The 71,212-nt window shown below is 40.0% G+C and overlaps 4 protein-coding genes across 7 annotated transcripts in view; 2 read left to right on the top strand and 2 right to left on the bottom strand.

The window, feature by feature from the left end:
• Positions 1–19,950, top strand: part of fam193a (family with sequence similarity 193 member A) — a 25,199-nt gene extending 5,249 nt beyond the window's left edge. The window contains exons 2-23 of one of the 2 annotated variants that reach the window (XM_058385860.1): positions 507–575; positions 2,174–2,404; positions 4,540–4,709; positions 5,216–5,383; positions 5,610–5,838; positions 7,155–7,279; positions 7,374–7,521; positions 9,704–9,778; positions 9,878–9,955; positions 10,089–10,207; positions 10,720–10,974; positions 11,086–11,233; positions 12,584–12,727; positions 13,490–13,756; positions 14,708–14,927; positions 15,144–15,383; positions 15,482–15,761; positions 15,842–16,022; positions 16,111–16,335; positions 16,694–17,558; positions 18,797–18,878; positions 18,965–19,950. In XM_058385860.1, coding sequence (XP_058241843.1) covers positions 507–575; positions 2,174–2,404; positions 4,540–4,709; positions 5,216–5,383; positions 5,610–5,838; positions 7,155–7,279; positions 7,374–7,521; positions 9,704–9,778; positions 9,878–9,955; positions 10,089–10,207; positions 10,720–10,974; positions 11,086–11,233; positions 12,584–12,727; positions 13,490–13,756; positions 14,708–14,927; positions 15,144–15,383; positions 15,482–15,761; positions 15,842–16,022; positions 16,111–16,335; positions 16,694–17,558; positions 18,797–18,878; positions 18,965–19,058 — 4,413 coding nt within the window. In that variant the 3' untranslated portion in view covers positions 19,059–19,950. The remainder of the gene's footprint in view (positions 1–506; positions 576–2,173; positions 2,405–4,539; positions 4,710–5,215; positions 5,384–5,609; positions 5,839–7,154; positions 7,280–7,373; positions 7,522–9,703; positions 9,779–9,877; positions 9,956–10,088; positions 10,208–10,719; positions 10,975–11,085; positions 11,234–12,583; positions 12,728–13,489; positions 13,757–14,707; positions 14,928–15,143; positions 15,384–15,481; positions 15,762–15,841; positions 16,023–16,110; positions 16,336–16,693; positions 17,559–18,796; positions 18,879–18,964) is intronic. The other variant, XM_058385861.1, reaches the window with a different exon arrangement.
• An 11,951-nt stretch (positions 19,951–31,901) lies between these two features.
• On the bottom strand, positions 31,902–36,064 carry tnip2 (TNFAIP3 interacting protein 2). 3 transcript variants are annotated; one of them, XM_058386843.1, is made up of 6 exons: positions 35,293–36,062; positions 34,461–34,742; positions 33,943–34,032; positions 33,602–33,850; positions 33,182–33,298; positions 31,902–33,068 (listed from the first exon to the last, which is right to left on the bottom strand). In XM_058386843.1, the coding sequence occupies exons 1-6, from the start codon at positions 35,593–35,595 to the stop codon at positions 32,823–32,825; spliced, it is 1,287 nt and encodes a 428-aa protein (XP_058242826.1). In that variant the 5' UTR covers positions 35,596–36,062; the 3' UTR covers positions 31,902–32,822. The 3 variants fall into 3 exon arrangements, with proteins under 3 accessions (XP_058242826.1, XP_058242827.1, XP_058242828.1); XM_058386844.1 differs by having other exon boundaries at positions 32,868–33,068; positions 33,178–33,298; positions 35,293–36,064; XM_058386845.1 differs by having other exon boundaries at positions 32,877–33,068; positions 33,174–33,298; positions 35,293–36,063.
• Positions 36,065–43,875: 7,811 nt separating this feature from the next.
• Positions 43,876–47,551, bottom strand: scpp1 (secretory calcium-binding phosphoprotein 1). The gene is made up of 9 exons (XM_058385979.1): positions 47,325–47,551; positions 47,186–47,240; positions 47,061–47,108; positions 46,925–46,975; positions 46,804–46,833; positions 46,676–46,711; positions 46,548–46,586; positions 46,154–46,219; positions 43,876–45,107 (listed from the first exon to the last, which is right to left on the bottom strand). The coding sequence occupies exons 2-9, from the start codon at positions 47,237–47,239 to the stop codon at positions 44,460–44,462; spliced, it is 972 nt and encodes a 323-aa protein (XP_058241962.1). The 5' UTR covers position 47,240; positions 47,325–47,551; the 3' UTR covers positions 43,876–44,459.
• An 11,827-nt stretch (positions 47,552–59,378) lies between these two features.
• Positions 59,379–67,441, top strand: sparcl1 (SPARC-like 1). The gene is made up of 11 exons (XM_058381295.1): positions 59,379–59,503; positions 61,075–61,130; positions 61,887–61,952; positions 62,049–62,954; positions 63,641–63,764; positions 65,096–65,217; positions 65,852–65,972; positions 66,119–66,240; positions 66,810–66,958; positions 67,165–67,313; positions 67,425–67,441. The coding sequence occupies exons 2-11, from the start codon at positions 61,077–61,079 to the stop codon at positions 67,439–67,441; spliced, it is 1,830 nt and encodes a 609-aa protein (XP_058237278.1). The 5' UTR covers positions 59,379–59,503; positions 61,075–61,076.
• The last annotated feature ends 3,771 nt before the right edge of the window (positions 67,442–71,212 follow it).

Raw genomic sequence — 71,212 nt, 5'->3', positions numbered from 1 at the left:
GCTGTATTTACTGCAGAACCTCAGCAGCACAACACCTTCAACATGAGCATTGTTTCGTCTTTTGTTAGCAACAAGGTAATTAGCTGTATTTCCGGAGCCAGGAGTAGTGATGTCTGTCTCTAGTGCTCTAGAGAATAAGAGCTGGACAAGGGGCAGAGCGCATCATTTTTTCACTCATCGTGATTGGCCAGTAGAGTCATGTGACCGGATGGATATATGGATGAATGTTTTTGCTTGAAGTTTCCTCTGTTACTCCAAGGCATGCTGGGAAATACACAATACCTGGTGTTGTAGTGTGTACATTTAAATAAAACAAACGGATTATCTCATTTCCTTAAATTGAACCACACACACACAGTTTTTGTTGTTGATATAGCAACAGTAATGGATTCCACACTGCTGTTGGCCTTCAGCAGGTACTTCCTGTTTGTGTGTGTGTGTGTGTGTGTGCGTGTGTGTGTGTGTGTAAGAAAAACACAGTTTTTGACACGCATCATCTCTTCCAGGTACCCGGGAATGGTACGCCCCAGTTTTCCGAAGGCCCTGTGAACTCAGACTTTTCCGGAGTCCTCCAGGTAATCAGCAGGTCTCGTTGTTTGCATGAGGTTTTCCCTCAAATCACAGTCGCTGCTTGCGCCGTTAATTTCTCCCCACGCTCAGCTTTGCATCTTTGACCTCTGACGCTGCCGCAGTTCTCTCGCCGCAGGCAAAAAGTCTGTTCTCTTTTTGCATTTCCGCTTTGATACAAACGAAGTAGGGATTAAGAAGCGCCAGGGTTTCTCTAAACACAGCTGTGCTTTACTTCATCCCTCTGCATTAGCAGCTCTCTTTTCCTGGTTTTTAAGATCGTATACAGTTTGCAGTGTGTATATACTTCTAATTTCTTACTCCTTACAGATCATCAAAATGATTTTAGCTAATTTTATCATCAGCAAGTGTGTTACATAGCTGGGGGAACGAAAAACCCCGGTCCGGAATGTTTGTTTGGATTGGGATGGGCTTCCTGTCAGTCACTTTGTAGACACGCCCCCTAACTGCTGAACTCATCCTCGTAAATGATTCTAAAGGTGCGTGTTTATTAGGGGCAATGGTGTCTCAAGTGGTTAAGGCTCTGGGTTGTTGATTGGAGGATCGGGGTTCAAGCCCCAGCACCACCAAGCTCCACTGCTGGGCACTTGAGCAAGGCCTTAATCCTTTCTGCTCCAGGGGTGCTGTATCATAGCTGCCCCCTGTGTTCTGACCCCAACTTCTTCAGCTGGGATATGCGAAGAACAGAATTCTAATGTGTGTGCTGTGTGGCGATAATAAAGGCTTCATGCACTCAGACCAGAAGGAATCGGCAGGTCGAGAATGTCATGAATGCTGAAAATGTTGAACGGAGCTTTGTGTACATGGGTGGTCAACGAGTAACTATTAAAATCTATTCATATTTAAATTATTAATTCATAGAACTATTATTTTTTCACATCTTTTTCTAATCATCTATCCTTTAATGCTGTTTTAGGTAAGATCAGTCTCATTTTTTTCTCCAATATTGAGCGATTGACGATTGATCAATTACTGCTCATGTTCACAAAGCTCCGCCCCCTGTCTCTCAGATAGCCCGTATAGTGTTTATAATATAACTGACACACAAGCATTTCGGACAGGAACGCGGTTTTCAGTAGATCTTTGCTAAGGCAGTGAGTATAATATTCTTTAGTTCTTACAGATACTGAGGAGAGAAAGAGTATCGTACATCAGGGACGTGACTGCTTACATTCCTTTGCTCCGATTATGTTTCTGCATTAGCATCCATAGATCATAGAGATCTTTTTTTTTATTGGTTTCATTGCCTCATGTCTGATTGTCAAGTTCGTTATACTTTCCTACCTAGCCTTGTTTGTAGATGTTTCTTCTCACCTGGAGAGTGTGTACTGCTAGCAGTGACTCCAACTACTCGAGTATTACCTTTAAGATGTTTTATCAGGTTGTGTGTGTCATGGGAAGCTGCTGTAGTTCCTCCACAGAGCAAGTAAACATCATTAACTGTGAAATGCGTTCAGGTTACTGTCATTTCGCCGGACACTAGGCTTACGTCAGGCAGATACATCGGTATTGAGGCAGCAGCAAATTTTTTTTCAGTATATTCACAGCATCTGAATCTGACTCTTCTTTCTGACTTCTCTCTTAGACCCCGTTCACGTTCGGCCTGAACCAGAGGGCTCCCTACACCACGGGCGATCGCTGCTTGCTCTGTCGCAGCGAGCGCAAAGACACCGTTTCACAGGACTCGGGTCAGAATGGCACAGGACAGTCGCCTAAATCCTCCAGCGCCCTCCAGCTGCCCCTCTACGTCTGTCCCGACTGCAAACGCACTGTGGAGAAGGACGAGCGGCAGCCCCCCTCCGACCAGACCTCTATGGTACGTCCCGGTACCGTAGCTCAGGCTCGTTTATCTCTCAGGAGCCATGTGACACTTTCACTCAGATTTCCTTATTGTGACGTAACACAATACAAACCCTAGAGAAAGGTTCTAGCTTTAGCTGTATATTAAGATCGTAAGGAACATCTGTTTGTAGTGTCTGGTTTTAGATTTACCGTAACCCATTTGTTTGATCGTCTGTGTGGGTGTAAATGATACAGAAAACCGTGTTTGATTTCGTTCTTTTTCCTCTCCTGACTTTTTAGGTCAAATGAGTGACGTAGGTTTACAGGCTTTGCTCTGAGACAGTATCTGTCTGCTGAATGTGTGATGCATATCTTCAGTATCAGTACCTGTGCTTTTCCACATCTCTCTCTCTCTCTCTCTCTCTCTCTCTCTCTCTCTCTCTCTCTCTCTGTCTCTCTCTCTGTCTCTCTCTCTCTCTCTCTCTCTCTCTCTCTCTCTCTCTGTCTCTCTCTCTCTCTGTCTCTCTCTCTGTCTCTCTCTCTGTCTCTCTCTCTCTCTCTCTCTCTCTGTCTCTCTCTCTCTCTGTCTCTCTCTGTCTCTCTCCCTGTTGCTTTCTCTTTCTCTCTTTCTTTCTCTCTCTCTGTGGCTCTCTCTGTTGGTTTGTCTGTATCACTCTCCCTTTCTCTCGCTCTGTCTCTCTCTCACTCTGTCTCTCTCTCACCCTTTCTCTCTCTTGCTCTGTCTCTCTCTCTCTCTCTTTCTGTCTCGCGCTCACCTTCTCTCACTCTCACCCTTTTTCTCTCCCTCTCTCTCTTTCACTCTGTCTCTCTCTCTCTTTCACTCCGTCTCTCTCTTACTCTGTCTCTCACCCTGTCTCTCTGTTGTGCTCTCTTTCTCTCTTTCTCTCTCTCTCTCTCTCTCTCTCTCTCTCTCTGTTGCTCTCTGTCTGTCAATGTCTGTCTGTCTCTCTCTGTCTCTCTCTCGCGCTGTCTCTCTCTCTTTCTCTTTCTCTCTCTCTGTCTCGCTCTCACCCTTTTTCTCTCAATCCCTCTCTCCCTCCCTCTCTCCCTCCCTCTCTTTCTCTCTCTCTCTCTCTCTCTCTCTCTCTCTCTCTCTCTTTCACTCTGTCTCTCTCTTTCTCTCGCTCTGTCTCTCACCCTGTCTCTCTGTTGCGCTCTCTTTCTTTCTCTCTCTCTGTTGTTCTCTCTCTGTCAATGTCTGTCTGTCTCTCTCTCTCTCTTTCTCTCTGTCTCACTCTCACCTTCTCTCGCTCTCACCCTTTCTCTCTCTCTCTCTCTCTCTCTCTCTCTCTTGCTCTGCCTATCACCCTGTCTCTCTGTTGTGCTCTCTTTCTCTCTTTCTTTCTCTCTCTCTGTTGTTCTCTCTCTGTCAATGTCTGTCTGTCTCTCTCTCTCTCTTTCTCTCTGTCTCACTCTCACCTTCTCTCGCTCTCACCCTTTCTCTCTCTCTCTCTCTCTCTCTCTCTCTCTCTCTCTTGCTCTGCCTATCACCCTGTCTCTCTGTTGTGCTCTCTTTCTCTCTTTCTTTCTCTCTCTCTGTTGCTCTCTCGGTCAATGTCTGTCTCTCTCTTGCTCTGTCTCTCTCTCTTTCTCTCTGTCTCACTCTCACCTTCTCTTGCTCTCACCCTCTCTCTCTCACTCTGTCTCTCTCTCTCTCTCTCGCTCGCTCTGCCTCTCACCCTGTCTCTCTTTCTTTCTCTCTTTCTTTCTCTCTCTCTGTTCTCTCTCGGTCAATGTCTGTCTGTCTGTCTCTTTCTCTCTCTGTCTCGCTCTCACCTTCTCTCGCTCTCACCCTTTTTCTCTCAATCCCTCCCTCCCTCTCTCTCTCCCTCTCACTCTGTCTCTCTCTCTCTCTCTCTCGCTCGCTCTGCCTCTCACCCTGTCTCTCTTTCTCTCTTTCTTTCTCTCTCTCTGTTCTCTCTCGGTCAATGTCTGTCTGTCTGTCTCTTTCTCTCTCTGTCTCGCTCTCACCTTCTCTCGCTCTCACCCTTTTTCTCTCAATCCCTCCCTCCCTCCCTCCCTCCCTCTCTCTCTCCCTCTCTCTCTCCCTCTCTCTCTCCCTCTCTCTCTCCCTCTCTCTCTCCCTCTCTCTCCCCCTCTCTCCCTCTCTCTCTCCCTCTCTCTCCCCCTCTCTCTCTCTCTCTGCAGGGTCAGGACTTCTTGTTACGCATGCCTGTGGGTAATGGGGGATTAAGCCAGGATGCTGCCGGCCCCAACACTAGGCTAATCGTCGGCGCTCCCACTTTACCCACGCCGGACCTCAGCACTCCGCTCTCCAGTGACACCGTTTGCGGCTGTGAGGCATGCAGCGAGAGGAGGTACAGGAGTGTTAACAAACACACCCTCTCTGACCTTTCACACACACACACACACACACACACACACACACATATATATACATCACTCAAATCCAAAAGTAAACACTTATAAGGTAAGGTTCATACCTGTTGTTCTTTTTTTCACACACTACTCTGTAATATTCAGCACATGTGAGATTATTATTGGAGGCAGATTTTAGAGAGAAGTGTAAAAACTCTCAAGAAAGATAAATACAAACAAACAGAGTCGTTGGGTATTACCATGTGCTTGTGAATTTTATGTAGCCAATAAAACACTTAAGGGGCGTGGTGTTACTGAGAAGCCGGGAAAACATCAACCTGTTTGTCCTGAAGACTTTCCCGAGGTGGAAAACATCATTACAAAGTCTCCTTCAAGACTCTTCTTGAGAAAACTTCTCCATTATTACAGGCGATGATGACTCAGTAGATATTTATGTGCTGTCATTGACGTTGATGTATGAAACGTCTGCGTTTCCGCTCCTCAGGGAGATCACGGCGGAGTCGGAGCGAGAATCGCAGCAGCTGCAGAACCACTGGTCCGAGGTGCGCTACCTGGTGCGCTGCATCTACCGCCAGACCGGGACGCCGCTGGCCGATGATCAGGACCAGCCTCTAAACCGGGACAAGGAAAGCATGAAGGAACTGGTGGACAGGTGCTGTCTCTGTCTCGGATGCTTTCCACATGCATTACATTAGAGTGCAGAGTGAGGCTACAGTAAGGATAGAAATCTTAATAGGAAAATAATCAAGAGATGAACCCACTGCCTGCATAATAGAGTGCTTTTAAATGTAACATTTACATCAATCACAATATAGTAGCTCATACTTCTTCCTCTTGGTGCACAGATACTCGACTAATCCTGTTTATTCTTTTCCCAGGCTGTGTGAGAAAGACCCGTACCAGCTGTACCAGCGGCTAGAACAGCAGGCCAGGGAATACGTGCTGGAGATGAAGGTCCGGCTCCTGAAGCACCTGTCAGCGGGACCAGAAGGCCCAGGGGCAACTCACGGCCCTCCACAGGCGCACCAGTTCATCTCCTTGCTCCTGGAGGAGTACAGCGCCCTCTGCCAGGCTGCCAGGACCATCAGCAGCTTCCTGCTCACACTGGTATTTTCCATCCCGTTAGCTTGTTTAGCTTGTCTTAGCAAAGCTGCTCTGGCACGTCTTTTGTCTGTTGTTATATGTAATATATTTAAATGGACATGTTTCCTGGCTTTAAGAAAGAATGCTGTTGTGCCAAAGAAAACAATAATTAAAGATGGATTTGGGGAATTATATCTATGCGTGTAATGGAGTTGAGTACACACAATACACTGTTCTCTGTTATTATGATCATTTGGGACAACTGCTTTGTGTGTGTTGTGCGTTTGTTATATAAATATATTTATCATAGACTGTACAGATACTCATGTGTCTCTGATATTTCTGTATATACAGTATATGTGCTTATGTCTAAGCTCATATACACAGACATATGTATGTTATGTATACATAGACCAGCTTCTTATACCTCTTTTCTTTAGGTCATGTCTTGACCTCTCACCAGTGATATTCTTCCCATGCTTAACTTCTTAGACTCAGGCCTGCATGCTGATTTACAACCTTCTAAGCACTTTAAATAGTAGCATCCCATTAGTTTATGACCGTGCATTGAAATATATTTATAATGTTACATGCTGGTTACCTAATGTTATGTACAGCGTCAGAAATATATAAATAATTATATAAAATATTCCATTATATATCAGGCATAACATTATGACCACTGAGAGGTGAAGTGAATAAGACTGATGATCTCCTCATCATGGCACCTGTTAGTGGGTGGGATATATTAGGCAGCAAGTGAACATTTTGTCCTCAAAGTTGATGTGTTAGAAGCAGGAAAAATGGACAAGCGTAAGGATTTGAGAGAGTTTGACCAAGGGCTGAATTGTGATGGCTAGACCACTGGATCAGAGCATCTCCAAAACTGCAGCTCTTGTGGGGTGTTCCCGGTCTGCAGTGGTCAGTATCTATCAAAAGTGCTCCAAGGAAGGAACAGTGGTGAACCGGTAACAGGGTCATGGGCGGTCAAGGCTCATTGATGCACGTGGGGAGAGAAGGCTGGACCGTGTGATCCGATCCAACAGACGAGCTACTGTTGCTCAAACTGCTGAAGAAGTTAATGCTGGTTCTGATAGAAAGGTGTCAGAATACACAGTGCAGGAGGGGTCAGAGCTGTTTTGGCAGCAAAAGGGAGACCAACACAATATTAGGCAGGTGGTCATAATGTTATGCCTGGTCGGTGTCTATGTACGTTTGTCTTAATAAGAAGTCATGTTTTTTTGAGCTACAGACTACACCAATTCTCTCTTATCCTAGTAAATATCTTCACCCTTTTTGAACAAGGAGATTTCTTTATTACTCTCGCTGTTGTGCTGCAGGAGAACGAGCACCTTAAGAAGTTCCAGGTGACGTGGGAGCTCCACAACAAGCACCTGTTTGAGAGTCTGGTGTTCTCCGAGCCCATTCTGCACAGCAGCCTGCCGGCTCTCGTCGCCCAGCTCAAGTACGCTCGGCTTCTACACCGCGTGTGTTCCGTGTGTGTTTATACAGCCTGCTAACTTAAACTGCAGTGTCAAGCCTCTGTTTCTGTGATCCAGGCAGGGCACAGCGTCCCACGACTCGTACAGCGAGGACATGTACAAGGCGCTGCTGGACAGTCTACACGCCCTCGAGCAGGAGATGAAGGCTGTAGCGGTGGAGTGGATGGAGTGCAGGAAGAGGATAGACGACTACGTGGACGAGCAGGTTCAGCACTTTAGCACTTCTTGTTGTTTCGGAGAGGTTTTATTTATATAACATTGCGCTGAAGGAGGTCATTTAATGCTGTCTGTGTAGTGTCTTGTAGTCATAATATTAAGGTAATTTCCTGCCTCGGCATGCACAAAGTAGAATGGAAAAACACACATACACACAGTGACATCTCATTTATACAGTTGAGGCTCAACAGTGGCCAATTGGCGGTTTTGAGATTTTAGTTCACAAGCTTCCTGTCAGTCCAGTGGCTTAACCACTGAGCTACCACTCACCACTTCCATACACAAGTCCATACTGACCGCATCATCAGCTGACCTGCTTTGGCTCAAACTGCAGGGGATGCAACCAGGCCTCTGTTTTAGGGAGGTGTGAGCTGTTTCCTGACACCATAGTGTGCCTGTGATTACAGTGGGAGTATCAGGTTTTCACTTTTCCCTGCAAAAACACCACTATCTCTTCCTTCATTAAGCGTAGGTGATGACTTACTGTCCAACATCGGCATCTTGTCACATTTAACGTCCTTCGGTCGGTCAGAGTTGTTATAGTCTCTCTCAGACACTGTATTTATTGAGAATTGAGGTGCTCAGTTCTCAGGGTTGTTTTATTGGGAGCATGGATTTTGAGAGTATGGAACCACACACAGCTAAAGTGGTCTGCTGAAAAGGTGTGAAAGCAAGAAACGTGTCAATGGACATCCTCTTCACAGATATTCAGAGCAGGCTAGGTGGTGTATTCGTGAATGGAGCAGGCTTTGTTAGTAATGCAGTGTGTGAACTGTCGTCTGTAACCGAGCTAGGATCTGGGAAGTGTAGCTATTGTTGGTGGTGTAGGATGTGAATTGGACTAGGTGGGGGGTGAGCACCTGGTCTTTTCTAATCTGCACCGGAAGTCGTTCTGGTACATCGAGGTTTCAGATCAAAGGGAGGGGGGTTGGATGTCTTGTAGTTTTGAAGCTCTGAAAGTACTTCCACTCTGATGTCTGTTCTGTTTAGAGGAAATTCCTTTGGTGTGTTTTATGAGTTCTGTCCCCAATGCTGCAGGAGAGATGGCTCTCTCTGCAGTGAACCAGTGTTTGATCCAGGTCCTAGGTGTAGGTGAACTTCTTTCAGGTAACACTGCTGAGCAAAGCCTTAGACGATTGGAATGAGGTGGATCAGGGAGTGTGTTCCTTCTAGCACAAACAAGCTGTGAGCTGTGCTTTGATACAATCCTCAACAACAACAACGAGAATGGAGTGCAGATGTTGTTGCACCACTGTTGTTCTCTGATCAGCTATGGAGCCACATGCAGGCAAGCTTGACGTTACATATACAGCAAACAAAATAAGTGATGCAAACTACCACACAGGAACAGCACTGGCTGAACAAAATCCCAGCTCCATGATTCAGTGGATTATCTCATCTCAATCTCATTTCAGTTTACTTTGGAAGTCGGAGCTCAGAGTGATGTCGTATTCAGGCTACAAAACTGGGAAAACATGGATGGTCTTTTGTCAGTAACAAGCTGATGATCTATTTTCTCAAAACCCAGAGACTTTGTTTACTCCTCATGCTCTTAGCAGCCATGTTGATTTGACATCACGTGTAGGAATTCCAAGATAAAGGGATTATTTTTTTCCTGGTCTGAGATCAGGATTCACGATTTATCTTGAGAACTGCTGCTGTAATCGTAGATACTCTCGACGTCTTGCGTCTTCGTGAACAGCTTCCTGTCACAACTTCCACCCCTGTGGAGGTGAAATCCCAGTCCGCACATTTCACCGCAGCATGATTTCATAAGACGCAGAGCAGCAGAGAGACGAGTTCGGCTCAGACACTCGGGCAGCCGTTATATGGAGTCTGTGTGGGAGATTATCTGTTTAGTGTAACTGTTTGGAGAAGGTTTTAGCAGCTTTATGAAGAAAAAGACAAGCCTGGGGAGATTTATACAGCTGTGGGCTATATGGACTGTCTGGTTTATTGTAGATTATATACCAGTTATTTGGAGTGATGGTGTATATAATGAAAAAAATTTCAAGGAGCAGGAATATTTATTTATTTATTTATTTTAACTTTTATATATTTTTTTTCATTTTCTGAATCAACTCCTTAAATCAGAATTTACTTCCTTCAACCAAACAAAATCTGAGACCCTGCTTATCTGATATTTCATTTACTTCTCTCTTTTTTTCCAGTTGCTTTTCAAAGTGGAAGGGCAAAACCTCACAAATCAGCGCACCGAGCCACACAAGTCTCTAATCAGTAAAAACGTAAGACTTGTTATTATTATTTTTTCTTGTCCCTCCATGAACGTAACAATCACAGGGCTTCGTAGGACTAAGTTCAATTTCCTCCCTCTTCCTTGACAGATGTCTTTAAGAACTAAGCAGCGGATGGTCAAAGAAGACGGCGAGATCTTTAAACAGAGAAGGTTCTTCGAGGAGCAGGTAACTCGATATCTTCTGGTCTAAATTCATAGGTTCTCACACTTCATGCAGACAGAGATACTCTGAACTGAAAAGAAATTGCTCTATTGTAGAATTATTACACAACTAATTTTGGCTGATTGTTTTGTACCAGTTCCTACAGAACAGTAAGAAGTCCCTAGCAGGAGACAGCACCTTCACAGACACGGTCAAGCAGATGCTGTCGTCTCGGCTCAGCATTCCAGACTGTCCCAACTGCAACTATCGGAGAAGGTGAAGTTCACCCTGACTTCATTTGGCCGAATAGACCAGAGCTAATCACTTCCAACATAAAGTAATCATGACAGTCTAGGGAAGGATGCCTAAGCTTCTCCTTTAGGCAGAATTTTCTAGTAATTTAAGGGCGCCTTGACTGGAGTTCTGCCTCCAATTAGTGATTTTATTCCAGAAACTGGACCTAGTGGGTAAGATTTAAATGAAGGTAATTAAGTAGTTAAGTTGTCTTTATTTGTCACAAATACATTACTGCACAGCGAAATTCTTTCTTCGCATATCCCATCCTTGGGGTTTGGGGTCAGAGCACAGGGTCAGCCATGATACTGCACCCCTGGAGCAGGTGGGGTTAAGGGCCTTGCTCACGGACCCAGCGGTGGCAGCTTGGCGGTGTTGGGGCTTGAACCACCCCTTGTATAATTAAATGAAAACCCCATTTTTAATCAAATGTCGATTTTAAATGATTCATTTACTTTCTTACACATTGTTTCGTCTGTCCGTCTGAACACCAGGTGCACGTGTGACGATTGCAGCCTCTCCCACATCCTCACGTGTGGCATCATGGACGCCCCCGTTGGGGAGGAGCTTCACCTGAAGCTGCCACTGCAAGCGGAGCCTCCTCGAGATTACCTGTCCGAGGTTCATCCTCCAAGCATGTCTTCAGGAAGCTCCGGTTCCGCCTCCGGGTCCGGCTCCGCCTCCAGTTCCCCAATCACCGTCCAGCAGCACCCACGTCTCCTCCTGCCCCAGGACGGCGCCCCTACGTTGTGAGTCATAGAGGATTTAAATTATTCTTATACTATAGCTGTTTCCAGCTATTACATTTTTTACTTATTAGTAAACAACTCGTACGTCATCAATTCCTCTGCTCTCTTTAGTGGCAGCGACGACGACGACGATGAAGTGCCTGCGCTGCCATCCATCTACCCCCTGAGCAGGTACGAGGACGCCAGCGTGGTAGCGAGCATGAACGGCCTGCACGCTCAGCTCAACGGAGGAGGAGAGAACACGGTGCTCAAACATGAGGTGGGTCTCCTAATGAACTATCCCGTTTCCTCATGTTTACTCCTTTGTAATAGGTTTAGACTTCATAATAAACACAACACTAATATTTGTTCATCAGACAACAAGAGCTACACATATAAACCTATAAAATATTCTGAAAATAACCTAGAGCTGGACTTTCATCATTCATCACGACAGAAACAAAACAAAGCAGCGGCCACATTGTGTGTCCAAATACGTTTAAAGCGAAAGCAATAAAATGTGCTATAGTGCTAATATTTTTACCACAAGAAACTTTCTTTATTTTTATTAGAAAGACTTCTCTCTCTCTCTCTCTCTCTCTCTCTCTCTCTGGACTGTGGTCAGTACAGTTCTACTTATCGATTTGTTCCTGTTTTCTGCCTGAAGTGACTCTCAAGCACTACTTGAAAGGAGAGCTATTGGAATTGTAATCTGGGAATAAACGTTTTTAATCCAATTACGTTGCTAAATATGTCCTCAGTAACGTGATCTCTTTCAGTACCTGAAACTGAACTGGAACTGGTTGGAAAGCACAGAAAAGGAAAAGAAAGAGCAACAAAGTGTATACTTTATTTTGTTATATTTTCAGAAAGTGCTTCTTCACATGCTTTTAATGAAATTATAAAACAATTACAGGTTTATTAGAGCTGACAGTCGCTTTGAGTCACTTCCACATCTACACAGGTTTCAGCGTCCATCCCAGATTCTTAGCAAGAACAAGTGGATGAACTGATAACCAGCAGATGAACTGAATACATTTTTAGGATTTGATCCAGGAATTGATTTGAGCTCAAGGCCACAGCAAATGTCTGAAATAGATTTCTTTACACTTGAGGTATATTTTAAGGGTATTTCTGCCATGGAAAGACAGAGTAGACGGCGGAGGTGGAGGCATCCCCGCCGATGCCACTGCCATTTTGCTTTGAGTTACAACACCAGTCAGGTTACACAGATGACTGATGAAGAGGAAAAAGACGTGCTGCGTGCGTGAGTGACCTTACTTGCTTCAGGCAGTGCTTACTTTCACTTTGTGTCAACGCTATGTAGGTGATCTGTGAATTCATGCTGCTGGACCACTGACGTGCGCTGGGGTTTTTGTGATCAGCGTCTGCCTGCTTGGACTTTCAGCAGTTAGATCTTTTGCTGAAAGGATGATGCAATGATGACAAGAAAGGTCCACTAAGGGCAAAAGATAATTTTAATTTACTGACGTCCAAGTTCCTGGGTGTTAAAGACCAAGTTTCTACTGATTAATACTCATTAATCTTTCCTCGAGATCTGACTCCTTGCACATTTCTACAGTGTCCTGCAATCCTGTAATGTAATTCATTTTGTTTTTCTCTCTGGCAGTCACCGCGAGGGAGCAGCAGCAGTTCCTCTGAGGGAGATGAGGAGGAAGTGGAGGGTGAGAGCAGTGCTCAGCCTTCAGGCCAGCAGGGGGAGCTCTCGTGTGTGAAGCGAGACAGTCCTCCTCCTTCGTACACACATGCACAGGTAGGGCAAATAATACACAGCTCTCAGCAACTTGCCCTTCTTATGAAAGTCCACATAAAGAGTTTAAATGATTTTATTATATATGTATTAATTTATGTATATATTTATTATATACTGACAACAGCTTGAATATGAACGCCACTGCATGATCCCCTCAAGATTTCGTGATTAAGCAAACTACAAATTTAGAGGAGCTTGTGTTTTTTTTTTTTTTTTTTTTTTTAAGTTTTTCCCCAGAATCACAGCAGCTTTTACATGGATTATGGCCAAGATGCATCGAGTGACACAATAACACGCATTCAGCACTCTGGTTTATGTGCTTAGAACATGAGTACAGCTTTCATAGAAAGTAAAAATATTATTATCCATTATAGATCTAGACAGACAGACAGACAGACAGACAGACAGATAGATAGGGCACGGGGTGCTGTAGAAGGATAATAACCAATAACTGGGTGGTGAGATGAAGCTAAGACCCTTATGCTACCCCCAAAGATGATTATTCTTCTATAACTGCATGTATACAGTATATGAAGTGTTTTATACCACAGCAGTTTGTACTTTTATTCTTATATTTAATGTTGTAAATATCTTGTCATGTTACAGGGGAACCAAAATAATTTATTTATGCCATGGTATATGCTGTGTATTTATTTACTTAAACTTGGTCACATGCTTTGATGGTAGCCCTCGCATATAAATCTGGCCAGGCATAAGTGCCATGGATGTATAGTAAAGTGTGTTTTGTGGTTCTATGTTAAGGTGGAGCAGGTGCAGCACCCATGCGAGTGTCACGTGTGTAACCAGGGCAGCATGGACGGCGGTACAGCAGGACTGGGCACCGCCGCTCTGCCTCCTCGGCACCTGCACACGGCACCCCATCAGTTCTTCACAGACAAGAGTCCAGCTCACCCTGCGCTCCACCTCTACCCCCACATCCACGGCCATCTGCCCATGCACAACCTGCCCCATCTGCCCCGGCCGCTGCTGCCCACACTCTACTCCAGCCCTCCCCTCACACACAGCAAGGTCAGACACTCACATCACAAACACACACAGCATGTGATAATTCTAGCCTTCTATGCTTTATTTGCATTTTAATTAAAAATTAGGCCAACATATGGTTAGTTGTCAATTTGATTGTATCCTGTAAAAGCTAAATAAATATAGAATTAGACTCGAGATAGATAGATAGATAGATAGATAGATAGATAGATAGATAGATAGATAGATAGATAGATAGATAGAGTATTGCAGTATTGGGGCTGGTCATTTAAAGGACTCAGTATATTTAAGGAGGCAAAAATGTACACTTACCAACAATTACTATCTCACACACACACACACACACACACACACACTGAATTACTGATGTACTACTGCAATCTCATCTCACTACCAGCAGGTGGTGCCATTTTACAACGTTTCTGCTCTCATAAGCAATAAACAGGAGCTTTTTTCCAGCTGATATGAAATGTTCAGTTTCTTCATGAACTCATTTCTTTTAATCCCAAGTTAAAAAGTGGCCTGCTGATGGAAAGAAAGGTGGAGAGAGAAAGAGAGAGAGACATGGAAAGACAGACAGACAGACAGACAGATGTAGACAGAGACTGTACTCCCTAAAGTATTACACATGAAAGTGTTTTTTTAAGGAACTGAAAACTGATTAATTCTTGACATTTTCTTCTTCTTCTTTTTTTTTTTTTTTTTTTTAACTTATTTGTTTTTCTGAATGTTTTATATATATATATATATATATATATATATATATATATATATATATATATATATGTGTGTGTGTGTGTGTGTATATATATATATATGTATGTAATATAATAATTTATATTGTAATATTTTATATTTATATTTTTACAAATGTGAGAAGTAATAGGCTGTAATTTATTAGTATTAGGTTGTTAATGTGTGTGTGTGTGTGTGTGTGTGTGTGTGTGCGTGCGTGCGCAACACGTGTGGTTGTAGACTCTTCCACCAGCACCGGTATCCAATCACACAGGAGTGAAGCAGCAGCAGGTGTTCAGCCCGGCTCTGCCTGAACACGTGTACCAGAGCTGCTTCAGCGGTGGAGCCGGAGACTGGAGCGCCTCTCTCTCTTGTCCCTCACTCAAATTCGAGAACCTGTGGGACACGCACATGATGAAGAACTGGAACCCGAGTGTACTGCTGCAGGAGCCGCTACCCGGTGACTGTCTCCTTTTGCCTTCTCGCTATATCTCACTTCCGTTACGCTACAAAAGCACAGACAAGCTCATAACATTAAACAGTCCTATTCTGATTCAGGTCTAGTTTTTAAAATAAACTAGAAGAATAGACTATAAACATGTGCCATATGGACTGAGTGTTAGATGTGGAATTGTATTAAAACCACCGCTGTTGACACACCCCTTCTTCTGCCCAGGATTAGACTCCGCCTCCCCCGTGTCTAGCTCCTCGTCCCTCCCGGCTCCTGAGGGTAAGGAGAAGAAGAGTGTCCTTCAGAAGAAGAAGTGTCTGTTCAACTACCAAGATGCCTTCATGGAGGCGGGTGAGGTGGTGATGGCTACGTCGTCGGCCATCTCCTCGGTCTCCAGCACCGCCACCACTGTCCAGTCCAGTAACAATCACATCCACACTTCGGCGAAAAGAGCCGCTGCACTAGGTACATCACTTAACTCTCTGTTTTAGTTGCCTTTATGTGACTTTATTCTTAGCATTGTCCAATGATTTATTTATTTATTTATTTATTTTTAATATTAGGTGAAGTATTCCACAATATAGTTAAAGAGGACCACATACAGTCCGGCCCCATCGCTCCTAGAAACAGCCCCACAGGGTTGGTGTCTCTGCCTCCGTTCAGCGGTGCCACCCACCCCCCTGTCCCCAGCACACATCTCCCTAGCATGGCCACTCAGCCTTTAAAGACTGCAGCTCCAGCGCCGGGGTTCCTAGAAACCCACCAGACGCTGTGTGTGCCCGGTGGGGAGCAGCCGCCCATGCCGGCTGATGGACCAATCAGTGGGCCCAGCAGTGTGTGCAGGTCAGTGTGCAGCTCAAGTTACACTCAAACAGTAAATAATCAGTGGTTTAAATCATGACATTGTGCTGTTTGCGTGGTAGTGATCCGGACTGCGAGGGTCACCGGTGCGAGGGAGGCGGAGCCTACGAGCACCAAGCATACGAAGAGAGTCCGGACGAGGACAGCAGCTCGGAACACAGCTCATCCACCTCCACCTCCACCAATCAGAAGGAAGGAAAATACTGCGACTGCTGCTACTGTGAATTCTTTGGCCATGGAGGGGTGAGGGAGTGTACTTACTACACTTAAACAATATAATTTTTTTAAAAATTATTTATTTTTCTTACTTTTTTTTTCCTTTTTCACGTAGCCCCCCGCAGCTCCCACTAGTAGAAACTATGCCGAGATGCGGGAGAAGCTCCGCTTGCGTCTCACCAAACGCAAAGAGGAACAGCCCAAGAAGGAAGAGCTGGAACGAGAGGGGATGGAGGACCACCGCAAAGTGGAGGATCTACTGCAGTTTATCAACAGCGGTGGCAACAAACCCGCCTCCAGCGCCAAAGCAGCCAAGCGTGCACGACACAAACAGAAGAAGGTAAAAAAAACAAAAAAAACAATAACAGACTGACCAATAATGAATTATCTACTCTCAGCATTGTCAAATACTCTTTATTTTATAAAGCAGATAATAAATAAGTTTTCTGTGTTAAAATTAGCACTTAAAAGGCAGCAAACATGAAAAAATGCAAAACAAATTCAATCAGCTGTTAAATGTTAAACGAAACCAATGAAATAACGACAAAACTGAATGTGAAAGGCTGATATTCTGGGTGCATGTCTGATATTCACCTAGTTTTCTGGGTGCATGTCTGGTATCCACCTGTATATACTGTGTATGCATGTAACACGTTTATTAGAATAATATTTGTGGTATATATGCGTTTGCATTTCAGCTAGAGGAAAAAGCACGGCTGGAGGCGGAGGCACGAGAGCGGGAGGTGCAGCAGCAGCAGCTTCTGGAGGCACAGCGGAGGCGCCAGGAGGAGGAGGAGGAAGCTCTCAAGCAGGAGCTACTCCGTCTGAAGGAGATGCAGCACCTCCACAACTCCACCAACAACACATCCACCACCAAGAAGAAAAAGAGGGAAAGCAAGGCCAAAGAAGCTCCGACAGCAACAGTCAAGCCTGAAACACCGTCTCCGTCGCCCGCTCCCACTAACAACCCTCAGCCACTCCGCCAGAGTGCACAGAACGTTCTGGAAAACATGCAGAACGGCAAAGCACAGCTGCTACACGGCCTCGTCCGCCTCAAAGAACCCGTTAAAGAGCCCGTTAAAGAGCTCGTACCTTTACCCCCAGCCAAAATCGGCCCATCGAGTCCGAGGCGTGGCAAAGAAAAGCCTGCTGAAGTCCCGCCCTCTTTGCCCAACGGCACCCTGCCTCACTCAGAACCCTCCACCGCCAGGTCCAAATCCAAACAGCAACCCAACGGCACCTCCAGAACCAACGGCGAGGCGGGAAAACGGCCGCTCGACATGCCTCGAGTAACAGAACACACGTCCAAATCGGCCCCATTGCACACAGAGAGTAAAGTGAAAGCCAGGACTGCTGAGGAGCAGCTCGCTGACACCAAGAAGGAGGAGAGAACGAACGGGAAGAAGCAGCAGAACGGAGTGAAGGAGGACAGGAACTCGCCCATCATGGAGTCTCCAGCCGTCGAGCAGAACGGGAAAGTCGTGCCAGCAGAGTCTCCACAACCCAAAAGCAAGGCCAAGAAGAACAAGAAGAAGAAGGCAGACAAGATGAATAACTCCATAGGTAAGCACAACACACATCGCTGCATGCTCATTATCCACTACAGTGAATAGACTCTTGGCAGTATCGTTATTGTCCTGTAGTTTCAGTAAATAATCAATAACTCACACAGGGAAGACAAAGCAGTGGCGTGGATTCTGTATGGTAAATATGTAGCTTGATATGACCACTCCACTTAAGTGTTTACATTTAATAATGACCTCATCGGGATGTTTCAGTGTGAGTATCGCTCCACTCGTCTGTGACTCCTTCAGAACAGTTACTAAAGTAGATTAAGTGACATCATCAGCAAACAATACTGTTCAGGAATATAGCTTTTCATGTAAATTATGAAAGTTAATCTGATGATGATGAAAAAGAAAAGCGGACACCATTATCACCAGACGCACCTTTAACATCGATGTACAAAATCAGCATGAGCTATACGTGCAGTGACGTGCTGAGGCTTCTTCAGGATCTGTTTCCACCAACAGAACAAAAACAAACAGAATATTTGCTCACACTGTGTCTGAAATGTCCCTAAAATTTTGGTTTAATGAATAATTTTATGAAAGTACCATGACCACTTCCTCATACCTTTTATCACTTAATCATTTAGCTAAATAATTCCATTTGCATCCTTGTAGTTTTCCTCAAAAATAATCATTTTAATAATCTGTTTACTCTCATTTATTTATTTATTATGTGTTTACAATTATAATTTGATTTTTTTTTATTATTATTTTTAAGTTAAGTTTAATTTTAATATATTACATTTAAATTGTATTTTATTTTCCCCATATTTTTTAACAATTTTTATTTATTTTTTTTTTGCTTTTATTTTATTTTTATTTTATTAACACTCTTTTTCAGGAAGGACATTAGAGCATTTACATTTCTGGCATTTGGCAGACGCTCATATCCAGAGTTATAATTTATCTCATTTTATTTTATTTTTTTATTTATTTCTTGTTAGTTTATTTTTCATATATACTAAACAATAGAGGGTTAAGGGCCTTGCTCAGGGGCCCAGCAGTGGCAGTCTTAGAACCTTATCTGAAGTCTCATAACCTTCTTAGAACTTCTTGCGCACGTGTGTACGTCAACGGATTAACCTGACATCAAAACAGGAACAAATGTAATAAAAAGGAGGAACAATTAGGAAGAGTTAAATAAGTTACCTATTATATAAAGAGAAGGTGTTATGGTTATTTATTGTGCTTTTTTAATAGTAATAACTGGCGTCTGCTCTGCATTTTCAGACGACGTGTTCCTGCCCAAGGACATCGACCTGGACAGCGTGGATATGGACGAGACCGAGCGCGAGGTGGAATGCTTTAAAAGGTGCGTGTTTGAGTGTGGCTTACGGAGGTAACATCTGAATAGCAGTATATAAGTTTGTTATTTATGCCCTCCTCTTCTCCGCTCAGGTTCTGCTTGGACTCTGCTCGACAGACAAGACAGAGGCTGTCCATCAACTGGTCCAACTTTAGCTTGAAAAAGGCCACTTTTGCGGCTCACTAACGAGAGGACGAGACGAGATCCTCCGTCAGAGAGAGCATCTGCAATCCCCTCTCTCTCCTTCTCTCTCTCTCTCTCTCTCTCTCTCTCTCTCTCTGTCTCCTCTCACCAGGCTGACTGCTGATCCCAGTGCTGCTACGCTCCAACCAACTGCTCCTCCGACCTCCATTACCCACAATGCCTTGCCTTGTCCTTGTCGCTGTACGTTTCCTCAAAAGAATCCAGACACTCAGCTATTGCAGTACTTTCGGGAGGAGGAGAGAAAAAAAAGGACAGACAGGAAAAAAAGATAAACCCCACGACAACCACCACAAAATGCCACTCTACCGTTCTTCTTTTTCTTCTGTTTCCAATATCTCCAAGTTGGCTGTTGCTCCTCCTTTCAGATATCCTCCATGTGTGTTTGGATGGAGGCTGTGTGAATCATGGAAAGAAAAAAAGATAAGTGAAGAAAAAGAGCCTTTTATTCCCAGTATTTGTGGATGCGAAGAGATTTTGCACTTCATTACAGTTAGCTGAGAAGGGAACGGGACTAAGGGCACTTCAGCTCCCTCCCCTGGGCCACCCGGTCCACACCAGGAAGATGGCTAATACTTGACCGATTGTTCTTGTTGGTTTATTCAGTTCCATTAAACAACTGTTCCGTACAGTGTTAGGTTCTTATTCAGTTCTCTCTCTCTCTCTCTCTCTCTCTTTTCATTCATCCTGTAGCCAGCTTGTATCAGACTACTTTCAGAATCGAATTGAAAGAAAAGAACAATACTCACACTATGGATCTGTTATAGAGTGTATATTGTATTAACACTGAAGCCTGACTGGCTACTTTTTAACATATTGTTAAGTAATATTAAAAATCTTGTCTTTCTTTTTTGAAAGATGGAATACAGTGGAATGGCAGGGCTACGTGTCTGTGTGCTTCTTTTCTTTTTATTGCCTCGTCTAAAGATGAGTTTAAACCCTCAGCATTGCCCGAGTCCCACAGCAACACGATCAACAAGGGGACAGGAGTTCTGATTAGCATCACTGAATACATTACAGTCAGTACTTCCTGTTAAACCCCAGCGCTGTGCAGTTCTCCATTCTGATTGGTCATTTTCTTCATCAGCAGCTCTGCCAGTAACACAGGATTATGTTAACGCACAATGTTAGCATTACTATAGTAACATCTCATGCGCAGGAACATATAATCATTGATGAGTAGACGTTTAGTTAATTTATTCAAGTCTGTATAGCACTTTTAACAGCGGACATTGTCTTAAAGCAGCTTTACCAAAAAAATGAGTTTAAAATTACATTTATATTTATCTGTAATAGGCAAAGCCTGAGGCTAGTGTAGCAAGGAAAAAGTCCCTGAGACGGTATGAAGGGAGTCTCCAGGGTCGGCGCTTTGTAAGAGGCCTGCTTATATACATACAGTGGAAAAAAATTAACATTCATTTTCAAAAGGCTGCGATATGAGTGACCACAAGCATTGGTGACTAGATGTGGGGGTGTCCACATCCTAACGTGACTGACTTGCAAAATATGGAGCTACTCTGTGCACTCGAGTGACTAGCAACGGGAGTAAAGGACAATAGAGGTCACATGATCCGTGACAAAGCGCTCACGCCGCTTCCCCTTCATCTCGTACCACATGATGCAGATGAACATAAACACTGCTGAACTGATACACAAACGCCAAATTCTCCCTCTGCAGTGTTTCTTTTAAGCGGAAAGAAAAGTGATACCGAATGCTACCCACTGAGAAACGTTGTTGCCATGGCAACAGGTAGCAGGAACGGCTCCCGGCGACTTTGTAATACAGCGACTGGAGGCTTGGAGCGATTGAAGTCAGTGTGTGTATGATTCAGCATGATCAGAGGTCATGACAGGAGAATGTGTTTATAGCTGCTATAAAATGAGTAATGACACCAACAAACTTGTTCCGGAGAAGGCGGTTATGTAACTGTAAACGGATAAAAAGCACAACAGCGCTCTTTCAATAATTAAAGTTGTACAAGAGGGAATGAAATATTAGGATGTGCTGGAATAGGCAAATAATCAACAATTTTCTGCTTTCTTTTCCAGCTGGTCTAATGATTTCTCTAGAACAATCCAACCCCAAAGCTTTTATTCCTACCAGCTTTGACTTCTGTCTTTTGCTAAACAGACCGATCCACTGATCCTGCTTTAAACGAGACGAAACTCCATTACACACGTTTCCGTCCACTATTAACGTTCCCGGGTTAGCAGTTTGTCCCCCGGGGTCCAGGGTGGTACCAGGATGGAAGTGCATTATGTAAGACAAACCTCAACCCTGTTCGCTTCCCTTGTGAGAAATCCAGTAGTTACGGGAAAGAAAAAAACCCTCGCTTCCTTGCAATCACATGCTCTTACAGTAGAAACAGGTTTTGGGAAATAAAAGGTGTGCGTTTCCTTGAATCTGAACAATGACATGAGAGTAAAACAAAAAAAAACAGCTGAGTGGATGATTACAAAGCAGAGCCAATGCTAGAATTACCGTCCTCGCGGCACCTTCGGCTCCGGATTCACCCAGAAAAACATTCCAGGGAAACGTTTCCATGAGATAATAAGGGGATATTTTTCATTAATGGCCACATGACGGAAAAGGAAACACTTTATTGTGGATTGAGCTTCATGATGCAGTTTCTGGTGTGACCTGTGACGTTTCATAGATATGATTAGTATTGTTGGGCTTGCTAAAGAAGGCGTGTCTTTGAAGAGAAACTGCCCCAGGCTGCTGATGTAATTGCCGAGCAGAGTTGAGGTAATGCCTGATGATCACACTACGTTTGTTAAGCAACAATGTATTAGAACAGGAAAACTGGCCATTCTACATTTCCCACATGTGTGTGTTTATGTAATATTTCTCCAGTATTCATCAGTTCACTCCAGTTCTGCCACATGGGAAGGTACTATGTCCTTCCTGCATGACACGAAACGTTGTTTGAGTTGTGTTATGGGATTTTTTTCTCGTCTAATGAACATAATCCACGCAGGACACATACGCTAGGTTCCCTTTTGACTCTCGGGGTTTCTTCCTCATGTTACTTTAGGGAGTTTTTCTTCACCAATAACTAGAATTCGAGCGAGTCAGCATAAATCAAATCAAAATCTTTCCCTGAGTAAAATACCCAGCTTTGAACATGTCCTGTGTCGGATAAGAACGGGCTGATGATGTGAAATCAACGTGCCACAGTTTAGTAGTAGGGCTAAAAATGGATTCGGTTTGATCCGTAATGAGCTATTAGCCAGGCAAATTCTAGCTAACTGTATTACTAAAGCTACTAGCGAAATGAACAGAAGACATTTGATTGGTCCGGTGGGAGGAGCTTACACAACCTGGCACTAGGTTGAACAGAACTGATTTTCAGTGTCTTTCTATTTGGTTACTCTTGTGTGTAGAATCTAACAGAAGCGTCTAAATACATAGACGGAACCTCAACATATGAATTTTATTCGTTCTGGAGGCGAGTTCTTAAGGTGAAAAGTTGTATCGCGAAACGAATTTCCCCATGAGAAATAATGTAAATGCAGATAAACCCCAAAATATGAGCAATATGAAGCGTATGTAAACTGTATGGATGCTTACAAAGAACTGACCCAAGCCAAGCATTCCATGTCATGGCTCCTCACAGGAAGTCGTGCCACCAAGCTTTAAATAGAACAGATCACCCACGCCACCAATCTGTCAACAAAAAAACACCCAAAAAATCAGCTTTTGAACGCATACCAAAGTAAATGTCGGTATCGTTGGTTGATTCTTTCAAAACAGCTTTTGCTGAGTGAACAGATATTCATAAAATTCGTAAACTTACTTCACTTGGCTTTCCACTGATGCTAACAAGTTTTGAACGGCTCCCAGACATCCGCGAAACTTAGCCGCCGTTCAGTTCAATTCATTCGTATGCTGAAAATACTTCGTATGCCGATTCAAATTTCTCGCAAAATTTCAATTCTTAAGGTGAAAATTCATAAGGGAGGGCATTCGTATGCCGAGGTTCCACTGTATAACTTAAGGAAGCTGAGGATAATTTATGGTGCAGTAGAGTAATTGTTTATTGCTTGACGTAACAGAAGTTGATTATTTTCCAATAAACAAGCACAATTTTGTATTAAATTGTCAAACAAAAATGTTATTTTTAGAGCGTTTTATTGAAGTAGAATTTCTGTGAAACTAGTGCTCACGTATGTCGCAAGAAAGAAGGGGGGAAAAACGGTGGTGGCAACTCCTTTCTCATTACCGCAAACTTTAGCATAACAAAATAGCACACTTTACTGTGAACGAGCTGTTACTATAGCAACAAGTTGTGTATAGAATAAGCATACTAATATAACCCTGCTATTACAGAAAAATACCAGAAAACAATTCAACCAATCTGATCAGATTCAAGGATTTGATAAGTGAACACTACAATTTTTTTTTGAAACTCAGTGTTTTTTAGTCATTTCTTTTGTTTGTTAAGTTCCACGGAATTGCACAAGCCGTGTCCCTGATGGCTAATGAAACGTGCGGGAATCGGCAGGATGTTGGTCATTTGGAAATCAGCTTTGCTTCACTAGTCCCGAGCAGAAATGAATCAGGTGGGCTTTTTAGGAATGAAAACCCTACAGCACTCTGAGGCGGAGCTTGACTAAACACAGGAGTGAAGAGAAATGAGTTCACCGTATGACTTCCATTTTAGTCGAGAAGTTCCTCTGTATGATCGGAAAAGGGGACACAAACCGAGAGGTGATGGTCACACAGACCCGCCGGAACATTCTGAAACTGTGCAAGTCAAACCCTTTACCGAAATCCTTGTGCAATTTGTATATTTCTAATATCAATTTCATGTTTCGTAACCTGAGACTGATGACATGAGGGCTCGCAGAGCAGCTGCAGACTGAGTGACTTCACTTCCTCACTAAGGTTTTAGGCCATCTTTTTTTTTTTGCCTTTTTTTTCTATACTTAACCACCTCCAGAGCTCGACCTTTGAAGCTGGGCCTTTTCCCCCCACTTCACTTCCTGCCAAAAACACTTTCACTTTGTGCTGGAGTGACTGCCTACGAGAAACATGAGACAAAAAAGACCCGAGGAACTTTTTCTTCTTTCCCTGTAGGTTAATTTTGTCTTCATCCCTGCATAAGACGTATCACTTTGGCCTTTAGCATAATTGAGTGTGTTTTTTTATAGACACACACACACACACACACACACACACACTTGGCTTTAAATGAATACAGGCTTGTCTCCTACACAACACTATACTTGAGTATTTTTGTCTTTTTAGGTAGATTCAGACACTTGGTTAGTTCCTCAGCACATTTCATTCATTCTTCCATTCCTTCATTCATCTACTTACTTATTTTTGTTATATATATGTATATATACACTACTCCAAAAAGTTAAGGATATTTGCCTTTTGGGTGAAATTTATGGAAAATGTAAAAAGTTCACGCTACAGTGATATTATATCATGAAAGTAGGGCATTTAAGTAGAAGCATGCAGTGGTGATTTCCTCATCTCAAACAATTTATTGAAACTCAAGCCAACAACTGTGGTGGGTATACCACAAGAAAAAATGATTCAATAATTTGTCATATATATTATATTATATTATATTATATTATATTATATTATATTATATTATATTATATTATATTATATTATATTATATTATATTATATTATATTATTTAATTGTTTTTTTATCCAGACACAAGCTTTGTTCCTCAGCACGTTTCATTCATTCTTTCATTCATGTACTTACTTTTTTTAAATTTATTTATTTATTTATTTATTTATTTATTTATTTATTTATTTAGGTTATTTAGACCCTTTATATGTTTTTCTTTTGTTGTTTTTAAACAATATATCTTAAACTAGGCTGTTTTTTAACTTTTTTTTTCTACTTCAGCAATTTTATCATGTCACAAGGTTCCTTCTTCTATGCTTTTTTTTTTGTTGTTTTTGTTTGTTTTTGTGTTTATTTGAATTTCTCTGTTCCAACACGTAGGCATCACTTTAATGTTCTTAATATTTCTGTGAATATTTTCTTTTTTTTTTCATTTTTTTGTTGTTGTCTTTCTCCCCCAGCAGTGCGGTATCTCCTCTCAGTTTTGCATATTTCACAGGGTTTTTTCGTTAACTCTCGACGTGCCTCTTGCCAGTCAGTAACCTGGTTGTTGTAACTTGAGTTGCCCCGAAAAAATGAGGTCATGGTAGCTTTGTTTCTTTTCTCACTCTGAAGATACCTATCTGGCTCACAAATTTGGAGAGGAAGTATATGTCTCACTTAATACCAGTAACAATGCTGATGATCTATTACCTACTTCCTCTCATGGGTTTTTGTTTTAAACAGCTTCTGCTTCATAGATGACTGACCTTTTTTTTACCATAACACTAGGAAATGATAGGTTGAGCCATAACAGAAGATTTAGATATCGTCCTGTCTTTCGGGGAGTCAGTCAGGGTGTAATGTGGGAGTTGTTGTGTTGAGGTGAAACGTTTCAGCTCGTTTATGACGCAATGCTGACATAACTGTAGAATCATGAAATTTGGATGGTGTTGGGAAAGATGGGAACGTTGCCTCAGTCTCGACTCCCTCAGACATGACCTTCTGTTCTTGCGTAGATGATGTCTGGCTGGATGAGCTGATGATGCAGTTCCCGAAACACAAATCTAATATAAGATCATATATGGATGTAATTCTTTCCTTTCTTGGTTTAATTAATGGAGGGGGGAGGATACCTAACCTGATGAAGTGTTCTCCAACACTGGACACTCGTTCATTCGTCTTCACTAACTGCTCGATCATCCTTAAGTATAATGAAAATGTTCTCGAGCTAGGATTAATGTCTGGGTTCTCCCAGGGATCTTATGGGTTTCCTCAGGGTTCTCCAGTTTCCTCCTGCTATCCAAAAACATGCATGTAGGCACATTTGTGTGTGTCATGTATGAGAAAGAGAAAGAGAAGGATGTCCCGGCTTCCCATTCTGGATGTATTCCCATCTTACCCCTACTTTTCCCAGGATAGACTGTTACATGATTGCTAAAGATGAATACAATCCAACCAACTAAATCTCTTAGGAAATATCATGGACACGTACAAGCTCTCTCACGATCTCATCTCATGAAAAGTTCACATGAATCAACACTTTGGTCTCTGTGTCATGATTAGTCTTATCACATGATTCATTTATTGTCGCATTTATAAACACGTACGTGTGTTCAAGTCGTCACGTGATTGCAAAATGTTACGTGTACACTTCAGATGACACGTTTAAGCCTGTGTGGGTTTTTTTTTTTTTGCAATCGACTAAATACGGATTTAGAGAATGGGATTAAACTCCGCTTCCATGTACATCTCTCTAGTCTGTAGTTTAGGATCCTTGGAAGGAATCTTTTCATTAAAGAAGGCGCAGGGGAAAGCCCCGCTGCTGCTCACGCTCACACACAATGGAGGTTTGTCTGAGCTGAACAGCAGAAAAACGACGTCCAAAACCAACAGGACCGAGCTGCGTTAAATCTGCCACATCCTCCGACACCAGTGCTGCTCAAAATATTCGTCAAAATCCTGGAAGAACAAACCCTTGTTTATTTGTTCGTATAACTTCCTTCTCAAACTGTAATCCCAGGTCAGTATGGACCTACTGTGTTCCAGAATAAACAGGCAAAATGTTGTTATTTATTCTACCCACGACACACCACGAATCAGGAAAGATCCTCGAGACCCTTGAGAAGAAAACTTCATGACGAAAGAACCCCATCTTGCTGATGAGAGGTGAAAGGTCACTACGGTTCAAGCTGAATTTACCCTGTACGTCCCTGTTAGACACGCCCCCCTTTCCAGAAACCCGTCCACGCTGGGGATAATCCGACACATCCGTTGATTTCGTAAGCTTTTTTTTTTTAATAAAGCCAAATTTCTTGTACACTTTTATTTGATCTGTAGCTACACCTTAGATTAGTAGCTCCGCCTTAGCTAAGCTTCGCCTTAGTTAGCCACCTGGTTTTGTTTCCGTTCTTCACTGTGTGTGTTATAAGCCTCAGCTTCCTGTTTTTGTCTGACCAGATTCAGGCCTTCTGCTGATGTAATCTTGCATGATGGTGTGATGTGATGCTTTTCTGCTCATCACGGCTGCAAAGAGTGATTATGTGAGTTTGACATAGCCTTCCTGTTAGCTTGACCTTTCACCTCTCTTCAACAAAATGTTTCTTGTCTGTTTATTAGACCTGCTGGGAACAGTGGTGGTTCAAGTGGTCAAGGCTCTGGATTGAGGATTAGGGTTCAAGCCCCAGCATCACCAAGCTCCACTGTCCACAAGGCCTTTAACCCCCTCTGTTCCAGAGGGGCTGTATCATAGTTGCCCCTGCACTCTGACCCCAACTTCCTCAGCTGGGGTATGCAAAGAAAAGGATTTGACTATGGAGTTTTTTTTGTGTTTTTACGATGCTGCCACTTGATTGGTGGATCGGATAATTACATACATGATTCAAGTGTATAAGCTAACGTTATAAATGTGGTCATTTAATCAGTTGGATTTTTTTTCTCTTATATTTAAAGTGGTTGCAAAGCATCTCAAACTCGACAGCAACTGGAATGCTCTTAAATGTGCACTATAGACAAACCGACGCTTTGGGAATTCCCTTGTTATGGGAAATTCCCATTATTTTCAGCTACACGTCCAATTAAAGGCTGGAGCGATGGCACCCGCTTGTTTTTTTTCCCAACTCAGAGCGGAGCAGCAGGTAAAAGTAGGGGATTTGCGTGTTTGTGTGTGTTTTGTGTAGACGTGTTGGCGGTAACAGCTCGCTCTTCATCAGGGAGTAGAAAAGATTAGAAAGGGATTTTCCCTGCCGAAATGTGGTGAGGATCGGTGGCGTGAAATCAGTGTCTGAGTTCTTTTAATCGTAGCGTTTCACTTAACTTACAAAGAACAGAAGAAAAAAGTAAAAGACAGAAAGAGTGAGAGAAATGTATATTTGCATGATGGACATTTTCCCCTTGAAGGCCTTTTACAGAGTCATGTGACACTCCCTGACCTAATTATTTCCACAAGAGGGAGGATTGTGTGTGTGTGTGTGTGTGTGTGCGCATGTGCACGTTTTCTCCCCAGATCCCACACACACTCCTACAATAGGGGTGTGTTTTAAAAGAGGTGGAGAATCCCTTGCAGCCCACCTTTCACTTCTCTGAAGATCAACTCTTCTAGGGGAACAATCACCAAACCCACTCACTCATCACTCAAGCTATTCTTAACTAGCTAGTCATGTGGTGTGTGTGTGTGTGTGTGTGTGTAGCTGCATAGCATCTTGCTCTGTGGCACGATCTGGTGTTCTCAGAGTTGTTCTCACTGATCAAGTGTATAGCTCCAGCTCTACACACACACACACACACACACACACACACATTTGATCGGTGAGAACACCAGACCGTGCCACAGAGCAAGATGCACTGACATCATTTCAAGAGAGTGACATGAGCAAAACAGTGTGTGAAACTTCAGCTGGAGTTTTCCCTCCTCCTGATGGCACGTCTGAGCTTGGGGTCAATCAGGCTCCGTGACGCAGGGGAATGTGTGTGTGTGTGTGTGAATTCTCTTTGAGGGTCTCAGATAAACTTTATGGACAGGTTTCTCGGCTGCAAGTGACACTTTAAATGTTTTTATTGGAAACCTGTTACACGCAAGTGATGCAACTGTCCCCAAATGTGTGTGTGTGTGTGTTTTTATTTAAAAAAATGGCTGTGTGTGTATTTAAATTTTAATGGGGACCAGCTGTCTCCAAAAGTAAGCATGTTAGTGTGTGTCTTTATTTGTGTTATACGTGAGTATATTTTTTTATATAAATAAAGGGGACCAAAGGTTTGGGTGTGTGTGTGTTTATATCTTAATGGGGACCAACTGTCCCCAAAAGTGTGTGTGTGTGTGTTGTGTGGCTGTGTTTATATTTCAATGGGGACCAATTGTCTCAAAAAATGTGTGTTAGTGTGTGTGTGTTTGTGTGTGTTTAAATCTTGACAAGGACCAAATGTCCCCAAAAGGGATGTGTGTGTGTGTGTGTGTTGTGGGTATTGTTTGTGTTACATGTGGGTATATTTTTATATCTTAAAGGGGGGACCAACTGTATCTTAAATAAAGTGTGTGTGGTCATATCTTAAAAAATGTGTGTGTTTATATTTTAATGAGGACCAACCATCTCCAAGTGTGTGTGTGTGTATATATGTGGGTATATATTTTTATATCTTAGAAAATTTCCTGTGTGTGTGTGTGTATTAATATTTTAATGGGGATCAACTGTCCCTAAAAGTGTGTATGTGTGTCTGTGTTAATATATTTTTTATATCTCAAAAAAAATGCCTGTGTGTGTGTGTGCACGTATGATGTATTGTCTCCATTTGGGGGTCTCAGATGAACTTTAAGGATGGGTTTCCCAGCTACAAAGGACACTTTTTTAACGGAAAGTCACAGTAAAAACAGGCCTGTGTGTGAGTGTGTGTGTGTGTGTGTGTGTGTGTCTGAGTGTGTGTATAAACCTACGTCATAGCACTCTGATCAATCCTGTGCGTTCATGAAGAATAATTTACGACCTTCTTTTTATAACCTTCTCGACACATGATGCATATCATGATATGACTGGAGCTTCTTTTTTTTCCCTCTCCACAGATCAGCATACATACCGTAAACAAATCTCTGAACTTTTTCCCCCAACTCAGATGTTGTGAACATGATTCTGATGAATCACAGATGACTGGTTTGAGAAGTACACAGTCACTCTGGTGAGAACGATGGCAGGCTTCACAAAGAAATATAAATAAACTCGAAACTCGGGCTGCGTCGTGAGCGTTCAGAACAAAACACTGTTCTTGTTTAACGGGTAGAAATAGAAGACTTCAAAAAATGAAATATGAACTGTATATTAATATTTAATCAACTGCTTCTTAACAGTAACGATGGAGCTTTTCAGCATTACGACTGTTACTACTAATATTTCTTATTTACAGTTCATTTATATTTATTTCTCCTGTGTAACCTGAAGCAGTCTCTGGCAAAAGAATTCTGATCGTAATAAATCATGAACATGTTATCTTTTTATTTTTATACTTTTCTTAATTTTATAGCAGCTCTAACCTCTACTTCACACACACACCCCCGCTTATATATATATATGAGCTTCTAAATCCGCAGTGGTCAACTTTAAATAGCTGCCACTTTTTTACACTGTTGATTGGAGCAGCTGGGAATCCACTGTAGCTAGTAGGAAGGGGCTTTCCAATACACACCCACACACACACACATACACTCGTTGTATTATCCTTTTGAGGACCTACAGCTAATTATTATTCTGCTATTAATAAAATCCATCCCTCATTTTAACCCCGGGATCTAAAATGAAACTTTTAGGCTCTTTCATTTTTTGGGGGAATTAAATTAATGCTTATGGGGACCAGCAGCAGGAGTCCCCACAAACCTAAAGACACTGTCTGACATACCCATCCACTTTACTTTTAAATTAAAGCTTATGGGGACCAGCAGAGTCCCCCAAATCCTGGAGACACTGACATACCCATCTAATTTTTCTTTAAATTAAAGCTTATGGGGACCAGCAGAGTCCCCACAAACCTGGAGACAGTCTGACATCTCAATCCAATATTTTTTCAAATAATTAAAGCTTACAGGGACCAACACAGTCCCCAAAATCCTGGAGACACTATCTGACATGCTCATCCTTGTTGGGACACTGAGGGGACATCAACAAGCTATTACAGTCACTCAAAGCAATGAGACTAAATGCTTTGTCTATAACTGAGCCTGCTATCACATGACCTTCTCATCCCCACCACCACCACCATCATCATCATCGTCATGACACTATTTCTGGAAGGTTTATTTTTGTCTCCCCCACGTCAAAATCGCTTCTGCAATAACACAAGACACAATCAGGTAAAATAATCTCGACTCAATTTCTGAAAAGAGCAAACCTTTTATTACAAAAATAAACCTCCGACACATTCTCTTCCTTATCTCCCCCCCACCCCCCCGCACAAAGACATTACTTGATGTTGTCTGTTGATATTTTAGCTTCAAACGTGTTGAAATTGTAGGCCGTGGTGTTACACAGACTGAGACTCGACGCTTTCATGTCTCATCTTACCAGGATGTAGGGAACTTCCTTTCTTACTTAGAACTAGAAATGTTTTCGACTGTAGAGGCGATCAAATGGCAAGTACCTAACAGTCAAAACGACGCCTCTGAGTCTGACAGCAATCAGCGCTGCACAGCAAACGCTACCACCGCTACCACTTACTTCACCTTAACATGCAGTTTTTGGTTTTTTAAGCGTGTCGGATTGCAAAAGCGATCAATAACGCCGTGAGCCGTTTATGTGTTCCGCTTTAGGTACGACTTTAAGAGACTAGATCTTACGTAAAACACAACACCGACAAAACATAAAGGGTGGAAAAAATAGCACCATGACAGGGAAATGAATGGAAGATTCAGACTTTTTTCCTTTATAAAAAGCTTACGTATAATATTAAAAAATTACTTTTTACACAAATAAATGTTTCCAAAAAGTGCTGCAAGTTCACAAGTCCACAAAAAGACACTCACTGAGGTATTTTAAGCAACCAAGTGTGGATTGTAGAACTAATTAAAAAAAAAATAATCATAATTATAATAATAATAATAATAATAAGCTCAAATAAAATGAGCTTTTTCACTTGGTACAAAAATCAGTTTAAAACTGTGTTGATTCAACAGGAAATAAAATGGCTTTAATTATACATAGAAAACATAAATATAAATTATAGATTTAGGAATACTATATATATATATATATATATATATATATATATATATATATGAAAGGAATACAGGAATAGGCCAACACATCTGCAGGTAGAAGACAGTACCTGCAAAAGAAATAAACCACATGCTGTTCTAGGAAAAAAAAAAAAAAAAAAAAAAATCAACAACCAGTGAAGTTATTGGTTCTGACATCACCATGAACTTGATTCCTTTCTAATAACAGTAGACAAAGTGCTTTATTCCTCTTATACCATAGCAACAACACTTTTTTTATCGGTTTCTAGCTACGTTTAACGTGTTAGAACGATAAGGGTTTGGTACCCAATTTGGTACAGCAGCTAGAAACACCATGTCATTCCCTCGTCCAACTTCTCAGTAAAAAGCTGGTCGTTTTCTGTCCATGTGGGAAAACTTACAGCTTTAACCTCAGACCGTTGTAAAGAGCCGACATTGGAGACTCCTTCAACGTTCAAAATGTTCACACAGGTTTGTTTTTCTAACGACGCCCGTTATGATAACGTATCAGAGCGAGGGCATCACTATATAAACCTGTTATCTGTCTGTTACTTAGAACCTTTTCGAACCAATCAGAACGGAGAATTCACCAGTGCAATGGTATAAATATATATATATGTGTGCCACTATGTGGACCCGGTGATGATTCTAGGAATCAGGAATGACCCATTTTTAGTCACTGAGTGTTCCTGTTTCAATTCCTGTTCACGAGATAAATCCCTAAAATGGGTGATACATGGCAAAGAAAAAAGAAAAAAAAGTCCAGTCTGAATATTTATTCCCATCCGGACGTGAAGGTCACAACTTGGCTTTAACTTTGTTCAAAAGAAGTTTGTTGTCCCGGTGTTTTTTTTTGGGGTTTTTTTCCCTCTCCTTTCTCCATACTTGTACCTTTACACGCCTTCCACAACACTTCTGTAGTGCATCTTGTCTTGTGTGAGTGTGAAATGTGCAGAGATCAGAGTCTGGCGCACTCCTCGCAGTGGTTCATGTACTCGGCCGTGTATTTTTCGTCATACATGGCGAAGCATTTCGGACACTGGAGCTCGGACGTACTGGACGCTGCTATCTGAGCGTTCAGCCGCCTGGAGCTCGAGTCCGGAGGGCTGTTCCGCAACAGCGGCTCGACCGTTTCAGGCTGCTTACGGCTTGCTTTCTTTAAAATCGGGATGATCCTCCGTGTTGGAGCGGGCTCTCTGGAATTCTGGATAATAAACGAATAAAAATAAACTGTAAGTGCAAATACAGGAAATACATTCAGACGTGTTAGATGTAGCAGAAAAGTGTTTTCAGAAGGAACGATGCTGACTGACTTGCCTGTACACGGATTTGCAGCTGCAGACGCCCCACTTCCTCCTGTAGGTCCTGGATTTTGCCCTGGGCCCGTTCCCTGTCCGCTCTCTCCGACTTAAAGTCTTCGACGTAAGCCAAGACCTGAAGTTAGAGAGCAAGAAACAAACCAAACGCAAAAGTAAGTATTAGACGCAAACAAACATCCTCCTGGGATAGGATGTCACTGATTTTCTCCAAAACTTCCTGTTTGTGTATAGATTTGATGTCATATATATTTTTTATTTACAGTGTACACTATATGTACAGTTTGTACTAGATTGTATATAGCCAGAGAGTCGCCGAACAAGACGTTTGACCCTTGGCTCTTACAAGGGATGACCTGATGTTCAAATGTAACACAATGCCAGTGTGTGCAGGGTGTAGAGAACACATGTTCCTACTGACCTGTTGGTTCAGCATCTCTATGTGCTCCTTGTTTCTCTGCATGCGATCGTCTCTCTCTCGGCTTAGCCTCTTGCACTCCTGCATCTTCTCCTCCAGAAGGCCGTTGAGACGGTTGATCTCCTGCTGGTACAGAGTCATGGTTCCTGCCGACTTGCTGGCATTAGACTCCCTCAGCTTCTGACACAAGCCCCTGACATATTCCTCTCTGCTCTGGTCATATTTCTGCCACTTTGAGTTCAGGTTTTCCACCTGAAGCAGGTACAAAAGCGAAGAAAGGCTTTAGAAGAACGAGAGACAAATTTCCAAAGCTCAGATTTAAAAGCAGAGTAACGGACACTTACGTATGCCACTCTGTTTTTGAGCTGCTGGTTCTCCTCCTGTAACTTAGTGATAATGACATTCAGTCGAGCGACCTCGGAGGATTCGGCCACCTGGTGAGAGGGAAAAAAGGCTTTAAATAACGATTTTAGAGAGTTTAATATTTAACATTTGATGTTAATTCCGTTATATGATTAGATTTTATAGAAATGTAGTTGTGAAATCTGTTTGAACATCCAAAAGATTTCCAATTCAATCGAACCTCTATTATTTCAAATATAAATTCTATTCTAATTCTTTTTTTTAAAATGGATGCATGCTTTAGGATGCAGGTGTGGTTGAGCAGGTAAGAATATAAATAGGTAGGCAAGTAAATAAACAAATGAATAAATAATCAAAAATAATAATGAAATAATGTTGTTTAATGGATGTGATGTCTATCAATTTGAATATTTTAGTAAATAATAAAATTTGATCTAAAAACAGAAATCAAACCGAGCCTATACATAACATCTCCCCATTTTCAAACCCTCATACACACCTCATTGACCTGGGTCTTATGCTCGGCAAACGCCGGCAGGTTCTTCTGCTTCTCCAGCCTCCCCAGTAGCTCCTCACACACTCGGACCGTGGTTCCCAGCTGCCCCCTGAGCTGCTCTACCTCATCAGTCAACGAGTCGCACAAGACATGCTGGGTGGCCTGTTCCCGGTCACGTGCTGCCAGGGTGGCTCGCAGGCGCTGGATCTCGTGCTCCTTCTCGTGCTCGGGCCACTCCAGCATCTGCTCCTGCTCCCTCAGCTTCTGCTGTAGGCTCTGAATCTCCTGTAGGAAGTAGCAGAATTTGACTACATTACCCACAATGCATAGTGATGGAAGTTCATGTGGGAGTTTTAGTTTCTAAACAAAAATCAAGATGAAGATCTCTGACACTTGGACGGTGTTATACCATCAAGAAGTGATGGCTCAGTGGTTATATATTTGGGTCACTGACGGCAAGGTTGTAAGTTCAAATCCCAGCATAAGCTAAACTGCCATATTTAGGTCAGTGAGTAAAACCGTTATACCTCAACTGCTCAGATCATAGAGATAATAGAGGTGTTTCAAATAAAAATGTGGTTAACCTATAGAGAAGAGCTTTAAATGGTACATGATGCGTCCTTCTGGTCCGATTATGAACAGCTGAAAACAGTTGATAAAATATATATTATAATAGTTTGTATCCTTAATGATTTCACCTAGAAAAACACTAGGCTAGAGTTTGGCTGGCTACCCTTGTGTAACATTTTGTATTAAAATACCAAAAAATGTAAAACCATAGATGGATATCGTACGAAACAGTGTATTAAATTCATCGTGAAAGAAAGTTACTCACTCTTTTGCTAGATTCCAGTTTCTGGGCTGATTCCACTTCAGCCTCTTTAAGCTTCTGGTTTAATTTGAGCCTTTCTTTACACAAGCTCTCCACTAGAGACATGGATGGTCCAACCAAACACTGTTCTTCTCCCTCAACTCTCACACACGTCCTCTCATATTTAGCCAGCTTGGCTCTTAATTCAGCTATAATTCCGTTTTGGGATGAAATCTTTTTGTTTAAGTTGGCAATCTCCTGCTGAGTTTCGTTGTAGAAAGTGTTCAACGTGACGCAACTCCGCAATTTCGTAACGTCGTCGTCCATCTTTAGAAATATCCGCTTTTCTGCCTCACTTTCTTTCTTTCTTTCTTTCTTGTTTGTTTGTTTGTTTTTTTTCTTCCACAAAAAAAAAATGTCCGTCTACCTTTTCACTTTACTCCACACATATGTAATATTTCTCTTCAGGTCGGTGTCGGTGTGTTCAGAGCTTTGTAAAGAGAAGCTCAGGAGGTTTTTCACGCTGGAAATGCGGGGATTTCCTGAGGGACTTCCCCCTCCGCCATCACACCAACACCGCGCTTCAACAGCGGAGAACATTTTTACACACATGACAGCCCGGTTTTTTACGCTGGTGAATGTACATATCTTCCGCTAATTGTGGAGTCATATATCTGGACTTTACTTGATACGCTTACAGAACATATTTCCTCTTCCCTCTTTGAGTGTTTGCGCGAGACTCGCACCAAGGGCTTCTAAAATTCACTTCAGTCTAATGCAAGTGTGAACGCAGAAAACTGGATTTAAATACAGCCCCCGGTAAACTAATCGACATTTTAACCCCTTGATGTCAGATTAAAAATATCCAGTCCCACCTCAAAAAAAAAAAAAAAAACCCTAATCTTGTCTAACCTAATCTATTCAGAAATCTTCTATAACGTCAATGGATCACATATTAAATGTGATGGCAGATCTAAACAGGCAGGTGTTTTTCTACCATGCATATCATGTGATCTCTAACTCTTCAGCGAGTAAGTCATCTTCCCCTCGCCTCAACACGAGCTAGCTAACGTTTTCTCTTCAGAGATTCCTGAGGTACAACAATTTATAGCCATTTATAGCACCAGAGTGGGACATGACTTTGCTACCAATTTTTATTATCGCTCTAAAAATCTGTCCATCACGTAATCTCTAGATCTTGGACAAGTAAGTCGTCTTCCCCTCGCCTCAAAACCCAAGGCACGCTAGCTAACGTTTTCTCTACTCAGATGTTCCTTAAAGCCGTGTCATAATTTTTTACCGGTTTTATTATAGTCCTAACAATCTGTCCATCCATTCACCCATCTATCTGTCCATCCCATTTGTGCTTTTTGAACACCCCATTGATCTGGGAAAGCATTCCAATTTATCCCAAAGGTGTTCAGAGGGGTTGAGGTCAGAGCTCTTTTTAGGTCACCAAACGCGGCAAACCTAGTCTTCATCGGTATCACTTCGTCTATCTGTCTCTCTGTCTGAACTTCTATTTGCTAGCTGGTTATGTACTTTAAACCTCTTTTTAACAGCAGGCAGTCATTAGATTTATTAAATAGTGTTTTTTAAACATTATTCGCATCAATCAGTGATCCATGATATCAACTTTAAACAATTCACTTGACTTCAGCTAGGCTCAAAGATTTTATTAAAGAGATGAGATACAAAACAACAACATTTACATTCCAAGCATTTGGCAGATGCGATTATACGGAGCAAGTCATAAAATTGCAACAACAACAACAAAATATGGACAGGACACAGTTTCATAATCTTAGTCCTGGTACCCTCTGTCCTGTAACCCTCTGTCCTGTCCATGTTTTTTCCCTGTTACAACATGCCTGATGAAACTCATCAGCTAAACATCAGCCCTCCCTGAGTCGAAGTGGGTGTGTTACAGGGAAAACACAAAAATGTGCAAGACTTGAGATTCTCTAGGAGCAGGGTTGGGAGCATGGTGTGACTTGTACTGCCATCAGTTTTATTATATATTTATAAAAAGTAATCATAGCAATAAAACAGCCCCAAAAAACTTAAGTCATGTTCTTCCATGCCCCCAACCTCACCCTGACCTTTCTGTATAAAAAGTGAACTTTTTCACTTTTAAAATTCTTCACATTTGAGTGAAAGTCTCATTTTAACCTGCAGCTTTCACTTTTATTTGAATCTTGATTCAACACCCGATACTTTCACTTGTGTATCTTTGATGTAAGAGAAACTATACATTTTACTCAACCATATGTAGAAGTTCTTGCTGCTCTTTCTAAGATCATGGGATAAAACCACCCTTTAATCAAATCTATGTTCATACTGGCAAATTATTCTGATATGAATCCGTGATATTAATTCATTTTTTGGAGGTGTTTTATATGGACATGGTCAGCACAGGTCACAGAGAGCAGGAGAAAAGAAAACCAAGCAAATTCAATATTCTTTAATTGAAGGAAACACGGTCACAAAAATCAGATATCACCCTGTACTATGTGGTCACATGTACACGTGTAATAATGCTCCTCCCGAAAACACCTCCTTAAACTAGGTTTGTTTATTCAGCACAGTGACTGTTTCCTATTAAAGGGAGCACTCTACTGCATTTATTAGGTGAGTAGTAATAGCCCTGGGGGTGTGCTGTTATAGCACCCTTATCAACACCAGGGTGGCTTAGCATCAGCAGAGTTACTGTTCCCATTGTGAAGATTATTTTTCTGTAACAGTGTGTTTTTTCCCTCTTATTTTATCATAGATTCTTACACATTGTAACACCCTAGAGGGCACTATATCACATTTTCTCAAAAGTATATGTGCCCTAGAGGTTATTGGTCACATTTTAAAATGCCTGTCAGGATCCTAGAAGACACTTTATCACATGTAGCGATACCCTAGATGGCCCTTCATCACATTTTCTCATATATATCAGCACCCTAGAGGGCACTTTATCACATTTCCTTATATGCATCAGCACCCTAGAGGGCACTTTATCACAGTTTCTCATATATATCAGCACCCTAGAGGGCACTTTATCACATTTTCTCATATATATCAGCACCCTAGAGGGCACTTTATCACATTTTCTCATATATATCAGCACCCTAGAGGGCACTTTATCACATTTCCTCATATATAGCAGCACCCTAGAGGGCACTTCATCACATTTTCTCATATATATCAGCACCCTAGAGGGCACTTCATCACATTTTCTCATATATATCAGCACCCTAGAGGGCACTTCATCACATTTCCTCATATATAGCAGCACCCTAGAGGGCACTTCATCACATTTTCTCATATATATCAGCACCCTAGAGGGCACTTCATCACATTTCTTTATATGTATCGGCACCCTAGAGGGCACTTTATCACATTTTCTCATATATATCAGCACCCTAGAGGGCACTTCATCACATTTCTTTATATGTATCGGCACCCTAGAGGGCACTTTATCACATTTTCTCATATATATCAGCACCCTATCGGGCAGTTCATCACATTTTCTCATATATATCAGCACCCTAAAGGGCACTTTATCACATTTCCTCATATATAGCAGCACCCTAGAGGGCACTTTATCACAGTTTCTCATATATATCAGCACCCTAGAGGGCACTTCATCACATTTCTTTATATGTATCGGCACCCTAGAGGGCACTTTATCACATTTCCTCATATATAGCAGCACCCTAGAGGGCACTTTATCACATTTCCTCATATATATCAGCACCCTAGAGGGCACTTCATCACATTTCTTTATATGTATTGGCACCCTAGAGGGCACTTAATCAAATTTAGCTGTAGTCTAGAGAGCATGTCATCACATTCCTTAAACATAGCTGCACCCTAGAGAACAGTTTCTTCTATTTCGATGGCAGCCATTAGGACACATTTTTTTCTCCACCGTAAATGTTCTCATAGTTTGCTGTTACAGCAAACTCATCAACTCTAGGGCAGTGTTGCATCAAGCAATTTAATCTGAGGTAAATAATTTTTCTATAAGACCTTTTTTCCCCTCATATACTACAGCAATTTGCCAATGACTACATTTTGTAAATGACTTCAATACTTTTTTAATGAATTGATGATTCATTTAAATCTTGTATCACTTACATTTCTATACAGTGCTTTCCTCATCACCTGCTCTTTTTCTCTTACTTGAAGGTTTCTGCCAAGTGATGAAATTAGAAATGTTACAGCTTTACCTCTGACTTACGCAATGCACTGAAACCGGAGACTCCTTCCAAAAATGAAACATCTTACAGTAGACTTCATCACATCGCGCTCTTTAGAAGTGAATTAACTGTTCCTATGAAAATGATAACATATTAGAAGAATGAGGGCATTAATATAAACCCGGCAGACAGGAGGGTATATAAAAACATTACCCCAGAAATCAGTCTGTGAGTTTGTCTGGAACTGAAATAACATTCAGTTTCTCAGACTTCTGCACTTCAATTTAAAAAATTTTCCCCTTTTTAAAAAAACTCGTTTAACGATCAAACACGTCGTCTTTGGTATGTTCGTAGTGGGAAAAACAGCTTGGTGAGGTGCGGGGAGCTCCCTGAGCTGCAGCTGAGAACCACGGCTTTACATAATAGCCCCATAATGCCTTTCATTATCTAGAATCACACACAATGTCTAGACTGTAAATGACGCTAGTGCTTACGCTACTATCTGAAGACTGTCCTATAAAACAGTCATTTTACATCTGGTGTAATTAGCAAACTTTGAATGGCAGCATCAAAGCTTTTTAATATTAACTTTGGACTTTAATGCTTTTTGTGAAACCTGGTGTTGACATTTCAGAAAGTCCCTCTGAAGTCAGGGAAATGATGGCTGCATGCGATTAGTAGCTTTGCTACCACCTTCTGGTAGGTTCCAGAAATGTGTTCCAGAAACTTTCACCTCAATATTTGTCCGAACCTATTTATTAAAGTTTGTGTTGTGACCTCAGAGTTTTAGAAGATGTGTTTAATTCTCCTGGTGAACAGCTAAAAAAAAAATACTGTTTTTCTGATTATAGAATTAATCATATAAGACAGTCAGCTATGATTCATACAGCATTAATATAAGCATGGGAAAGTTTAGCTGGAATGTTTATGGTGGGTGTGTGCATGTTTGTCTGCATTCACTTCTTTGTCCTGCATGTAGGAGAGCCTAAAGGGCACTTCATCACATTTCCTCAGCTGTCGCAGCACCCTAGAGGGCACATCATTACATTTCTTCACATGTATCTTCACCCTAGATGGCATGCCATCATGGGTTTTCCATTTCAAGGGCAGCCTTTAGGGCACTTCATTATTTTTTACTCCATTGTAGCTATGCCCCCAGCAAGCATTTCCTCACATACCCCCACATGTAGCAGCTCCGAGAAGGCATTTCATCATGTTTTTTTCATTTAACATGCAGCTGTTAGGGCACTTGATCTCTTCTTCTAACATCCTTTAGGGCACTTTTGCAGTGTTTTTTTTTTCAGTCATAGGTGGTGGGCAAACATTCCCCTGCCACCTTCTGCCCCACTCATTACCCCCTGCTCTAAATTTCTGTCTACATGGCTTGAGTAATTTAGAACTGTGTAATTTTTTCCCTTTATGTCTTGTAGATTTCCCCTAATTTCTACCCTCTTTCTTTCTTTCTTTCTTTCTTTCTTTCTTTCTTTCTTTCTTTCTTTCTTTCTTTCTTTCTTTCTTTCTTTCTTTCCTAAATATATTTTCCTTATTTTATTTGTTCTGTTGTCGGAAATGTTTGTCCCTGTCTGTTGTACGTTTTGTGTGTTTTTTTTTAAAGTTTGGAAGTACAGCGAAGTGAAATGGTATAATTGGGATGTAAGGGATGTCGGCTGGGATCCTCTCTGCTGACCGCCTGATGTCCTGCCATTTGACCTTCGCTTTAGTGGCGGTCAAGCCGAACCAGACAGTAAAATTACTACCCGCTGTCTGAGTGGAGGAGAGAAAGAGCATACTGTGTGCTTGGCAGTGTGCTAATTGAGCTAACGATGAGCTTCATAATGAGTGGTGCAGCTCTTGAGGACGAGTTTGAGAAACACTGATATAAACATAATGAGACTTCAGCTCAGTCTCAGGAGGAACACAGTGTAGAAGCAGCTCGTTTGTTCCAATCATGCACTGCTGCACCATGTTTCACTAAAGAAATATCTAAAGCTTAAACTAAAATATCAGTCTGTATAAAAGTCAGACAGCATTTTTTTTATGAACAAATACTGAACATGTAGTGAAATGTTTTTCGACTGTTTACATGATAAAAATCGAATCAATATGAAGAAAAGAGAATTAAAAAAAAGGCAGTAAAAATTAAACTAAGAAAAGAATTTCAATAAACTTACAATAAAATAGATTTAAATATTGTTTAAACATTGTTTGCATCATACAAATAGAATCAAAAAGAGAATAAAAAAAAACAATAAAACCATACTAAGAATAGAATTTTAACAAACTTCCAGTAAAAATAGAATTAGCAAATAAAATAGAATTAAATATGACGTGTAGTGAAATGTTTTTGTATATTGTTTGCATCATACAGACATAATCAATAAAAAGGAAATCGGGATGTTTCATTGTTTAAATTATGTCTGTTTATAAATGTGTATAATGTGATCGCACCTACACATGCTCGGGAGTCGTAATTGTCATTGCCTTTTGTTTGTTGTACAGTATTTGTACGGTTTGTTGGTGTGAAGTTGTTCGATTGACTTTTTCTTGCTAAGTGATAATCTCTCAAACAAGAGTTCTGTATAAACTGGACATTATTACACACTGGATGATCTGTGCCACTCACCATTTTCACAGGCTGCTGCATTTGTTTAACTGAAACAGACTCATATACACTTTGCTGATGTAGATTGCTATAGCGTTCTCCAGAACTTTGTTCACGTATTTCTGGTAGTTGCACAAAACACACTAAAAATACAAAGCCAAGAATGGACCAGCTCGCACCTCGCTTCTTCAGATCTACTAACACTGCTTGACTGGTTGAATATTAATCTAATAATCCAGGAAGTGAGTGGACAGCCTGTGACTCAGGGGACTGCTGTGGTTAGAATGCTGTCTCTGGACTGACGTTGCATCTGTCAGCTTTTGGCATTAAGGAACGAGTCAAAAATGAACTCAGATACTACCCTGACCTATTAGTTCCTCAAGAGCTCTTGGTTGCTGTTTCAGAAAGGACATTATTTACATTTACATTATTTACTGTCCAGTGTCACTCAAATGAGGATGAGGTTCCCTTCTGAGACTGGTTCCTCTCAAGGTTTCTGCCTCTGGCTTGCTCATTAGGTATAAAGTAATAAGTTAACCTTAAACTTTATATATTTTTTCTATGTTTCTGTACTTCTGCAAAGCTGCTTTGCTTTGTCCATTGTCGAAAGCCCTACACAAATAAAATGAATTGAATTAAAACTAATCTTAAAAACTAAACAGGGAAGATGGAGCTGGTCTAAGAGTAAACCACTCCAGATTAAATGAGCGTGATGAAATCATCATCTATCTGGTTCGCAAACATTATACTATCTTCAAAAATACAAATGCAGCTCACTTTTTCCATACCCAACACTGTGATTTATGAGCATGGCTTTTCACAGCTGGACCGAGTTTAAAGAGTTAATAACTGTTTGTTTTTTTCCTTGAAAAATAATGTTTAAGTCGTATTCAGAAACGGTGGAGTCTTTTAAAGGATTACGATTAAGGAGGCTGTTATTTTAGGATCATAATGATGCTTACTGTCGCAGCTCTTGAGGTTTGAGCGGTGGTGTAGAGAGAAAGCAAACTATTTACCACATCCTAACCCACATGACGGGTGAATAAACACACAAACACACACACACACACACACACAGTCACAAGTACTGCTCATAAAGATGGACATGTCTGACACGTACACACATCTAAAATTGCCAAAAACTAAAAAAAAATAAGCCTTGTAATTTACAGGAGCAGAAATGTGTTTAAGGAAATTCAGAAAACCCATCAGATCTGGAAGAAGCTACTGTGTTGAACACGAAGCTCGTCTGATCAGCTTTCAGTCATTCAGTTAAAAGGTGTTTGTTTATTTATTTTAAGTTACTTTTAATTAATGTTATTAATTAAATATGAGTCAATTAAATGAAATGAATTGACTCATCCAGAGGCTGAACTTTTGTAGAAATGTTTGCAATGTTTACATTGTACTCTATAATGGAAGATTCTTTCCTTGATAAAAAAAGATGAAAGAACAATATTTCAATAAAAGTTATAATAAATAAATAATGTTGCCAATTTAATTTAATCTATTTAAATTTTATGTCATGTAATTAATTTGTTTAATTTTTTTATTTATTCAAAATAAAATTAAAATCTTCATATTTATTTATTTATTTATTTATTTATTTATTTATTTATTTAATGGGCCTGATGTGTGATGTAAAATTGAAGTACAATAAATAAATAAATATAATGTTTTATTTATTTCATGTTATAGGGCTTAGTGTTTAAAAAGTATTTAATTTAATTTTATTTATTTTATTATTTAATTTAATAGAGCAGTGTGTGTGTGTTAAATAAAACCAAAGTACAATAAATATAATAAGGCATACTTTATTTTATTTCATAGGTCTGCATGTAAAATAAAAAATTCAAGTACAATAAATATTTTATTTTATTTATTACAGATGTATAAAATTAATAGATACGTTCAGCAAATAAGGAGAGTACCTGCACAGTTACATTCAAACATTTTAAAGCAATAAAATCAAAAGTAAAAAGAAGAAGGAGAGAAACTGAGAACTTTCTTGATGATTGTCTGTGGTGGATTTGAGTATACGTCACCTGAAGTGATGAGAATAAACTTGCTGAGACTAGATCTTTAGTGTCATTTTAATCAAAAGCCCAATGAAAACCTGCTACAGATTCTCTAACACTGAGGTGTAACGTAACGGATTCTATAACAAAAGCCTCAATAATAAACCGTATCTTTAATACACACAGCAAATATTCTTTAACACACCTAGCTTATATTGCAGATTATAGATATTTTAGAAAGAAACAGTGATCTTTTGGTTTTTAATAAAGAGGCCTGCACCTTTTATTGCTGTAATTATCATGTTGATATTTCTCTCCAGGGATTTCCACCACTGCACATTTGCTACCACTAGCTAGAGAACGTCAGGGTGTGTTCGGTCATCTCTTAAACGCGACCTCACGCTCGGTGCTGTCAGGCACGTGGAAGCCGTTAAACGGGTCGCTGGCACCATCGTCTCCGACGCTGTGGAGGTCATACTCGTCGCTAGCGCTGTCGCTGTCGCAGTCGGCTCCTGGCTGGCACTCTTTGGAGTTGCTCTGCTTGCTCTCGGTGGACTCGGCAGTCTCGGTGGACTCGTGACTCTCGCTGCTGGAGCTGTTGCTGCTTTTCATGGCGCTGTTCTCATTGCTGTTGATTGTCGATTTGTTCTCGACGCTGTTGCTCTCGCTGCTGCTGTCAGAAGCTTTCGGCTGGTTTTCATTGGACTCAGCACTGTTGCTCTCGCTGCTGCTGCTGCTGCTGCTGCTGCTGCTGTTGGAGTTTTTCTCTTGGCTCTCGATAGACTCGCTGCTTTCACTGCTCTCGCTGCTGCTGCTGCTGCTGTTGGAGTTCTTCTCCAGGTTTTCAATGGACTCGCTGCTCTCGCTGCTCTCAGTAGACTCGCTGCTCTCACTACTGCTGCTGATGCTCTTGGAACTTTTCTCTTGGCTTTCCGCAGATTTGCTATTGCTCACTAACGCCATGCTGGCTGACGTGCTGTTGTCTTCAGAACTGATCTCCTGGGGGCTGAAGACATGAATCAAGTTCTGTAGAGAGACAGATTAGAAGTTAGGATGTTAAACACAAAATTTCACCAAACCCTAATAGCCGCACACAAAACTTCTAATGGTGTCACTCAGAAAAGGGATGGATTTCTTTTATGGTTCCTTCCACATTTTTGTCCCTATCATCTCTACCCTGCTCAACTCAGATGGGATGCAAAGTTACATCTGGATTCCTGGGAAGCTGCTTTTTAATGGTATTTTGTAAACTTTCACTGCAAAATCTTTAAAAAAAAAGTCACAAAAAGTGGAAGAAAAACGTTTACAGGGTCTTTTACAGAACCCTAGACTTTCTAGCATGTGATCAATGCAAAAAAAAAAGAAAAAGAAAAAATCGTAGCCCGATACTTCTGATACACAACACATAGTGGAGAAACAAAATGAGCGTTTCCTGTGAAAAAAAATGTATTAAATACTAGTTTTATTTTTTATGCAAATGTTAAAGTTAATGATACGGTAAAAAAAAATGGCATCATATCAACTTCCTAATCCGAGACTGTAAAGATGATGTCAGAGAAATGAATGGACTAAACCATTCCTTCCTCTAGATTCACCTCTTACTGCATCTCATCTCTTCATCCTGATGCTCCGTTTCACTGTATTCCCCATGGATAATATCCGAGTCTGACCATTTCTCCAGTGAATAATCTCACCTAAACTTCTTTAAACTGTACTGAGGATGACCCTAGAACTTTTATCTGTTCTTCTGAACATTCCATTAATTCACTTAGCCCTGTTTGTCTTTACTGGTCTCCACCAGTATACTGCAATCATTTATAATCCCTCGATCTGGACTCCTATTTTTATATTTTCTACCTCATGGGAGTTTTTCCTGGCCACACTTGCCTCTACCTCGCTTTTTACTGATCTTCATCTACATCTGGATTTTCTTAACAAGGATTTGGGATTTCAGTGTCTGTTGTTTAAAGCGCTCTACAGAGACGAATGGATGCTTAAGTATAAAGCGAATACAAAGATGTTGTAAAAGCTTGCACATGGACATACATTACACTAACAAATAACATTCCTACCTTGCGCATGTTCTCGCTGCTTCCTTGGCTGTCATCGACCGTCGTTCCAGTCTCTCCAGTGACAAACTATCCCAAAATATAAATAAATATAATATTAAATTAGATATAATAGTTAAAAAGGGCAAATAATAATTTGTCTTATTTTTTTTTTAATTAATTAAATTTTATAGAGCTGTGTAGGTAAAATAAAATCCAGTAAAAATCATTAAAAAAGTACAATAAATTATAATAATAATTTTATTTTATTTCATAGGTCTTGATGTAAAATAAAATTTAAATATAATTTAAAAAAAAATGCTGCATAGTTAATTTAATTTCTATAAAAAAAATATGACACTAAACAGCATAAAAAAGTGAATAAGTCTATAAACATGAATTTTTAAGAAATCATTACCCGTTCTTCCAGAGAGTGGCTTTGGCTTTTTTCCGAGGTCTGTTACACACACAAAAATAAAATAAATAAATAAAGATGTGGTCAAGCTTGATATATATCAAATATAGAATCCAATCTCTTTAACGTACCTGCTCAGAGGAGCTGGACTCCATGGATTCTGAGGTCTGTTCAGAAATTTAGTTTTAAAAAGATTAGCTCATTACCCGTACACCTCAATAGTGTGTAAAAATTAAATTCTGTAAAAACCTGCACTTACAGTATCCTCAGAAGTATTTTCCTGAGAGCTCTAACCAAACAACAAGAACAAGAACAAACCCATGTTAGCTGTGGAATTTTAAAATGCATTATGCAAGTTAAAAGTGAGCTCTTAAGCTTACATCTTGGTCTACAGCATTAATTTCTTCAGTAGATTCCGACATCGAGGAGGTCTGTGATGGAAGAAAAAAAGCGCGTGTTAACATTAGTGCAAATTTTCGAGTAGTGAACGTAGAAAAGCTGATTGAGAATACTCACAGAGTTAGATGCTGCCTCTGTCGTCTCCACGGCAACGCTGTGCAAAATCTGTAAGGAATATTTTCCCTATTATCATCATGCTGCGTTTTGATGCTTGTGTTTGTTTTTATTTTACATCCACTTACTGGATTTGCACCGGCGGCTCCGAGGAGGCAGAGAATCACAAAAGCCAGCTTCATTCTGCGACACACAATAAACATCTGAGTTTCTTGTTAAAAAAAGGTGTTGTTTAAGGATGAAGAGATCCTGGAGCGAGAGTCTTACCTGCTTTCTGTCTTTCCGTGTAAATCCCAGAGAGTGTCTGGTGTGTGTTCTTGTGCTGCTGAGTCGCGAAGGAAAGTGTGGATTAAACACTTGTGCTGAAGTCAGGGATGAAGGAGCTGCTATTTATCTCCCAGGCTTTACGTTAAGGTGAACGCATCACTTCCTCCTTGCCAGCTCAGCTTTAGTGTTGTGGGGGCATGCGTGCACTCACACACACACACACACACACACACACATATACGCACAAACAGACATCGAATACTGTAGGCCGTCCCTCTACTTCCGCTTGTGTCTGTCTATTTTAAGACAGTAAACTATAGGGTGTGTGGACAGAGCGCACTGAGCATGCCCGGAGTCTCATCCCACACACAGGATGTGTATAACGAAGACATAATAACTTTGTGTGGTCACTTTCTGCGGGCAGGTTTTTTTTCCCCCCACTTTTAAGCTCTGAATACTAATTGCGTGTTACTGTATAGAGACGCACTATGAAACACAGGCAGTGTGTGATTTGATGTTAATAGAGAAGGGCAGTTGATGTTTGGCTAGACATTCCTGTGTTTTACACATATAGCAGGACTTATATATATATATACACACACACAGACAAGTCTGTCTCATACACACACATGCAGACGTCTGAAACATACACATGCACAAGCAAAAGGGAAAAGACAGACACATGCGCAAGTAAATAAACACACACAAGCAGAAGTAAAAAAAGTCTCCCATAGACACATGCACAAGCAAAAATGTCTTATCTGTACACACACAGTCTCAAGCACAAGTAAAATGTCTCATCTACAAACACAATTAAAGGTAAAAATGTCTTTTCTACTCAAGCGAACGCTCATCTTCATACACACACACACGCACACACACACACACACACACACACACACACACACACACACACACACACAAATGTGCCTCACTATCTCTATATGCTTGCTTGCTCTATGTACAAGGTGATGTAAGCATCATATTGAACAGACTGCATAATATGTTTGAGACTAGATTAAGATCAAGTACACACACACACACACTCACACACACACACACACACACACACACTCACTCATCACATCAACTTTTTCAGCACACACAGGATGGTTTGGAAACAGAATTAACATGTAGGAAGTTTACTAGCGGCACACATTTAATGCTAAACAGCCGATACTTCACTATGATACTCACCGTTTGTTAGCGCAGACGGCGCATTATACAAATTGAACGAGACACAAATTAGATAAGAAAAGGATCAAAAAGTGTATGTGTGTATGATATTTTTAAAGTGTGCATGTATGTATAGAAAACCTTTCTGATCTTCCTGATTGTGTGTGTGTGTGTGTGTGTATGTAGGAAGTTTGATACACATTTATTTCACTGCCATCCTTAACAACAGTCTTTTCCCTGTCTGATTCGAAGCCTGGCGCTTGATGATGTCTAGTCATGGAAAGCTACAGTAGAATTAAAAAGTCAGAAAACTGACCATTTCAAATCAACTCTTGGCTGAATTATTTAGCCGATTTGCTAAGCTACTGTTTAAATACTATATATATCTAGCTGGAGGTATGGTGTATCTCAATGGTGTATTGTCGATCCTATAATGGAGTATATAGTCAATCCCTTTGACATGCTTCCTCCCTGAAAGGAAATGCGTCAGTATCAAATCAAAGCTCTCATGCCATTTCATGGTTTAACATATATACATACACTGACCAGCCTTAACATTATGACCACCTTCCTAATATTGTGTTGGTCCCCCTTTTGCTGCCAGAACAGCCCTGACCCAATGAGGCATGGACTCCACTAGATCCCTGAAGGTGTGCTGTGGTATCTGGCACCAAGATGTTAGCAGCAGATCCTTTAAGTCCTGTAAGTTGTGAGATGGGGCCTCCATGGATCGGACTTGTTTGTCCAGCCCATCCCACAGATACTCAGTTGGGGAATTTGAATTAGATACTGACCACTGCAGACCGGGAACACCCCACAAGAGCTGCAGTTTTGGAGATGCTCTGATCCAGTGGTCTAGCCATCACAATTTGGCCCTTCGTCAAACTCACTCAAATCCTTACGCTTGTCCATTTTCCTGCTTCTAACACATCAACTTTGAGGACAAAATATTGACTTGCTGCCCAATATATCCCACCCACTAACAGGTGCCATGATGAGGAGATCATCAGTCTTATTCACTTCACCTGTCACTGGACATTATGTAATAGCTGATACAGTATGTGTCAAATTATATAAAATAAATTAGATATATTTTATTCACACATGCACAAGGAACAGGATAATGTATTAGCTTCATGTACTTATGCATGTCTACATGTACACTCACACATACACACACACACTACACACACACACACTCTTTGAAAAAATTCTATTTATTCAGTCATGTGCGATTTATGGAAGCATCCAGTTTAATGTTACTAATATTGTGAAGATTTCCCCAAAATTTGGCAAATTCCTACAACCTAATGAGCTCACAACAACAATCAAATCATTACAATTTATACCATTTCAATAAACATTCCTATAACAGTGAAATTTCTTGACCGAACCCTTTCCCTCTAACCAAACATTATATCCGGGAATTCCTTATTTGGTCTGCTGCATACGACCAGAGGAAGTAGTAGTCTCACTGTACAAACATTCCCCATAATAACAGCACATAATCAAGTCAGGACAGCTGCCAGACAATCCCACAGACACTCACTCACACATACACACACACACAGACATGCACACACCCCACATGTCTGACTTTAAGGATGTCTGTCTGAAACGAGGCCTCGGAAAGTCAGACGGAAAACTCTGGGTTACAAATGAGCACTGTGCGCTCTTTCAGTCAGGTTGGAGTTTAGCTCCTGATTACTGTTTGTCTACAATGGATATAAAAAGTTTACACACCCCCTGTTCAAATGGCATGTTTTTTCTGCAAAAAACCCCCAAAAACAAACAGAAATCATGTCAGAATTTTTTTCACCCTCGATGTTAAATTCCAATTTAGTGAAAAACAATTACAGACATTTCAGGGAAAAATAGATAAATTAAAAAAAAGCAGTAATATGGTTGCATAAGTATGTGCACCCGCTAATAACTAGGGATGCGGCTGTGTTCAGGATGAACCAATCACGTTCAATCTCCAGTTCAAAAGAAATCAATATACAGCTAATCAGTGAACGTGACCCCAAAGAAAGACTTAATAATTCTGTAGGATTCAGGTTCATCTGTCTGCTGAAGCCATGAATCGCAAAAAGCTTACAAAGCATGGAATATAATATATATAATTTCCAAAACATTAGATGTTCCATTGGACACCATAATTTCTAAGTAGAGTAAATGACATCACTATGAGAATGACATCACCATGAAAAGGTCAAGACAAAAAGGGAGGCTGCCAAGAAACTAAGAGCAACATTAAAGGAGCTGCAAAAATATCTGATAACTAGTGATTACTCTCTGCCTGTGAGAATCTCATATCCTTCACATCTGGGCTCATTAGTGCTATGTCTATAATGAACTCAGAAACTATGCTGAAGTATTAGTTCCTCAAGAGCTATTGGTTACACAATACTTTGTGATTATAAACTGTTGTAGAAAGGACGTTATTTACATTTACATTATTTACTGTCCAGTGTCACCCAAATGAGGACGAGGGTCCCTTCTGAGCCTGGTTCCTTTCAAGGTTTCTTCCTCATATCATCTCAGGGAGTTTTTCCTCACCACCATCGCCTCAGGCTTCCTCATTAGGGATAAATGTTAGAGATAAATAGTAACTTTAAACTTTATAGTTTTTTCAATGTTTCTATACTCCTGTAAAGCTGCTTTGAGACAATGTCCAGTGTTAAACATGCTACACAGATGAATTGAATTGAATTGAATTGAATTGAATTGAGCTATAGGGCATGGTGGCTAGACTGCATATAAATAGCAAAAACAAATGATTCAGATCTATAATTATAAATGTTCTGTTTTGAAATAACAACACTCGTCCACCATAAAAGTCAGTGAATAAGTTACTATAGGAATGCTAAAAGGATTAGGACAAGCACATTAAGAGCTGCTGTTATTGAATAACAGCTAATTAATCAACATCTTCTCACCAATCAAACCTGAGAACTCTGCAACGCTCTGGTATAATATCATCATAGCTTGACCAGCAAACCTCTGGAACTTTGCAGTCACATAACGGTGATGAGGAACATCTACAGCAAAAAAATATCAACCTTCTCTATTTTAAGACCAAGAATATATATAAAAGTACTATTGCACTAATATGTGATGGCATAGACATAAAAAAAATGCAATAATAATATTTACTGTATCAGGCTAGACAGCCATAAAAATATATTATAGATGTGTCTATTTTGCCTGTGGTTAGATACCTCAAAAACTCTGTAATCTGTCATCAAATAAACTGTAAATGTATCTCTGTGGCAAATTAATAACATTTTGCATCCTGTAAGTTTAACCTTGTTTGAGATTCTTTGACAAAAAACATATTTGTCCACAAATGTTTTGTTCAAATTTTAACAAGTTATTGAGATATCACAGGGCAGCACAGTGGCTTAGTGGTTAGCACTGTTGCCTCACAGCAAGAAGGTCCTGGGTTTGAACCCTCGGGTCCCTTCTGTGGGGAGTTTGCATGTTCTCCCTGTGGGTGTACTCCGGTTTCCTCCCACAGTCCAAAAACATGTATATTAGGTTGATTGGTAATTCTAAATTGCCCACTGGAGTGTGTGTGTGGTTGTCTGTCTATATGTGGCCCTGTGATGGACTGGTGTGCTGTACCCCTGCCTTTTGCCCAATGTGCGCTGGGATAGGCTCCAGCAGATCTCCGTGACCCTAATTAGGAATAAAGCAGGTATAGAAAATGGATGGATGGATGGATGAAATATCACTGTTAAAGTATGTGAGATGTAGATGTTAGTACAGTACTTCAACATGATGACCAGTGTCTGTAAGAAAACCTAAATCACTGAAGCTATCAAGAAAAAAATACTTTTACAAAATACAAGTTTTTAATGTACACTTTTATTTTATATTTTAGAAAAAATGCATACTAAAGATGGCAAAAAACAAACAAACAAACTCATAAATATATATATATATATATAGGTTATTGAATAACAGCTAACATAATAACAGCTATATAAATATATATAACAGCTATATATATATATATATATATATATATATATATATATTCTCTTGGGAATTCTTCTCATCCAAAAGCCACCACTGCACTAAAACATTTTCTGTATTTGCTAGACGATGTCAGTTGGTTCACCACTCGGCCCCATGCTGCGGTTTCTACCTAAATGTGACATATAATTATTCCACCCACACAAATGTGTAAGTCTTTTCAAGGTTTTGGCAGACGGTCTGCATGATGCCAGTTTCAAACAAACACACAGAGGCTACTCGTACTGTAGTTTTCACTGGCTTACGTTCAATTCTGTTTTTTGGGGGTTTTTTTATATGCGGTAAACAGATTAAATGTTAAAAAATGATTCACTCATACTGCTGTCCAAGCTGCTTTGAGGATTCTACAATCCATTTTTATGGGTTTAGATTAAGGGTGTAATGAATGAGATGAACCATTTGGATCTATGAGTCAATTTAAAAGGAACGATTGAAATGATTCATTAACTACTGATCTGAAGGCTGTGATTTCCAAACCCTGGTCCACTAAGCCACCACTGCTGGGCCCCTGAGCAAGGCCCTTAACTCTCAATTGCTCAGTTGTATGAAATGAGATAATTGTAAGTTACTCTGGATAAGAGTGTCTGCGAAATGCCAGAAATGTAAATATAAATGAACTAATCAGTTATTATATGTAAGGGGAATTTGGGCATAATTCTGATTCTACTTTAAAGGATTATTTTCTACATCATCATAATTCACAAATTAACCGTAGACCTACCCAAGATTCCGAACAATGTTGGTCACATATCATTCAGAAGTTATGAATCGTATCGTATCGTAGCAGAGGCAGTGTTATTGTCACATTTTTGTGTAAGGAACTGAAACTGTATTGTGTGATTTTCACAACTACTTTATGGTACACAGTGTTCATATGCATAGAGTAGCTCATTTAGGTGAGGTTTCCTGAGCTGCAGAAATCCTACAAACATGTATGCCTTCTACACCCTGATTGGCCAATGGCAGCCATGTTTTTCCAGTAATTAGGGATCATTAAAAATCCACCCACGACTAGCATATAGATGCACACTACCAAATATTCAGCTTGATCAGCTTTACCATTCCTAAGTAACAGCTATTTGGACCTAAACCCCACCCCTATGTATGACCGCACCCCAGCCTTTATAGATCCTCAGAACATTGCCCTGATCATGTACTTCCAGTTTGCTTCCAAGGTTCCACTGTATTTGAGTAAAGCAGCTCTGCATACAGAATTGATTGACATATGGCAGACACACTGATTATAAATGCCAAGGTAAAAATATTTTTGATAATTACTGAGATTCACAAACATCTGAGTAGTGTTTGACGCCTGGTTTGTGAAGGCCTAGAACTACAAATTAGAAGTTCAGCAGAAGCCATTGAATAAGTGGGAAAATTTATTTTTAATTTAATGTACCACTTATGGTTCTCCAAGATTTAGGAAAAAACCTAAGCACTATAGCATTACTATTATGCCGGACCCTTTCCCTCTCATGGGTATTGGTGAGAATTCTGCACCATGTGACAAAGTTTGATCTTTTTATGACTTTGGTTTGAGCTGCCTATTGCATGTCTGTATTCTACAAATGGCTAAAAGCAATGGGCTTGTGATAGCTGCTTCAGTCAGTAGGTGTGAAGATTCAGAATAATAAACTAAGTAATCTTTTGGGCCACTAGAGGAAGAAGAATGAGACAGTACCCACATGCAAGAAGTCAGAAGAACTGTATAGGATTTCAGCCTAGAGTCACAGTGGGTTCGCAGCTAATCTCAATAACACTGAGCACAATACAGGAGAAATAAGATCAGATTGCCAGTAAATTGGTCAATTGCTTGATTAAAGAATTCATTAAGTAAGAAAGCTCTTGGCTATGCCATAAAGTATAGGAACAGTAGCCCAATATCACTTTGGCAATCAAGCAACAGAAGCAATCATAGTTAGTTAGCATTCAGTAATGTTAATTATTTAGCTGGAGATCTTGATAGGATTTGTATTTGAGTATGTATTCATTATACTGCATGATCCTCAGCAAATCTATATTCGTAATATAACCAGAAAGAGAGAAAACCACTAAAAATACAAACAAACCCATGAGACTAGAAACTATGAACCTAAAAAAATCAGAAACTGAAGTAGTAGAAAACATACGTACAATACAAAGAGGATTAGAAAATATATTTTATGAGCCATAATGAAAATAATGATGAGGGGAATAAGGGAATGGAAAGTATTTGAAAAAAAAAGTTTGAAAAACAGGAAGCTAGCCATGAGAGGCTTGTGTGTTTGTAAAGTCTTGCGTATGTTTCTGAAGCACTTGTAAGCCCAGTCTGCTAGCTTTCCTGCTATTTTGTGGTTTTGGCTTCTGTCTGCTTGCTGTAGATGGGGTTTTGGTAGTGATTTCACTGTGTTTATTGTGTCTGCTGCTTTCTAAGCCTTCCTATGGATTTTGACTAGGTGGAATGAAAATCCTTAAATAAAGTGACTGCTATATGTGCTTAACCTATTCCTCCCCAGATATATATATATATAAAGATCTGGAGAAAAATAAGAGACCACTGCAAAATAATCAGTTTATGTTTTTTTCTTACAGGTGCATGTATTGGTGAAATGAACAGTTTTGTTGAATTTTTTGTGAACTGCTGACAATATTTCTCCTAAATTCAAAATATAACTATTGTTATTTAGAGTGTATATTTAAAGGAAATGACAACACATCAAAATAACCCAAGATCACGCAGTATTTGCAGAGCTTTAATAACTCAAATAAAACAAAATGCAAATAATTTATAAACAAATTTTAGAAATCAGTATTTGGTGGAATAACCCCGATTTGCATGCGTTTTGGCTCCATGCTCTCCACCAGTTTTTCACATTGCTGTTGGGGAACTTTATAACTTTATACCACTCTTTGCAAAAAAGCAAACAGCTCAGCTTTGCTTGATGGTTTGTGACCATCCATCTTCCTCTTGATGACATTCCAAGTTTTCAATAGGTTTCAAATCTGGAGATTGGTCTTTTATTTATTTATATTTATATTTATATATATATATATATATATATATATATATATATATATATATATATATATATATATGTATATTTCCTAAACGCTTATATTTTATACATGTAAGAGATGTGCAGCTAAATTTGATTGAAAAACCTTCACACACTAAGATGGTTAATATCGTAAGTTATGATTTTCCATTACTATACCATTTAAGCATTGTTGAAGTTTTATTGGTCAGAAGCTGTTGGTTTTCTATTTTTATATCAGGACCAAACAAGACAAGCAACATTCACATGGGCTATGAATATGACGCAAGAGCCATACTGAATAAAAGCGGTAATGAGGTACACATGCCAAAGAGCAACAAGAGCAACAGTATGAAACAGGAAGCAGGTGTGAGTGATCGTTGATGTGATGTTATAGGATGTGCCCGGGGCTGCCAGATGGTGTAGTTCCTTGTCACTGAGCACTACCATGACACAACCCCTCCTTAATACACAGCTTCGTTTGGACAACCAAGTCTCCTTGGTGATGGGGGCCCAAAAGCTGTCAAGATCCAGAGGTAGTGTTACATTTAGCTGAGAAAATAGGAGATGTGACATCTGCTGCTGATCAGTGAGATGGAGTGACTTCCCCAGTGTACAAGGCGGAGTCTGAGAGTGAAACAAAAGTCACCATGAAGCAGGGGGTGGGAGTAAGAAGGAGGAGGAGTAATATCTTCAGCAGAGCAAGCAATGATTTCAGTGGAACCGGAAGACAAAGTGATGTCTGGAGCAATGCAAGTGCAATCAGCCCTAATAATAATGTTAACTGTATACATTGATGGCATTTGGCAGCTGCCCTTACACAGGGCGAGTTTTTTATCTTATTTACACAAATAAGCAATTGAGGGTTAAGGGCCTTGCTCAGGGGCCTCACAGTGGCAGATTGGTGGTCCTGGGATTCAACACCTCATTCCCATACATCATGTACTTGTATAATGATAATAACGTCCTCTGTGGGGCAGAGGGACATCCTCAGTGGAGCAGGGTGGGTGGTTTGATGGCACGAGCCTGCGTAGAAACCCCCTCTTCCAAAACTTTCCTCTGAAGGCGTATAGCCTCAAGCCATTTCAGTGTGGTGTTGATTCATTTCCTCCTCTAGTGTTTTGTTTCTAAATCAGGTGTTTTATATCCACGAGCTTCTGATAGAGCAAAAGAATTGACAGTCAATCTTTCTGACCGGAACTGGTGGTGGAGGGGGATGCAAGTGCTGCTCACTTACTGTGGAAAATACGAACAAAACAACCCAAAACGTGAAAACTAAAAAACATTAATATGGACTATAAACATGAACAGGAAATATACAGACGAGAGGGAGTAAAAGGATACGCGTGACAGCAATGAATGCTTGACGGGAAACAGTTGAACAGTGAATGTGTGAAAGCTCATGTGACGTGCCGGGGTTGATGGGTAGTAGAGTCTCGGGCCATTTGGCACCATCATGACACTATACCAACAGCTCTGAAAGTAGTTCCAGCTGTCAGGCAAATTAAAGAATTAGATTAATGTGCTTTAAAAAATAATGAATAATAACATTGGAATAGACTAATAATAAACTGATTAAAATATGTGAAAATTTAATAAAGAACAATGTGTCTAATTGCTGATTTAATTTTTTTTTTTGTAAAAAGGTATTTATTTTACATTCATGGATGGAGTCTTCAGTGTCAATGGTTTTGTAACAGCAGTAGGTTTTATGGATAGAAAGAAGTTTGGTAAACTCTGGTGATAAATTGTTGTAGTATTAGAGGAACAAAATATTTCAAGCTGTGGTATTATAGGAAAATAATAAATTTTGGGGCTAGGAACTGTAACTGTACATGCACAAAACTCCTATTAAACATGCTTTCTAGAGGTTTCTAGAAGATGCTTTCATTATCTTCAAAACAGTGAATTTAAATTTGCTTCTTCTTTACTCATGTACCTCAGTTTCTTCTTTAATTTGAACACCGCAGTTTAGCTTAAAGCAGTCTGGTTCACTAGCCATCGTTCCACCTCCTTAATAAAAGCTAGCAAGAGTCTGTAACATTAAAGGGGATAAATAACTTAACCACACTGGAAATTCTGCATGTATTGCGTGTAAGACATCAACAGGATTCAGCACCGTCTAGAGGAATGCCGGAGTTTTGTTTTCATCACAGACCTGGAGTTTAGGAGTGTAGCTTTTACAGTGAAGTAATTTTGCAGACGTGCAACACTTTATTTCACAACGTGAGACGCAGTTAAAGAAGGAAAGGATAATTACGAGTAAGAATGTCTCAGTGTAGAAAGAGCATGTGTACAGGGCGGCATGGTGGAGGTCAGGTCTCGGTGAACAATTTGAGTTTCTCATGCAAGCTTTATAACATGTCCGGCCTCTGAACTCTGAGTGATGCTGCTGATTTTAGACAGGGAAAAAAAAATCTTACGTCAGTCGAGCTACAGGACAAATAAGACATCAAGAATAGAAGAGTAATGAATAAGTGCATTTATAATTTATTTTTGGATTGCAAAAACACAACACAAACGTTTCTTCAAAGTAATATCAATATTATACTGATATCAAACCCATTTCTGCTCTCTGAGATGCCCCAAATACTTCTTCATGAGCTATTAAAATTTATAGGTGTTATCTTCAACCACTAAAATTCTGTGTAAGGTTATCTAAAAGAGGGAAAAGCACACGTCTCACACTCCTCAAGTCCTCTGCCCTGAAAACTTTCCTGTGCAAGGAAACTAAAAATAATATAAATAGAAAAATTAAAGCTTTATGTCTGAGTTTTAGAAGGAACTGATACTGGAGACTCCTTACGTAAATGCTGTTAATTTGTTAATGTTTTCTTACAGACAACTTCACCATCTTGACACTCACACACATTTTCCAGGGGAAACCAATAATATAGAAGTGAAGAATATCGTCAGAGCTGCTGCTGAAGAACATGTGTCATGGGAAGTGGTTATAATAAATACTGAATGGTTGTGAGTTCAAATCCCAGAACCACTAATCTGCCACTGCTGGGCCCTCGAACACTCTCACCCCTTAACACTCACCTGGTCAGTTGTATAAAACAAGAGAATCTCTTCTGACCAATCCGATTTGAGAATTCAACAGCACGCTTCGAACAATGGACTCAGGGAAGCGCTGTTGCTCCTTGAAGGCAAACACAGAGAGAATGAGGAGAAGCTTCTTTCCACAGGCTATTCAGACCCTCATCCAGGAGAACACATATAGTAGATCTTGGATATTTTGAGAATCTACTGACTCTATTTTTTTGTGTGCTTAAAAACTGCACACAATCTGCATACTTTATTCATTTAACAGTCATTTTGTTTTCATATTCACATCATTGTATATCATGTATTTTCATATGCTGCATTTAAAAAAAATATTCTGTCTATTAATTTTTTTCTCTGGTCAAATGTACAGCAAATTTAATTTAGTTTAATGTAATTAATTTAATTTAATTTAATTTAATTTAATTTAATTTAATTTAATTTAATTTAATTTAATTTAATATATTTTAATTTAAATTTTTATTTTATTAATCTTCTTTTATCTATTTTTATTTGCTGCAGTATGTATGACTGTGTATGTGACCAATAAAATTTTGAATAAAAACTAAATCAAGTGCCGAACTAAATTATGAACTGATAAGCTGCAAAGTAACTTCTATGCATTTATAAGCTATGCATAAATATCTAATGTTACTTCCATTACCAAAGTGTTACTGAATGATCGATATACTACTGAATAAACGAGTGCCGGATGTCACCTTGCGTTTCTGTATGCCCCTACACCCTCCTCTCTACAGCCAGTCCCAGAGGCATGCTTTTCTTTATTTGGCAGGAGCATTGTGAGAGATGGGCAGAGTTTCCCACAAGAGTCAAATCTTCACACACTCTTCCTGCTGAGCACATCATCCCATTAATCCAGTCATCTGTTCATCTTCACAGGTAGAGCTCTTTATATCTTATATATATCAAATTCTTAAAACCTTTCTTCAGACCTGTTGAAGATGAATTTTGTGTTTTGTCTAATAGTAAGCTTGTTGTATCGTATTTATCATATGCTTTGCCTCCCAAGTTGTAGTTTTGGGTAATGTTTTATATTAAAGTTCATTAAAACTAACATTGTCTAATGTAAAAGTATTAATAAAATCTAACCTCATGACTACAGCTACAATGTTAATGTGAATTGATGCCTGAATTCATTCATTTTTTCAAACTACTGAACCACATAATTACAATTATAAACATCTACATTAATCCAGTGTTTATTTCATCCATGAGTAAACATATGTCCACAATAACCAATATGAACGTATTCCATAATTAATATGTTCTTGCATCCTTACATACATTTTATACACACTGCATTCATGGTGTGGAACAAAATGGTGTGATTAGATGATTTCCTCATAGAACAGCATAAGATAGAGTGTACACAGTTTCACAATAATTTATTTATATTTTATTCTTTATTTATTTTTTTACACTGTTTACTGTTTGGTATAATAGGTGTTCAACTATATAGAATTAATTTTATTTATTGCTTTTAACACGTGTTTGCTATAAAAATTTTCGTTTGCATGATAAATCTTTCAGACAAAACTATTTTGATTGCCGTATTTCTGTTCTATAATCTTCATCCCTTGAGAACCCCATCTTCAGAGACACTGTCCTCTCTAACTGATCCAATAATGGCTGCTTTTTCTCTTGGAAAAAAAAAGAAAAGAAGAAGTTTGTGTACATAGTCGGCTCTTTTTCCAGGCTGCTAGCTTCTGATATTTGCTTTGCTCCTCCCGGTTGGAATGTGACTTTTGACTGGGATGAATCTCCCAAGCCTGTCACCATGACGACCCAGGCCTCAGATTATGATGGCAGGCTGATGAATGGCATGCTGATGAACACTTTTCAATGTGGGCACAACAGAATAAACCAACAGATCTTTGTCTGGTGCTTGGTCAGGATGTACGAACTCACAGTTTGGTGTTTTTTTTACTTCTGACAAACCCGATTCAAGTGTCTGATCAACAAATTAGCAAGGAATGGTAAACTAATTAACCAACAGAGGAGTGGAGTGGTGGAGAGTTACTTTCACTGGTCTGAAGTTTATTATTTTCCAATAAATCCAGCAATTTGCCAATGATTACTATTTTTTATTTTTTTCTTAACTAATTTTTATCCATTTCTAGTTCCATTAACTGGTGTGGATCGCCTCCAAAACAGGTTCCATCCTGTTACAGCCATTTTTAACACTCATCCCCTCACCAGACTCTCTCTTTCTTATAGTCAAAAAAGTAGTTTTCCATGTTACAGAGAAACCACAGATCCTCCATCCTGAAGATTTTCCAGTTACTGCTATTCTTTGACACTTACTACATATATCTGTAAATCAGATCCACAACTTCCTGATTTGACAATAAATTACTGAGGAACACAATGACCATGTAGTAAGAAAATGGAAGATTTCACATGTTCTCCTTAGCCATAGAATCTTAATTATATTATTGGTGTGCTTCCAGAAATGGAGGTCAATCTTCTGTGCCTCTTCCTGTTGGCCTCAGCGTTAACTGTCTGTGTAAGTAAAAACTCACAGATCTCATAAATTACACTATAACGTAATAAAATTTGAACAGTAAGAAATGTATTATTGCATTAACATTATCACCAGGAGATGTTAATTGTCTTTTAACGATAACTAATGGTGCAAATAATGTTAGATAAGATGAACAAATAATGTTAGTACCTTTGTTAGAACCTTTTAAACTATGGACATTAATTCTAATGAATCATTCTGGATGAACTGCCCAGGAACTTGAATTTACAACTGAAAAGGTCAATGATGGTTTATACCTTCAAAAACATTTTCTGGTTTTAAGCTTCTGGTTTCTGTGGACATTTTTAATGCGGTGTAGACGTGAATTAATATAGAGAAGCCTTGATTTATCCTTCTTTTGAACACAAGTTTCTTGAGATCTACTGAATCCACAAAATCCTTAATTCAGAGCAGCTGCTGACATTTCAAATGTGTGAGACAGAAATCTGTTGAAATAGACCATTATGACTACTGGAACCTGATCGTTACACTTTATGTCAATCTTAGAATGATATGTTAAGACATAGTGGAGTCACTAGCTTTACTACATGGATGTTAGATTAGTCTGAAAAAATTAATGAAGCCCAAGTATGATATTGCACAATACATAAAGTCCTGAACTAAAGTTACACAACTGGTGGCCAAAATATAATACATCATAATTATAGCATAAATAGTTTGTTCCTTGCTTTTGTGGTATCACCTTATTTTGTCTTTATATGTGGGTTAATAATTAAGGTGCAAAGTGCTCCCCATGAGAAGCAGAAGTCTCTCTACAGAAGGGCACAACATTCAAAGGAGAAGGTAATTTACCCATAATACAATTTGGGACCACACTGTACTCTCTATTATATCTTAGGAATATATGTGTGTATATGTTTGTTCTTTTTCTTCCCTCAGGATGATGAGTTTCCAAAGATTAATGATTCCATTTTGCCAACATTCTTCCCTTTTGAGGCTAGTAGCCCAGAACCGGGAGATGAAGATGTAAGCACAGAGAAGTCAAATGGTGGTGATGGAACCGATGAAATATATTCACTAGATTTGGAGGAATCAGATGGATGGGGCATTCCTGTGCTGCTGAGTGAAGAGATGCTTGCTCAGCTTATAAAGGCTTCTGAGGAAGAACAGCATGGTGTGGAGACAGATGAGGAAGATAGTGATGAAGATGACATAGGAAAAGTAGTGGATACAAATGTGGAGAGCGTGGAGATAACACCAAAGAGTAAACATGGAGAGGAAAAGAAAAAGCAGCAAAAAGAGAAAGATTTGGAAGAAGAGGAGGTGGGGAGTAGCACAGATTCAGAGATACCAGTAGATTTAGACTACGCTGCTGATAGCGTATCTACAGAAATGCGAAGTTCCAAGAACAAACCCTTAACTATTACGTTTGGAGAGGAAGAGAAGTTGGGCAATGAACTTCCCACAGTCATGGAAGATTATGATACGCAGCCAAATGAAGATTATGAAGATCCCAAAGATGAACGGGATGAAAAACTTGACCAAGCTATGCCCACTGAAAATCTCCAAGATAAGCAGATCCTACCAGATGTTGAGACTGAAACAAGCAACACAGATGAAGACCATGAGAGTAGAGACTTTGAAGAAAAGACACCCTCTGAGGATAAAGAGGAAGGGTATGACACAAATGAAAGTGTCAGCCATTTTAAAGAAAAACTCCAAACACAGAGGGAGAGCAAGAGTCTGAGAAAAGGACAGAGTGACCAGGTTTTGAGTGCCGAGGTGACCTCAGAGCGTTCTCAAGACCAAGAGGCAGAGATCACATTCAAGAAGCGAGGGAAATGGGTAAGACTGAAGATCATCAGACATCTTGACAATAATATGCTGAAAGAAAAACAGAAATACTCATTTATCTGAATAAGCACAACTCCAGGTCTCCAGTTTGATCCTGAGGTCAGGTGGCACATTGTGCAGTTATGGATGTGGGGATTTCCTCTATGTTCTCCAGTTTCCTCCCAACTGTAGGTGTATCCAGAGAGTGAGAGGAACCAGTGTGTGAGGATCAGGTACCAGCATCATATCTATCCCAAGTTCTAGAATTTAGTTCTCAAAGTCATTCAGTTCAAGGTGATGGTGGAACTATGGAAACTGTGGAGAACTTTGAATGGAGTGCCGAGTGGCTTCTGCTTTGTGTTAGACGGCCCTAAAAACAGGTCCATGACTAAAATCTCTTAGATATCAGGAGGAAGACAAGTAGGTGATGTGTGCAGAAAGTTTAAGAAGTTATGGACAGAAGATGGAGCTTTTTTCCAAACCTCAGTCAGCTAATAACGCCATGAAAAGGATATACATTCATTCTGAAATTTCTGTAGAGCTTTATACTGAAACAATGGCCACATCTCATCCTTTGTTTAGTTGCAGTTCTGAAGAGTATAGCTACATAGTAGATTTTTTGTTAAAGTTCAGTGTCTGTATTTTCAGCTTGACTTGTCTGTAATGTTCTCCATGCAAATCCATCCTGATCTCCCCAGGCATCCTTTTTGGGAATGAACCCTGTGCAGATCAGGGCTGCAATGGATCTTTTCCCCAGAATCAAACCCACAGCTCAACCCAAATCCAGAACTGGAGCCGATCCAGGACAGGAAGCTTCAGTCGGTGGGTGTTTCAGACTCTTGTTTCAACAGTACACAGTGCCAGATTCTGATCAAGAATGCGCTGAGCTTGGATTTCTTTAATACACACTGTCACCACACAGCTAATGGCTACCTAAACAAACTGTAGGCCATCTCAGCCAGTGGGCTTAAGAAATCAATGAGAGAGCTGGTTGGGTTTGTGTTCTGACCAAACTGCCAGTACCAAAAGAATGTAAGCTCTAAAAGGCGTCCCATAATAATAAAGCTTATTGGAGACGGTGTGACTTTTCAGTTAAAGGAAAACTAAATATATTAAAGCCAGAAGTATGACAATATAACAATGTGGTATATATATCTCAAAACAGGAACATAAGATAAAAAATGACACTTAAAGTAATGTTCTTGGGTAGATTGCTTTGGTTACCGTCTCTAAAAAAGCACAAACGCTATTTTTATCTTTAAGATTTTGGAGGAAATGTTTGTCCACCAGCTGTGTGTGTCTTTTTTTTTGTTAATTATAATATTGTATTTTAATTTGGTTCAAGAGCAGAATTAGCGCTGGTTAAAGAGGTCAATGACCTACTTCTTGTCTGAGATTGGAATTGGAGTGCAGCACTAACCATAATATTTTAAGACACTGGCATGAACTCAAGGTCGGTTTAAACAAACATTTACCTCATTCATCTTCATTTACTGCTTTATCCTTGTCAGGATTTTGGTGGATTTGGAGCCTATCCAGGCAATACTATTGTTCTGCGGATATTGCATTCAGGGAATTCACTCTAGATACACAAACACTAGCTATGACAGCAGAACTCAAAAGGAGAGCCAGTAGGTAACACAGAGAACTACTTGACACAGAAAAGACTATACTGGACAAGACAGTAACATAGATCACACTTTTGGAAACAAACAGGGATGAGTACTTGAGAGAGGCTTCACAAAGTGTACATGTGAAAGTCTGGATAATTTCAAGGAGTTTACATTTACATTTCTGCCATTTGGCAGACACCCTTATTCAGAGTGACTTTTTTTTATACAACTGAGCAATTGAGGGTTAAGGGCCTTGCTCAGGGGCCCAGCAGTGGCAGCTTGGTGGACCTGGGATTCAAACTCACAACACCTTAACCACTATGTGAATGGAAATAAGGGTCATGTGACTGGTCAGATGATGTGGCTTGTTGTGTGGGGGCCGACTGAGAATTCTGGGATTTGTGGTTGATCGCCTTGCTGCCTGTGACATGGTTTGCTTATGGATATTCAGAATGTTAGAGACTGAACTGAAAATGAACAGTGCTATGTAAATTCTTCTTCTTCTTCATTTAAAGTATCTATCAATCATGTCATATCCAGACTCATGTGAGAACTTTCACTGTAAGCGAGGGAAGACATGCAAGCTGAACAATATGAAGGAGCCCAGCTGTGTGTGCCAGGAACCTGCAGATTGTCCTCCAAGTCTTAGTGGGTTTGACCATGTGAGTGCTGCACTGTACAACATTTTACACTAATATTGTTTTTAACCCTTTTTACCAATTTTTAATACTTAGTACAAACAAATTAATTATTTTGTGAGACGTGTGTTTTTTCCTCTGTTGGATAACCTTACACAGAATTTTAGTTGTGGAAGATAACACCTTCAAATTTTAGTTGGTTATGAACAAGCACCTGGGGCATTTCAGAGAGCAGAAATGGGTTTGAAATAAACATTTACTTTGAACATAGCAAGATGTATGTGAACAAAAACCGTTTTTGGAACATTATTATGAAAATATTGCCCCTAGAAGGCTAGATAAAAACTGAAATACTTATAAAAACTACCAAAATTTTTTAAAGTCCTGAGTGTCTGCTTTTATATGAGCTTCATATTAAGCTTGAAAAAGATATTCAGTGCTGAAAATGGACACAACCAAACAGAAGCAAATAAAAAATTTTTGGCCTTTGGGAAAAATGTGTTCTCAAGGACTGTTAATTAGCCAGTTTTAGACTTCAGTCCGCAAACCCAGGACTGCTGTTTAATAACCAAAACCTCATGTGAAGGGTCCTTTTGACTCATGTCTAGCCTTATATGAAATGACCTTTTGTTTTAAAATAGCTGCTCTTTCTTTGTAGGTGTGTGGAACAGATAACCAGACTTATGACTCATATTGCCAGCTTTTTGCCATCAAGTGCAGCCTTGAGGGCAGCAAGAAAGGTCACAGACTACATCTGGACTACACCGGCTCCTGCAAATGTAGGTCATGTCTCTTCCTGCTGTGAACCGGTGGATGTAAAATTCAAAGCATTAGTTTGTTTAATGCTCAAACAGACATTACTCAAGGTGTGAAGCATTTAACAAATTAGCTGATGAGCTGGTGTGTGTGTGTGTGTGTGTATTAGTTATTTCACCATGTCTGAAGACAGAACTGATATATTTTCCACTACGCATGAGAGACTGGATGAAAAATGTGCTGCTGCAGCTCTACGAACAAGATTTCCTTACCGCCAAGCAGAGATCCAGAGTGAGCCCCTAATGATTATATATAAGCCATTAGATTATTTAAACTGTATCAAGTCTGACCTGTCGTAATACAATTTTGCCTACTACTTATATTAACATGCTTCTAAATCATTAATGTGTATGTTAGACACTCAACATAATCTAGGACTAACAACAGATTTTAAAAATGTTTTTGTTAATAAAGTTAAGAAAGAAAAATGAGTCTGGAATCAGGAGTGACTCTCCAGTTTCAGTCATTAGACAGAAAAGACTTAAGATGGTAACTAATTTCAATATACTCTCCAATACGGCTGAATGTGTGGAAATGACTATTTATAGCTACTAGAATGCAATTATAACATGTTTTGTGGAAGTTCTACATTATATATATTGAATATAACTTTAAAATTCTGTATAAATTTTAAGCAACTCTAATCACTGGCAGTTTGCTGTGGTAGAAGAAGAATAAAACATTTTTGATATGCTGTTATAGGACAAATATCTAATTAAAGGGATGGTGTATACTTCCCGGTATATTCCATCCTGCTTTATTTATCTACATTTCTGCAATCTGTGCTCTGGACTGGTCAGGTTCAGAAGATGTATGAGGATGAAAGGCGTCTCCATGCAGGCGATCACCCTGACACTCTCCTGGCTCGGGACTTTGAGAAGAATTACAGCATGTACGTATATCCAGTGCATTGGCAGTTTGCACAATTGGACCAACATCCATCAGACAGGTGTGTATTTCTTTTTATGGTCATGAGGCATTTTTATCTCAGTCACATTAAGATTAAAGACACCCTATGTACCTCTACAATAAAATAGTTGTCCTGGGATGTTTCAGGTTTCCTTGAGCTGCTTTAAAGTTGCTGTTATATATATAAATAGACATAGCACCTCATCAATGCTTTACCTGTCCACCATTTGTCCACTATCTGTCCAGGTTCCTGTCTCACTCAGAGCTTGCTCCTCTGCGTGCTCCTCTGGTTCCTATGGAGCACTGCACTTCAGTGTTTTTCCACCAGTGTGATGCAGACAAGGACAAGCTGATCTCTTTCAGGGAGTGGTGTCAGTGTTTCGGGATCAAGGATGGTAAGACGCACTGAAGACTGTAGCCATGTGGAACCACGTCACAGGTTTCACGCAAATAGAAATGATTTGTAAAAGAGCTATATGACAAAAATTTACACCTGTCTTCCGCAGCTCCCCAACCAGGTTAGATGCAGGTTAGATGCATAATGCAGGTAGAACTGCATTATGGTGTAACTGACAGTTATCCTACTAACAAAACATGTTGCACAATTACTAAATAATGTGTTAATATCTGTCCTTCATGTCTTTCTTCCCATGATTCCCCATCAATAGAGGACATGGACTCCAAGCTGTTGTTCTGAATGCATGAAGTTTGTTGCCATCAGACTGATCCAGCTAGCAGAATTTTCTTCAGAGCAAAGAAAGAAAACTCTTTTGTAAGCAAACGAAAGAGTTCAAAAGTGACTTGTTACGTATCTAGAGGAAGGACAAGAATGTTTTGTCTTTTACTATGTGACTGAAAAAGAAAAAACATTTGCGAAGAAAGCTGCTCTAAAACTGACTGTAGAAGTAAAGCCATCTGTACGAGCATAGTGTTTTTTCTATTTTAATATAAATAAAAAAGGAATTTGTGTATTTTATATCCATTCCAGCAAGTGGAAAGGTTTTCAAATCAATAGTGTGTAGTAAATAGGTGTGGTTTTGAACTGATATGGTTTTAAGCATTTAATTTTAATTATAAAGGCTTTTGAATGGAAACACCCTTTGGCATGCATGCATATTATAAAATAGCAGAAAATTGTGCAGAAAATTGAATACAATGTGTATAAAATGTTATAAGATTAGCATAAAGTCTCTTAATATGAATATATGAATATATTGTTCATACTGTTCTGAGATGATACCTGAAAACATGAACAGATTATAAATAGCATATTATGTTTTTTTATTAACAAGTGAAATAAAGCTCCCGTTTCACACCTATAAACTGTATAACTGTAGTCACCTTCTGTAGTGATTCACCTCAAATTTACCCGCAAATTTGTGTCGGTGCCTTACTTTTATCTGTTTTCTATATAGAACAGAGCCTTAATACAGTGAAAGTTTACCCTTCTCCTGCAGGAATACACTTAGTCCTAGTCCTAAAGGATATGAAGTCTCAGTCCATTAAACCAAACACTTTATCTTCATAAAGCAGCTTTACAGAAATCCAAACGAGATGTAGATCCATAATGAGAAAGCCAGAGGTGACAATAGCAGGAAGGAATAGAAAACTCCCTGAAATGGATCCAAGTGTTTACAGGGTATTCGGCATGAGCAGATTGTGAATGAGCAAAAGAAAATAACAACAGCATTACATTTTTATGTTGTAGTTTGGTTTAAAACTTGGGGAACATTATTTGAAGAAAACAAAAAATTCTGTCTCATTTTATGATGCATTCTTCAAATTTCATTAATTAGATGTATAAGTCACCAAGAAGTCCAAGAACTATTTGCTGGGGTATAAAGTGAAAAGTGGCGATATATCTTTCTGATATCAGACATTTGAAGCACATGTTGAGAAAGTACGGCTCTTTTAGGTGAAGATCAGACATCAGAGACAGTTTGAAGGCTGTGTCTGAGATCGTGTACTTTGACAGTACCAACTGCATTTGATTCAATACCTACTGCATTTAAGTCAGTATCTTCCTCATTTGAATCAGTACCTACCGCATTTGACTCAGTCCCTACTGCATTTGATTCCATGTCGACTGGAGTCGATTCTGTACCTGCTGTATTCAATTTAGTTCCTAGTGCACTTTATTCAGGACATACTGCATTTGATTCAGAACCTACTACATTTGATTCAGTACCTACTGTTTTCAATTCACTACATACTGGATTCGATTCAATGTCGACTGTAGTCGATTCTCTACCTACTGTATTCAGTTCCTAGTGCATTTCATTCACTGCTTACTGCATTTGATCTAGAACCTAATGCATCTGACTCAGAACCTACTGCATTCGATTCAGTACCTACTGCATTTGATTCAGAACCTGCTACATTTGATTCAGTACCTACTGCATTCGATTCAGTGTCGACTGCAATCGATTCCGTACTTAATGCACTCAATTCAGTTCCTACTGCATTTGATTCACCAGTTAATGCATTTGATTCAGAACCTCCTGCGTTTGATTCACTACCTACTGCATTCGATTCAATATCGACTGCAATCAATTCATTTAGCTCATATCTGTCCTCACTACAGTCTCTTGGTCGTATGTGTCTTATAGGTTCCTAATAGTTTTGTCAGAATCGATTATCCCAGTTTTCCATTGAATATAGTTACTATATAGTTACTGAAAATACTAACTGGAATAATCACTCTTCACAACTCTGGTTAGCGGAAAAGCATCTCAGCATGCGCAAAACATTGAGGTGGAGGAGCCACAACAGCAGAAGGCCACACTGGGTTCCACTTCTGTCATCCACACAAAGGATCTGAGTATCACCAAAGAACATCTTGTCTTTTTTCTGTCTATTTCTGGCCAGTTTTAGTGGTTCTCAAAAGCGCTATAAGAAAGAGATGCAAATAAATAAATTTGAAAGCAATGGGTTAACAAGCACAGGAAACAATGACCATATAAGGAGAATGGAGGGGAAACAGGGCATGAGGGGCAGAAGAAAGTTGGATGTGAGGTTTTTTTGCTCAATTATCCCACAAAAATGAGATGATAATTGTGTGTAGGAACTTTTATCCCCAATTTTGTCTTCTGGGTTTTCCATGGCAGACATCAGTGTGTTAGTATTTATTTATTTATTTATTTATTTATTTATTTATTTATTCATTCATTCATTCATTCATTCATTCATTCATTCTGCATTTTTACACATTTGACAGGTGTTGTGAAGGTTTTTTTTTTTTTTTTTTAACTCAACTAAGCTCAGCCCTGATGTACACAGATCAGGCATAACATTATGACCACTGAGAGGTGAAGTGAATAAGACTGATGATCTCCTCATCATGGCACCTGTTAGTGGGTGGGATATATTAGGCAGCAAGTCAACATTTTGTCCTCAAAGTTGATGTGTTAGAAACAGGAAAAATGGACAAGTGTAAGGATTTGAGCGAGTTTGACGAAGGGCCACATTGTGATGGCTAGACCACTGGATCAGAGCATCTCCAAAACTGCAGCTCTTGTGGGGTGTTCCCGGTCTGCAGTGGTCAGTATCTATCAAAAGTGGTCCAAGGAATGAACAGTGGTGAACCGGCGACAGGGTCATGGGCGGCCGAGGCTCATTGATGCACGTGGGGAGTGAAGGCTGGACCGTGTGTTCCGATCCAGCAGACAAGCTACTGTTGCTCAAATTGCTGAAGACGTTAATGCTGGTTCTGAGGGGGACCAACACAATATTAGGCAGTTGGTCATAATGTTATGTCTGTTCGGTGTATGTCTTGTCGAAATTTCTACTATGATTAGTGTTTCTGTATATGGATTAGTAGACTGGATTGTCAATGGTAGTAGATTATTTAGTGTGAAGGACAGCAGATGGCAGTATTGGTCTACAGATCCTGGTTTTCTCTTTCTTTCAGACAATAGATGGCACTGTTGTTCTTCTGAGCTTAATAAACCCCATCCTCCGGTCTAATTTATGGATGTTTAGCTCATTTATGCTTATCTCACTTCTTGCCCAGGCAGTTACGTGCACTGAGTGATTTGTCAGCTCTTCATATGCTTTTTTTTTGTTTGTTTGTTTGTTCTCCATGTCTCCTGCTACATTTTTATACCCCTTGTTTGTGTCGCAGGCTTTACACAAGTGCAACAAATTCCAGAGCACAACATTATTAAATGGTGTGTATTATTGGTCTCATAAATAAGGCATCTCTCTCTCTCTCTCTCTCTCTGTGTGTGTGTGTGTGTGTGTGTGTGTGGGCATATATATCCCGAATTGACAGTATGTATAAATAAACATACCC

Source organism: Hemibagrus wyckioides, linkage group LG03 (assembly GCF_019097595.1).
Source record: "Hemibagrus wyckioides isolate EC202008001 linkage group LG03, SWU_Hwy_1.0, whole genome shotgun sequence".
Lineage (NCBI taxonomy): Eukaryota > Metazoa > Chordata > Actinopteri > Siluriformes > Bagridae > Hemibagrus > Hemibagrus wyckioides.
Note: the sequence above shows the minus strand (reverse complement) of the source record. Positions and strands in the feature narration are given on the sequence as shown.

Coding starts and splice junctions, on each gene's coding strand:
- scpp1 (XM_058385979.1), bottom strand. CDS start 47,239: ATGAAGCTGGCTTTTGTGATTCTCTGCCTCCTCGGAGCCGCCGGTGCA. Junction 47,109..47,185: donor GAGCCGCCGGTGCAAATCCA/GTAAGTGGATGT, acceptor TATTCCTTACAG/ATTTTGCACAGCGTTGCCGT. Junction 46,712..46,803: donor AAAATACTTCTGAGGATACT/GTAAGTGCAGGT, acceptor ATTTCTGAACAG/ACCTCAGAATCCATGGAGTC.
- sparcl1 (XM_058381295.1), top strand. CDS start 61,077: ATGGAGGTCAATCTTCTGTGCCTCTTCCTGTTGGCCTCAGCGTTAACT. Junction 61,953..62,048: donor CACAACATTCAAAGGAGAAG/GTAATTTACCCA, acceptor TTCTTCCCTCAG/GATGATGAGTTTCCAAAGAT. Junction 66,241..66,809: donor CCGCCAAGCAGAGATCCAGA/GTGAGCCCCTAA, acceptor TGGACTGGTCAG/GTTCAGAAGATGTATGAGGA.
- tnip2 (XM_058386843.1), bottom strand. CDS start 35,595: ATGGACGACGACGTTACGAAATTGCGGAGTTGCGTCACGTTGAACACT. Junction 33,851..33,942: donor TCAAAAACAGAGTGGCATAC/GTAAGTGTCCGT, acceptor TACCTGCTTCAG/GTGGAAAACCTGAACTCAAA. Junction 33,299..33,601: donor TAGAGATGCTGAACCAACAG/GTCAGTAGGAAC, acceptor CTCTAACTTCAG/GTCTTGGCTTACGTCGAAGA.